Here is a 72,089-nt window from a genome sequence, read left to right on the forward strand (position 1 = left end):
CTCACTTTTCCCTAACTTATGACAAACTACTTCTTTCAATCCCCCACTAGTTTGTTATATTTCTTATAATATCACGCATACCAAAAAATATCTTGCTCAGATTTGAACTTTTCATTAGTGCAAACACCTTAAAGTTCTGACGAAGTTATTGGTATCTTAAAGATTTGAACCACAATTCCTTGTGCCAAAATTGAAAATATCACACACGTAATACTATTTTAGTAACTCAGAAAATCCAGTATATGCTTTAGCACGTTTACGGCCTTGTGCTCATCCTGATTTCATGAATACTTACAATATTAACCCTTTAAATCTTGCTTGAAGCGGCACCACTTCAGTATTCATATAGGTAAAATTAGATACAATGTCCCTGTTACTACAGACTTTACTAATTTTATTAAGATTTAACTCAACCTCTTCGAGTAACAATTTGCACTACAAAGTTTGTTATTTTGCCCCTGTTATTCCAGGCATTTAACAACTTATTGACTCCTCACATAACAGTATGTAGTACATATGAATTAAGGCTCTGAAAGGAGATCAGTGCTTAAACAACACTAAGCAACTTGTTATTACCTCATTGAACTTATTTTGTTAGAGTGTATACTAACTCAAAGTTGGGTTCCCGTTGCTTGTGTTTAATTCAAGGGCTTTATCCCCATTCCTTGACAAGTTTGTTGTACTACATCTCTCGTTAATGCTTTGGTAAGTGGATCAGCCAAATTCTTATTCGATCTCACGTACACAATAGTTACAGTCCCATTTGTGACAAATTCTCTTATATAAGCATGTCTCAAGCTTATATGTCTTGATTTTCCATTATATATCTTATTATGAGCCACACACATGGTAGTCTCACTATCACAAAATACAAAAATGGCTGGCATGGGTTGTGGCCACAACTTTATATCTAATAACATGTTCCTCAACCATTCTGCTTCTTTCCCAGCAGCTGCTAATGCTATGAATTCAGATTCCATAGTAGAATGAGAAATACAAGTTTGTTTCTTGGATGCCCAACTAATGGCACCACCTCCCAAAGTAAATATCCATCCTGAAGTGGATTTATTATCATTAACACTGGTGATCCAACTTGCATCAGAATATCCCTCTAAAACAGTGGGAAAACCATTATAGCAAATGCCCAAATATTTTGTATATTTTAAATATCTAAGTACTCTAGTTATTGCTTTCCAATAATCATTGTTTGGATTACTAGTAAACCTTGAAAATTTACAACTAGCAAATGCTATATCAGGTCTTGTACAATGTATTGCATACATCATACTACCTATTGCACTTGCATACTCTAATTGGGCTATTGCTCTTCCAGTATTTTCAGTTAGCTTTATACTGGAGTCATAAGGAGTATTAAACTCCTTTATGCCTAAATGACTGAACTTAGCCAGGATTTTATCAATATCATGCGATTTTGATAATGTCATTCGTTTGTTCTCTCTTTTCACATTTATGCCTAGAATAGTATCTACTTCATTTAAGTCTTTCATCTTAAAAACTGAAGTTAGATACTTCTTGGTTTCAGTAATACCAAGCATATTTGTACCAAAAATTAGCATGTCATCAACATATAGACAAATGATAACTCCGTATTCTTTTGTGAACTTGGAGTAGATACATTTATCAACATGATTATGTATGAATCCATTTGATAGTATAGCACTATCAAACCTTTCATGCCATTGTTTAGGTGCTTGTTTCATACCATAGAGAGACTTTATCAATTTACATACTTTCTTCTCATTTCCTGGAAGAACAAAACCTTCTGGTTGCTGCATATAAATATCTTCACTAAGGTTTCCATTTAAAAAGGCCCTTTTAACATCCATTTGATGCACATACAAGTTATATATAGAAGACAACGATAAAAGCACTCTAATGGACGTTATTCTTGCTACAGGAGCATAAGTATCAAAATAGTCTATGCCTTATTTTTGAGTGAAACCTTTTGCTACTAATCTTGCTTAGAAGGTTTGGATAGAACCGTTTGTATTATACTTCCTCCGAAAGACCCATTTACAACCTATGGATTTTGATCCATTTGGAAGATCAACTAAAACCCAAGTATTGTTGGACATTATTGAATCCATTTCATCAGTAATAGCCTCTTTCCAGAAGGCAGCATCTCGAGAAGCCATAGCTTCTTGAAATGTCTTAGGGTCTTCTTCAACATTTAATAAGATAGGAATTTGATTAAAAACATTCTTTCTATCTCCTTCTACAAGAAAGACTAAGGACTGTGAAGAGATAAAATCAGAACCAAGACATTTTTCTTTCCTTATTCTTTGACTCTTTCTAGGTTCTATTATATTGTCACTTTTATTTTTACTCGTAGTAATTTCAATGTGACAATCTATATGCATTATTATCATCAACAGTGTCACTTTCATTTGATTCAGTCATTTCCTCATAAACAGTGTCACACCTCCTTTTTCCGCCCCTGCGAGGGGTGAAGGAGTTTTTCCAATTTAAGGACAATCGAAACGGGATTTGTTTATTTATTTCAGAGTCGCCACTTGGGAGATTTAGGGTATCCCAAGTCACCGGTTTAATCCCGAATCGAGGAAAAGAATGACTCTGTTTAACAGTCCGCGAACCAGAAATCCGGATAAGGAATTCTGTTAACCCGGGAGAAGGTGTTAGGCATTCCCGAGTTCCGTGGTTCTAGCACGGTCGCTCAACTATCATATTCAGCTTGTTTATCTGATTTTTATACAATTATGAGCTCAGGTGCAAGTTTTAACTCTTTACCGCTTTTATTATTATATTTTTAAAAGAATGTGAACATCGTTTAAAAAACATTTCTTTGGATTGCGTCACATGAAATGCACCCGCAATCCGGAACACATTTTTATTCAATATTTTGGGATTTGGATTTGGGTCGCATGAAATGCACACCCGAGTTTGATAAGGTAAGATTATTAAAATGCACGCCTAAAGCGATTAGCGTATTATTATTTTGGGTAAGGCCGTGGAATTTTGCTAAACTGCTCATCCCGAAGTCTAAGTAATTTTACCAACACGTATGGAGGGCCCCGCAGCCTGTGCACTTTGTTTGTCGAGGCTCGTCTCATTCATTATTCTTTTAAAGAATTTGCAACGTCGTGGAAATGCATCTCAAACCACGTCACCATCAAGGTACCCGTGATTGGAGACATATTTCAACGTCGTTGAGATTTGGATTTGAGTCACATAAATGTGCACTCGAGTTTAGGGAGGTAACATTATTAAATACGCGCCTAAAGAGACTAACGCGTGGTCATTTTGGGAAAAAGGCCGTGAAGTTCGCTAAGCGGCCGATCCCGAGTTCTAAGTAATTAACACATACATTTTTGTGAGGGCCCCGCAATCTGTGCGTTTTATTTGGCGAGGCTCGTCTCATTTTTATTTAAAAGGATAAACCTACAATGACTACATTTTTTCTATTAAGTTCGTCTCTAAAATAAAAGAAAATCTCCCAATTAATTACATGCTAAAAGAGACGTAACTTATTAGTTATTAGTTTACGGCTAATGCAAATGGAAAATTGCAATCGAGTTTGTACAAAAAAGAGATTGCTTTCGTTCTATATTCTATTATTTAATAACACTAGAACATGAGATTGACACACAATAATATCAAAAAACAAATTAACTATTCTTAGATTAATTTAAACTAATATTATTAGATGACTTGAACTATTGGAATTGACTATGTGTGAGACAAAACCATTTTTTCTTTTCTTCTCTTTTTACGACTTGTCGAAGAAATGCGTTAATGCTTAAAAACCGACATTAGGCTAACTTCAATTAATAACATTCGAGAATATTAGTTACTAGCATTATTCACATGTTTGTAGAAATAGATTCAACAGTCCAGTTTATGCATTCGGCAGGCATTTGCACGATATTAATGAATGAGATATCCTAATATACAAATCAGTAGAAAAACTAGATCAAACTTAAAGCTTCAAATCTTCATGTATATTCATGCTTATGTTTTTGGCTTACAATTGACCAAGGTTATAGCTGTGTACCTTAAAACCTTTAACAATCCAGACCTCGACTGCGTATGAATTGTTTTGATGACCCCGACCAAAGCTCGAACAAACGAGATGGTAAGGTCTCGTTTTTGGACTGAAGGCGACGAACAAAGGTGAAGCAGTAGCGATGGGGTTTGTTTGGACGTGATGGACATGGTTGGACGTAGCAGAAGCAGCAGAAGCGAGCTGGGAAGGTTTGTTGGCGGAGCTGGACATCGACGAAGCAGCCGGTGAAGGATGGCCAACGACTGTGTGTATGTGTGCGACACACAGTTGCGCTTGGAGCTCACGTCGTTCATGGGAAGAGCAGGGATGTCGATGACTGGAGCTGGACAACTGGAGCTCCTTCGAACCAACACACACTCCACAAGCAGTTGACGATGAAGACGATGGGTTCTTGGCCTGTTGGTGGTCGACGATGAAGACGATGGTGGCTGGCTGGGGTGGCGGAGACAAAGCAGTGGCAGCAGGTGGCTGCTTCAAGTGGTCGTTTGGTCGTGAGGTGTGAGTGTGTATGTGTGTTTTGGAGTTTTCCGAGATGGTGAAGGAGAAGAGGCAGCCATGGTTTGGAGCTTGGAAGCTTGGAGAAGATGGAGAGAAAGAGGGAGGGGATGGGTTTTAGTTTTAGGGTTAGGAAAAAATGAAATGAAGATAGGAGGGGTTAGTTCATTTGGGGTTATGGGGCGGACCGAGTCGGGTCGACCCGGTGGGTCTTTGGGTTGGATAAGGGGTTATTTAGTTTGGGTAGAGGCCCAATTCCGATTTTTCTTTATTTTTTGCTCTCTTTTCTTTTACTTTCTAATTAATAAAACAAAAATTCTAAATTAAGTTATAAACTAAATTAACTTATTAAAAATACTAACTAATTTCTAGCAACATTTATCACACATAATTAAACACCCATTAAAACAAAATTGCACAATTTGACATTGAATGCTAAAAATGCAAACGACACATATTTTTGTAATTTTCATTCTTGTAAAACAAACTTAATTACTCCTAATTATAGAATTAAATCCTAAATACAAATGCGACATATTTTTGTATTTTTATTAATTTTAAAAAATAAACATGCATGGACAAAATACAAATAATTACCCTAAAATGCCGCGAAAATTCTCAAAATTGCACACAAAGGAAAATTATTTTATTTTGAACTTTTTGGGAGTAATTCTTTCATAGGGCAAAAATCACGTGCTTACAGCTGCCCTTCTTTGTCCGAAGACACGAAGGGTTTTCGTGCAAAGATAAAGTGAGCGATTTTTGTCCATCCGAGTACTTCGTGTGAAGCATTTTTTTGAAAAATATTTAACCGAACCTTTGCTTCAAAGGTTTCCTACATATCCCTGGCAAGAAGGGAATCAGGTTAATGTAGTTCGGGAAGTTTTGGTAGCTGGGACTACCATGGGACTGCAATGTTATTGTTGTTGCATGCTGTTATTACTGCTTGTCGACCGCCTTATTACACCATGCTGAAAGAAAACAAGAAGCTAGACTAAACTATAGTCTATGAATTACAAAATCTTATCTAGATCTTCAATCATGCTCTTGTGTCTCTTGTTGATTTGATGTCTTGGCGACTCCCCTGGCATTTCTTTACTTCTGATTTGTCTTGTGTTCTCCCTTGACTGCCGATCTCGAACTACTTATGTCCTTCTCGGGAGCTTCGCATTATTCTTCCATCGACTCTTGGACTTCCTTCCTCTGCTGGGGATTCTTGTTGTTTCCTACTAGAGATTTCGGTTGTATTCCTCTGTTTTACTGACCTGAAATGTATTCCTCTGTTATATGGGCGGGCTCCCAACTTCAAAACTTGAAATTTGAATCGCCATTCTGTTCTTCAGGGGGGCTCCTGACCGCTACAAAATAGACAAAACAAAGGAAACTTTCTGCCCCAGTTTGCACTAGGAAGATTTGTGAATTGTTAGCAATATTGTAAACCACTTATACTATATGCAATGGTGAGAGTAAACTAACGACTAGGCCAGGATATGCGTCTCCTATGAGTAAAACCCGAAACTCTAACGAGCAAATGCGTTTGCTAAAAATAAAACCTGAATGAACCAAACTAGGAAGTGCGTCTCCTAGTGGTAAACTCTCATTTTTAGGAAGTGCGTCTCCTAAAGCAAAAATATAACCCGAAATACCCAGACTAGGAAGTGTGTCTCCTAGGGGTGAAACTTCAATGATTTAAACTAGGAAGTGTGTCTCCTACGAATGAACTTAAATGAACCAGACTAGGAAGTGCGTCTCCTAGGAGAAAATCTCATTTTAGGAAGTGCGTCTCCTAAAGCAGAAATATAACCTGAACGACCCAGACTACGAAGTGCATCTCCTAGGGGTGAAACTTCAATGATTCAAACTAGGAAGTGCGTCTCATATGCATGAAATCTTAATTTAGGCAGTGCGTCTCCTATGCCTGAAAATAAACTTAGGAAGTGCGTCTCCTAGGGGTAAAAATAAACTTAGGAAGTGCATCTCCTATGAGTAAAACTTTAATGATTTTAAACTAGGAAGTGCGTCTCTTATTAATGAAATCTTAATTTAGGAAGTGCGTCTTCTATGCATGAAATCTTAATTTAGGAAGTGCGTCTCCTATGCATGAAATCTTAATTTAGGAAGTGCGTATCCTATGCATGAAATCTTACTTAGGAAGTGCGTCTCCTAGGGGTAAAAATGAACTTAGGAAGTGCTTCTCCTAGGGGTAAAACTTTAATGATTTTAAACTAGGAAGTGCGTCCTATTAATGAAATCTTAATTTAGGAAGTGCGTCTCCTATGCACGAAATCTTAATTTAGGAAGTGTGTCTCCTATGCACGAAATTAAACTTAGGAAGTGCATCTCCTATGGGTAAAAAATAAACTTAGGAAGTGCGTCTCCTAGGGGTAAAAATAAACTTAGGAAGTGCGTCTCCTATGGGTAAAAATAAACTTAGGAAGTGTGTCTCCTATGGGTAAAAATAAAATTAGGAAGCGCGTCTCCTAGGGGTAAAATAAACTTAGGAAGTGTGTCTCCTATGGGTGAAACTTTAATGATTTAAACTAGGAAGTACGTCTCCTATGAATGAGATCTTAATTTAGGAAATGCGTCTCCTATGCACGAAATCTTAATTTAGGAAGTGCGTCTCCTATGCATGAATTTAAACTTAGGAAGTGCATCTCCTATGGGTAAAAATAAACTTAGGAAGTGCGTCTCCTAGGGGTAAAATAAACTTAGGAAGTGCGTTTCCTATGGGTGAAACTTTAATGATTTAAACTAGGAAGTGCGTCTCCTATGAATGAAATCTTAATTTAGGAAGTGCGTCTCCTATGCGTGAACCATTTCCTTCTTCCTGAATTACCTTCTTACTGAACTGCTTTCCTTAAACACTTGTGTTGTCTTCCCTCGAAACTGCTGGGGATAACACTGCTGGAAAATTATTTACTTACCTGTTGGGGGATAATACTACTGGGGGAATCTCCTTTCTTCCCCTTTTTTCCAAAACTACTTCCCTCAAAACTTTTATTTTCTCTCAACATTGCTGGGGATATAAATGTTATCAGCTGGGGATAACGCTGTTGAGGATAACACTGCTGGGAGATTTTGATTCCTTCAAAACTAGTGCTTCACTCTTCTGAAGGCTGCTGGGAATGGCACAGGCCTTTTGCTTCTTCGAGCACAAGTTTCATCCTTTTGTTCTGTCCGCTGGGGAACAACTTCCTTTATTAAAACTTGTTATGCTCGGGGTAAAACTGGTTCAAAGACCACTTCCCTTAAGACTGGTGCTATCTTTATTTTCCCCAAATGGGTATCTGACTTTCAGAAAATTTTCTGCCCTAGTTTGATGATCTCCCCTGTGGCATGCCTTTCCGCCATCAATGTCATTTCCTTTTAAGATTCGACTGTGGTGGTTGGTTGTGATACTCCTACTGGGGATGGCTTTTCCCTTTCTCCTTCCCTGCTCTGCGTTCCAAAAAATTTGTTGGGGATGATATTATTTGCTGGGGATGATCCCTTTCTGCTGGGGATATCCCTCTTCTTTTGTGGTATAGCTCGGAAACTGGCATTTCCACGACCTTTTAGTCTCATATGAATTTTCCAAATCATGCCCATTGCTCTCCGCGTTGTTCTTTCTGGATTTGTCCACGGGCTTTGGCCTTGAGGTCTATAACCTTCGATTTCGGCGGGGATATCCCTCTTGACAATCGTCCATCCTTTTATCAATCTCCTTTTGCTGGGGATATCTTTCTTGACACTGGCCTCGCGCTTGTTCCTTCCTGACTTAGACCATTTGGATGTTCTAATCAGATCTGGTCTTGCATAATTGGAAAGCTGATGTCAGTTTTTGAAGTCATTTCTCACTTGTTCTGACCAAACAGACTCTACTAGGGATTTTTTCTATGAAAGGAGGAACCGAAGAAAAGACAAAGGAAAAAGATGACACTTTAACAAGAGAAACTAAAAAAAACTATCAAACGCAACTACTGACTCTAATGGTCATGACATGCACATGTGGCCTATCCTCTGCCGTCAATCATCTTTCAAGATCTTCATTTGGTGATTCCCCATCTGATTCTCAATCTTATTCGACTTGTAGTTCCCGAAGGGTTTTCACTATCAAGCTTCTCTCATTTTATTTTGTTTTTTTGTTTTTTTTTCCAGCTTTCATCTTCTTATGGTGCCCGTGAAGATTTTCACCGATAAGACTCTCTCATTTGTATCACTTTCCAGCTGGGGATTGGGGTGTTACCCATAAGACTCTCTTTTTATTTCTTTTATGTTGGGGATCAGAGTCCTTTCTATTGTGGATCAGAGTATTATGTTCCCCGGTAAGACTCTCATTTGTCTGACTTGGCATCTTTTAAAGACTGATCATAAGGTCTTTCTTTGGACCATAATGTGGGATTTTGGATAGGCTAGAAAGAAAGGGTTTTAAAGGCTCAAAAACAAATCAATTTGGGGTTCAAAATTACAACCTTCAGAACCATATTTGTTCACAACAAGCGCAACCCTTGCCCCAGTTTCTTGCTTGGGGATTTTTTAATTTTTTGTTACACTATGACCGAGCCGTGAGGCGCCTACTTATCGTCTTTGAGGAATCAGGTCGAACGTAGTTCACAATTCCTCTGTTTTCTTCATTTACCTATTATTTTCTTTTCTTTTCTTTCTTTTTCTCATTTCTCCTTTCTCTTTTGTCGTTTTGTTGTTTTCTTTTCTTTCTTTTTTTTCTTTTCTTTTTCTTTACCTTCCATACTTGTGTTTTCTAATTGTTGCTACTGATTCTGAATGAAGGGTACGGAAGAAAAAACAATAAGGCTCAAAAGGGTTAACGACGGATAAAGTGTTTAGATAGCAGAATAAAATGCCTTCGTCATTCCAATCTTCAAAACATGTCAAGTGTAAACAACACAAAAGATTTGTAGCCTCTTCTGCGGGTGCTGGACTTGACAATTATATTCACACATTTGCTTTTTCATTTGTCACCTCTAAAGCACTGTTGGGCAACACTCTCACTCTCGACCCTTATGTCAATTTGGCGAATCTTGCCCCGGTTCTCCATGACTCGAGCTCCGAATAATCTTAAACCGTCCTTATTTCTTTTAAATGTTTTGATCGCCTCTCAATGGTTTTATGATTACCTTTTAAGATTAGGCCCAAACTGTGTGCGCATGTCATGTCACTAGAATCGGCGCTGAACAAAATGATAAAAGAACTAAACAAAAAGATGACTGGAAATAATAAAAGATCGGATTTTGCATTAGACTAATGGTGAAATGGTTTGAATAACAAAACAAACAAAACAACTGGGGTACAACTTTGGACCAAACCTAAAACAAATCCTAGAACACTAAACAAACCACTATGACGAAAATGGAAGGATAAGAGGGTTTGACACAAGACAATGTCCGGATTACAACCCTGCAAATAACTCGGACAACAGAAATGACAACAAAATAAACCACCAAGACTCCTCTCCAGCTAATCAAGAGATGAAGCGTCTTTCCGATTACCAAGCACGACATCTTAACCACTAGGTTCCCTATCGATATTGCCAAAACCATTAACAACTTCAATATCGTTAACTTCAGTCCGCAAATCCCAAGAGGATTCACATGCTCCTTGTCACTGTCATTGATCACAATTACCCCTTCTTGAATCATTCTTTCTACTTCCCTTTTCAAAGAACGACAATCTTCAATGCTATGCCCTTGGACATTAGAGTGGTAAATGCAACGTACAGTAGGATCAAAGCCTTTTGCATATAGGTCTGGAGTATAGCCGAGGAGTGGCTAAATCAGGCCGGAATGCTTTAACTTTTCAAACAAGCTTGTGTAGGACTCCCCAATCGGTGTGAAACTATTTCTTTGCCTTTGTTCCTCTCTCTGTCCTTGTTTTCTAGGGTCGTTGGGTGCTCGAAAACGTTGTGAAGGCAAGAATGCATTATGTGGTACTGGGGCTCGCCATAGGGGGTGACCTGATGGTTGGACATGTGACCGGACATTGTTCGGAGGATAATACTGAGGTGGATTATGTGGAGCTCGGGGGCAGGTTTGGGCATGATGGGCGGAAAAGAGTGGCTCTGATGGTGGGTAGTAGGGTTGTGGAAGGTTGTATGGAGTGTGTGGATAATTTGGGTGATGGGGTCTGGGCTGGTAGTAAGGGGAAGGACCTCTGGATTTGGACCAAGTACCTGCTTCGACCGTTGCGACCTCCTCTCCCTTCTTTCCGAGCGCACCTCCCGCACCGCTCTAAATAGCCTGAGTTGTTGCCTTAAGCACTGAGTAATTTAGGATTTTATCGGATCTCATCCCCTCCTCTATCATAACACCTATCTTTATTACTTCATTGAAGGATTTTCCAACCGTCGTCACCAAGTGACCAAAGTAAGTTGGATCCAGCGTTTGCAGGAAGTAGTCCACCATTTCCCCCTCTCTCATGGGAGGATCAACCCTGGCTGCCTGTTCTCTCCAGCGAAAACCAAATTCCCTGACTCTCTTCAGGCTTTTTCTCAAGTTTTAACAGTGTGAGACGGTCCGGGACGATCTCAAGGTTATATTGGAAGTGACCCGCAAATGCTTGTGCTAGATCGTCCTAGGTATACCACCTGCTAGGATCCTGCCTCGTGTACCATTCGAGTGCGTACCCGCTTAAACTTTGACCGAAATAAGCTATCAGAAGCTCATCCTTTCCACCTACTCCTCTCATCTTACTATAGAAACCTCGCAGATATGCCTTGGGATCGCCATGCCCCTCGTATAGATCAAATTTGGGCATCTTAAAACCTGTCGGCAATTGCACATCAGGGAAAGGGCACAGATCTTTGTAGGCCACACTAACTTGGCTGCCCAATCCATGCATACTCCGGAAATATTGCTCCAGGCTTTTCATTTTACGAAGCACTTCATCCTGCTCCGGATTCTTAGTCGGCCTCTCAGTTTCTGCCGGGAGTTGGAGGTGAGGGGTGTAAGTGTATGGTTCGGGTGCTTTAAAGGTTGGTTCAGGAGGATAATACTGGTTATCATGAGCCTGAAACAATGTCTTGTTAGAGGATTTTTGCAGTGTGGTTGGTGGAGGTGCCCCGAAGACGGGGACGATTGGCGGAGGAGGGTTTTGTTTGAGTGGTGGAGCTTGGGGATTATAGGAAGTTTCCCCTTGGTAGTATTGGGAAATGGTGAAGCTTGTTGATGGACCAGTGGGAGGGTGTTCCGGAGTCCGAGCCGGTAAGAGGGTAGGAGTAGGGGGAATGGTTGGTGATGTTTGTCCCCTAGCCCAGGTTAGGTGCATCCCAGCTATCTCTTGTCTTAACCTGTCTACCTCCTCCTTCATCATTTTCATCCCCGTTTTTTCCTCCTCAACACTATTTTCTGAGCCAGTAATGCTTTCTGGTATAGGCCCTTTTGATCTTGTTTGATAATGGTATAGTGCCAGTACGCTTTAACAAACTAACTGTTTGGAATTGGACTAACAACAAACTTGTTAGCGTTAGAGTTTTAAAAGATATTGCAATTGCACGTTGGGGGATACAATGTTCTTAGGCAGTTAACCATTTTTAACATGTTTTTGCTCCTACCGCATGCATCCTCCCGACTTGTTTTATTTGTGCCTTTAAAGTGTTTTGGGAACCCTCCGCTTTCCTCTCTATTATTTTTTCTTCTTTCCTTTTTTCCTCTTTTTCTTTTCTTTCTTTTTTTCTTTTCCTTTCTTTTTAGTGGTGGTCGAATCTTATGTGGATTGCCTACGTATCACGTCCCCGCGTGAATCAGACCGGGCGTAGTTCTGCCACAAAGTAAAGACACAAAATTCTTCTGGAATCATTCAATTCATCACCAAAATTTGCTATTACAAACTACTTATTTTAAACGAAGAATAGCAAAATACAGATTCCAAAATTCTTAACCTGACTCGAAAAAACAACATATGGGAAGACAATGGACCCATAAAGTCAACAGACAAAACTCGAACTAGGGATACATTAAAGATTTCAACTTAGGTGCTCGCGAGGCATCGTTCGGCCTTTCCGCAGGCTTTGGTGTAAGACCCCTTTGTAAGCTTTTCAACTCATTCATGATCCAGTGGACGTAGCCCATGACGGAGGCGAGTAGGGTATCACGAGGCATTTGCTCACATGCTAAGCATCCCATGTAAATGTAGTGCCCAATCTTGTCAATCCTACCTCGGATGTTGTCCCTTTCCCTGAATAATTGCTCTATTCGCCGGTTTTTTAGTCCCAGTGCTTGAGCATTGTCGGCGAGTCGATCTTAGAACCTCTCTATTTGATTTTCCATTCTGGCCATCGCATCACAACAGCGCCTTCTGTCAGCTTGGGCATCTCGGACTTGTTTAAAGACCCGCTCCTGAAGAGTGGAGTTTGTTTCTCTCAATAGTCCAATGCTCATTTCATAATCCCTTATGACTTGTTGTAGATGCTTTCTCTGTGCCATTGTATCTTTTGCCCATCTGACCCGCATTCTCGCTATGCAAGCCTCGGATCTCTCCAAGGCCTCTCGGCTTTTGCTGACCTAGCTCCTCAGCTCTGCTATCAACCTCTCATTGGACCGACTTTTCTGTTGGTCACCGACATTCTTTCTGCCTTGGCGGAATCGGGCTCTCAGGGCCTTGTTTTCTTGAGTCAACCTGCTTTTCTCTCTTGTATCAGCATCAATTTGCAAGCTGCTTTGGTATTTTAGCCCCTCAATTCGCTGTTTTAGTTTGCCAATCTCGACCCGATATTCTTTTTCTTTTGCTAGCCAACCCCATTGTGCTTGTGATGATTCTACAAAGTCTTGGATGTGAGCTCTCTTAGTTGGTCTCTGGTGCTCAAGCTCTCTTCTGTACCATGTGAGGTATTTTGGCGACACTTCGCCTTTGGCCCGGTCTTGTATACAAGTATCTACTTTCAGGGTTTGACATTCAATCCAGATTCTCCGAACGACTGCTTCAGGGAACTGCCCACCAGGACCGATTTCGACCACCTGGATACTGAGATCCTCTTCCTTTGGGACTATTTGGCATCACCCCAACTGCCTCAATACTCTGTATGGCACATAGGACTGGATACTTTGAAGACCCATCAACAGCAAATGAGATTCGGCGGCTGACATGTGTATGATCTCATCTATGGGTAGCCACCCAAATGCCCATTCTATCTGGTTTGCTGAGACGGAACGCAGCAGAGTGACCCATTCAGCGATCCCTTCTGGCAGGCTGAACCCGTCGATCCTTGTGGAAAACTCTTCTATACAAGTCTTTTGTGATGACCCATATTTCAGAAACTGAGGGCGATGTCATAGGTGTTCTATCATCCACATTTGCAGTAGTATACTGCATCCCTCAAAGAAACCTCCTCCGATTTTGCAAACAGTGAGAGCGCGGAAGATGTCTGCTATTATCATCGGTGCTAGAGTGTTGTTGTCTTGTTTGAGCAAAGTGTTGACGACCCCAGCGACTTGTATGTTAATTTTCCCATCCTTTCTAGGGAATACCAGAAAACCCAGAAAGGCTACCATAAAATCAATACACCTATGTCTCTCCCATTTCAGTCGGCTTTCCCCGCTGCAGATCTTACCATCGGGATTGTTGAACCCTCCAAGATGACCGTACCTGTCGTACAGGAATGCCAAACTACAAAAACCCTCTGATAATTCTGGGTTGTGTATAATTTTGCGGATCTTCACGGTGTCTAAGAACCTGTGTATGGTCACGGTCCTTGGTGCAATAAGATACTGCTATCTCATAGGGATTTTAGGACATCCGATGTACCCTGCCAGTTCCTCTAGTGTCGGTGTGAGCCCAAAATCTGAGAAATGAAATACATTGTGTGTTGGGTCCCAAAATGAAATTAATGTCCTTATAATGTCCCCTCGTGGATCAATGTCCAGTAATCCAACCAAGTTTCCTAAGTATATCTTGACTGTATCTCACCCTGATTCTTCCAAGTCGTTCCACCACATGCGTAAGCCCAAAGGGATCCTGTTTATAATGGCCCCAGATGAATTCCTACTCGTGCTCATTCTGCACATTTATTAAGGTGATTTAGACAAAAGCAAAATCTTTATTTGACTCAAAAACTAATTTTCCCGTTTTCCTTAATTTTGAGAAAAGAAAGACTGATTTTCCAAATACGGCCTTTCAGCTCTTCAGGGATGAAGATTTTAAGGCTGTGGGGATTTAACCGACCAAAAGGTAAGAAGAATGGCTAAAGGCGGTTGTTTATGCAAAGACAGCCTTCTGACGTCCCTTTAGGGAACATTCGGTTATTTTTGCAATATGGCATCGCCTGACTCTTTTATGAAAGTAGCAATATTTTGTCATTTTTCCTGATTTGTTTTTTTTTTTTTGCAAAAATGGGAAGTTGCACCCGATAAGGGTTACCTACGTATCTCACATCCGGTGAGAATCAAACCGACATAGTTCGGGTAAGAAAAATTAATTAAATCACGATTCCAATTTTCTTTCTTCAAAAATCAAAATTTTGGCAGAGTTCTCACATTATTTGGACATTGGTTTTTTCTTAAATGAGCGGCTCTCAATTTTTCCAAATTCCCGTTTTCACCCACCGGTCAACATGCAAGTTCGAAGCAAATTAAATGCGTCAACAAACAAGATGCAGCAGGATGGTCTTTTTTTTGTTTCAGGTTGCTTTTCCTAGACGGGCCCAACCCATGTGTTGAGCTCCCTAAGTCAAATGCAACGTGATGCAAATAAACGTTTCCTACTAGGGATCCGGCATGAAGTCATGTTTTACTAAGTTTCAAACTGGGTTTTGTTCTAGACCTGGCTTACCCGAGCGGACCACTCGAGTCAAGGAGGGGGCAACTTACCGGGGACCTGCGAGATCGTCCGGCTTCGTAGCTTATCCGAGCCTCTTTCTATTTGGGTGTGACACTAACAGAATAGGGAGTCTCAAACCAGTGAGCAGCATCCCCGAAGGTAAGAAGAGAAGGGTTCGGCACAGTTTATATATACAGTCAAATAATATCAAAGCGGTAACACACATCATTTGCATATGAAGCACATATCTCATGAAAATATCAGATAATAAACAAAGCCAAATATAACAATTATTCTAAGCTCGAATTTCTAACCCTGAACCAGTGGTTCTGGGTCAAAAGTCCCCAGCAGAGTCGCCAGAGCTGTCACACCTCCTTTTTCCGCCCCCGCGAGGGATGAAGGAGTTTTTCCAATTAAAGGACAATCGAAACGAGATTTGTTTATTTATTTCAGAGTCGCCACTTGGGAGATTTAGGGTGTCCCAAGTCACAGGTTTAATCCCGAATCGAGGAAAAGAATGACTCTGTTTAACAGTCCGTGAACCAGAAATCCGGATAAGGAATTCTGTTAACCCGGGAGAAGGTGTTAGGCATTCCCGAGTTCCGTGGTTCTAGCACGGTCGCTCAACTGTCATATTCAGCTTGTTTATCTGATTTTTATACAATTATGAGCTCAGGTGCAAGTTTTAACTCTGTACCACTTTTATTATTATATTTTTAAATGAATGTGAACATCGTTTAAAAAATATGTCTTTGGATTGAGTCACATGAAATGCACCCGCAATCCGGAACACATTTTTATTCAATGTTTTGGGATTTGGATTTGGGTCGCATGAAATGCACACCCGAGTTTGAGAAGGTAGATTATTAAAATGCACGCCTAAAGTGATTAGTGTATTATTATTTTGGGTAAGGCCATGGAATTTTGCTAAACGGCTCATCCCGAAGTCTAAGTAATTTTACCAACATGTATGGAGGGCCCCGCAGCCTGTGCACTTTGTTTGTCGAGGCTCGTCTCATTCATTATTCTTTTAAAGAATTTGCAACGTCGTGGAAATGCATCTCGAACCACGTCACCATCAAGGTACCCGTGGTTGGAGACATATTTCAACGTCGTTGAGATTTGGATTTGAGTCACATAAATGTGCACTTGAGTTTAGAGAGGTAACATTATTAAATATGCTCCTAAAGAGACTAACGCGTGGTCATTTTGGGAAAAAGGCCGTGAAGTTCGCTAAGCGGCCGATCCCGAGTTCTAAGTAATTAACACATACATTTTTGTGAGGGCCCCGCAATCTGTGCATTTTATTTGGCGAGGCTCGTCTCATTTTTATTTAAAAGGATAAACCTACAGTGACTACATTTTTTCTATTAAGTTCGTCTCTAAAATAAAATAAAATCTCCCAATTAATTACATGCTAAAAGAGACGTAACTTATTAGTTATTAGTTTACGGCTAATGCAAATGGAAAATTGCAATCGAGTTTGTACAAAAAAGAGATTGCTTTCGTTCTATATTCTATTATTTAATAACACTAGAACATGAGATTGACACACAATAATATCAAAAAATAAATTAACTATTCTTTGATTAATTTAAACTAACATTATTAGATGACTTGAACTATTGGAATTGACTATGTGTGAGACAAAACCATTTTTTTCTTTTCTTCTCTTTTTACAACTTGTCGAAGAAATGCGTTAATGCTTAAAAACCGACATTAGGCTAACTTCAATTAATAACATTCTAGAATATTAGTTACTAGCATTATTCACATGTTTGTAGAAATAGATTCAACAGTCCAGTTTATGCATTCGGCAGGCATTTGCACGATATTAATGAATGAGATATCCTAATATACAAATCAGTAGAAAAACTAGATCAAACTTAAAGCTTCAAATCTCCATGAATATTCATGCTTATGTTTTTGGCTTACAAATGACCAAGGTTACAGCTGTGTACCTTAAAACCTTTAACAATCCGGACCTCGACTGCGTATGAACTGTTTCGACGACCCCGACCAAAGCTCGAACAAACGAGATGGTGAGGTCTCGTTTTTGGACTGAAGGCGACGAACAAAGGTGAAGTAGTAGCGATGGGGTTTGTTTGGACGTGATGGACATGGTTGGACGTAGCAGAAGCAGCAGAAGCGAGCTGGGAAGGTTTGTTGGCGGAGCTGGACGTCGACGAAGCATCCGGTAAAGGCTGGCCAACGACTGTGTGTGTGCGTGCGACACACAGTCGAGCTTGGAGCTCACGTCGTTCATGGGAGGAGCAGGGATGTCGATGACTGGAGCTGGACAACTGGAGCTCCTTCGAACCAACACACACTCCACAAGCAGTCGACGATGAAGACGATGGGTTCTTGGCCTGTTGGTGGTCGACGATGAAGACGATGGTGGCTGGCTGGGGTGGCGGAGACGAAGCAGTGGCAGCAGGTGGCTACTTCAGGTGGTCGTTTGGTCGCAAGGTGTGAGTGTGTATGTGTGTTTTGGAGTTTTCGGAGATGGTGAAGGAGAAGAGGCAGCCATGGTTGGGAGCTTGGAAGCTTGGAGAAGATGGAGAGAAAGAGAGGGGGCGGATGGGTTTTAGTTTTAGGGTTAGGAAAAATGAAATGAAGATAGGAGGGGTTAGTTCATTTGGGGTTATGGGGCGGACCGGGTCGGGTCGACCCGGTGGGTCTTTGGGTTGAATAAGGGGTTATTTAGTTTGGGTAGATGCCCTATTCCGATTTTTCTTTATTTTTTCCTCTCTTTTCTTTTACTTTCTAATTAATAAAACTAAAATTCTAAATTAAGTTATAAACTAAATTAACTTATCAAAAATACTAACTAATTTCTAGCAACATTTATCACACATAATTAAACACTCATTAAAACAAAATTGCACATTTTGACGTTGAATGCTAAAAATGCAAACGATGCATATTTTTGGAATTTTCATTCTTGTAAAACAAACTTAATTACTCCTAATTGTAGAATTAAATCCTAAATGCAAATGCGACATATTTTTGTATTTTTATTAATTTTAACAAATAAACATGCATGGACAAAATACAAATAATTACCCTAAAATGCCACGAAAATTCTCAAAATTGCACACAAAGGAAAATCGTTTTATTTTGAATTTTTTGGGAGTAATTCTTTCATAGGGCAAAAATCACGTGCTTACAAACAGCGTTATCTAAAAATTTATTTTCAATAAATTCAATATGAATAGATTCTAGATCCAACAATCTATATGCCTTTGAATTTTGTGCATATCCAACGAAAATACTTTTAATTCCTCTAGGACCTAATTTTGTTCTTTGGTGATCATGAACTCTATAGAATGATATACACTCCCACACTTTAAAATAATCTAAATTAGGTTTTCTATTATTCCAAAGTTCATATGGTGAAACATGCAAGCTTTTTGAAGGTACACTATTTAATATGTGATAAGCTGTTAAAAGTGCTTCACCCCATAAATTATGTGGTAAATGTGAACATAGCATTAATCATATCAACTAAAGTTATATTTTTCCTTTCAGCCAAACCATTTTGTTGTGGTGTATAAGGAGCACTTGTTTGATGTATCAAACCATTCTCTTCGCAAAACTTATTAAATTCAGAGGAAAATATTCCCCACCTCTATCACTACGAAGAATCTTAATCTTAGTATTCTTTTGATTTTCCACAACAGATTTATATTCTTTAAACTTCTGAAATGCTTCATCTTTTGTTCTAAGCAAGTAAACATATGTGAATCTAGAATAATCATCTATGAAAGTAATAAAATATCTTTTGCCTCCTCTGGTTAACTTTCTATTTAGTTCACATATATCTGAATGTACTAAGTGTAACAATTCACTAAATCTTTTAGTTTTACGAAAAGGTTTCTTAGTCATTTTTGCTTGTATACATATTTCACATTTTTCACATTATCATGCTTGAAAGAAATATATCCATTTTTGGACATATAATTTAACGAACCAAAATTTAAATGTCCTAATCTAGCATGCCATAAAGAAGAATTGGACTCAACAATATAAGTAGAAACATAGTTTATTGCTTTAATACTAAGTTTGAACATGTCATCACAAGTGTAGCCCTTTACAACAAATAAACTATTCTTAGATACTATTACATGATCAGATTCTATGACTATCTTGAAGCCTCTCTTAGACAGCAAACTAGCAGACATCAAGTTCTTCTTCATGTCAGGAACATGGTACACATTTAGCAATATTAGCTTCTGCCCAGAAGAGAAATTGATCTCAACACTTCCTTTTCCTGCAACATCTGCAATCATATGATTTCCCATGAGAACCTTCTCGGGTTCCTTCACTTTTGCATAAGTCTTGAACATATTCTTCTCATAACAGACATGAACGGTGGCACCCAAATCCAACCACCAGTCTTGACTCTTAACAGCAGTAGCAGCCATGTTTAATTCTGTAACCATATTACATGGTACTACAGAAATCATTGCAACCAAGCCTTGTGAAGAACTTTCAACCGTATTTGCTTTTGCTTTCTCAGACCTTTCGGAGTTTCCAGAATTTCCAGAATTTTCAGAATTTCCATGGTTAAAGTTAATTCCTGCTTTCTTAAACCTGCAATCACGAATCTTGTGGCCTTTCTTTCCACAATTATGACATTTCAAAGAATTCCTCTTTTTAAATTGAGGCTTGTTGGAAACTTTCAGATTTTTGTTTCCATCTCCGTTATTATTCTGACTAACATTATTAACTGTGGAACTTGAAGGTTGCATAAAAGTATCACGAATTCGAGTCTCACTTTCAATTTGAATGTGAGTTCAAAACTGTTCCACAGTCAAATTTTCAGAAGAATGCAGGATTTTCTTTCTATAGTCATTCCAAGAAGAAGGCAGTTTAGAAAGTATAGCACCGATTTGAAGTGCATCAGGAATTTTAACTTCAAGATCACTTAGTTTTGAAACTAAGATTTGCAGTTCATGAATCTGATCCATAGTGGGCTTTGTATCAACCATTTTAAATTCGAAGTACTTTAAAGATAGAAATTTATCGATACCTCGTTTCTCGTTTTCATAAGCACTTTGCAATGCCGTCCAGATTTCCCTTGGAGACTTCAAATTTTGATACATATCATAGAGACGATCTGTTAATGTATTCAGAATATGTCCCTGGCAACGCAATTCATCATCTTCCCGTTTCTTCTTCGTTGCTTTCATTTCATCAGAATCCTCTGCAGTGGGATCTGGCACATCAGGCAATTGTGGATCAAGAACATAAAAAATCTTCATAGCAGTTAGTAGGAAAATCATCTTGTCCTTCCAGCGAGTAAAGTTTGATCCATCAAAACGATCGAGTTTGATGAACTCTTTTGGATTTTCAATAGCGGACAGAATGTTCTCCATAGCAGAATAACTTCTTTAAGATTGTTAAAAAATAATAATCGAAAAAATAAAAACGAAATTGAAGAAGGCTTGGGGCGTGATAACGACTTTCCTTAAAGAAGTTATTGCCCGTATACAAATTTGGGAAAATACAGATAATCTTCTTCAGGATACAACAAGCCACATATTGATACTTGCAGATTTTTCTGAGTCTTCATTGTAGGGAAACTTGTGTTTATTTATAGAGGAAAAGACATGCCTTTTTTCGAAAAGACACTTTATTTTATTAACAGATCTGTCTGTTTATTTGAATTTTAAATTTCAAATAAAACAGATTTTTTGTTATAGAAAATAAAAAATAAAATTATTAATTTAATAACCGACTCGGCCCTAAGTCCAAGTATTTAATATTAATATATATATAAATATTTGCACATATACTTAATTGTGTGTATTCTTAAACAAATATATAAAATGGACTAGAACTTAAAAAGCCCATAAACCCCTAAGCCATAATGTCTCAAAACGAGGAGGCCATAGAGAAACTTTTTTTATTCCTTTGTTTCGAACTTCGTGAAGAACTCCATTCTATCTCTTCCTCGTTACGAACAAAAAAGTGGGGCGTTTTTGTTAAAAAAAGATCTCGGATCAAGGGCTATCGACCCGACAATGCTCCGTTGGTCCATTTAGTGGATCCTCCCCCCAAAAACAAGATATAAAGAGGCTTTAGACCACCGATGTGGGAAAGTCCCACTTTTCCCTTACTTATAACAAACTACTTCTTTCATTTGGGTCTGTCTCGTTTCAATACTCATCTCATGTATTACAGTATTAGGTAATACAAACTAGGGGTTCTCAAAAACTAGAGATTCACCCCACTTTTAGTGACATAATAATCTCTTGAATGGTTGTGGGCAAATCTCAGCGAGGACGTTGAGTCCCTAAGGGAGTATATGTGACGCCTTAAGCGACTCTCACATCGACAAAATACGATAGAGATGTTGGGTATATAAGTAAACATGCTTTATACTCTAGTGACATGTTTTAAAGTCATGCTGGCGTAGGCCCAAAACAGACAATATCACTAGTGGGGTGGGTCCTTACGGGAAAAGGAAAAAGATACTGTATGGTTAGCATAGTGCTAAAATAATTACTGTCTTGTCAAAATGTGACAAAATCTCTCCTTACATTCCTCCCCTCCCCCCCCCCCCAGGTATAATTCACGTTACCATATTTACACTGTCCAAAACCTCCATCAGACTACCAAGTTAAAATATGAGTAAATGACGAAGTCTCAAAATTTATCAAAGCACCAAATGCTAATCTAGCGTAAGCACCTGAAAATGCTATAAATTGCAGCAAAAAGAAAAAGTTTATGCCCATAACCAAATTAATGCAATATATATCCATCAAGAAAGGATCCATCCCTCACTTAATCTAAAACAGAAAAGCATGAAAGAGTATTTATACTTTTCTTATATAGTGTTGGACAATCCTTATTACTTGAGTTATTTTTTGGGAATGAATTCGGCCAAAAGTCCATTTTCTTAACATAATATCGGAGTAAATAAGGTTTAGGGTTCAAGTCTCACTAGCACCCATCAACAAAAATTCACATGCTCGATTTTAAAAATGGAATCACGCCTTCACATGAGGAGAGTGTTAAAGACATACTCAAATATACCTCTCTGACAGCTTAATAGAATATGTTAACAAAATGGTTTGGGTCTAACTCCAACCAAAAAGCTATTTCATGATTGTCCAAAACCATATAATAATACTACAACGTATACACGTAACCGATGTGGCACAATAACACCCGCAACACACCCAAAATTGGACATTTGGAGTGTGGGTATGTCACCACAGTTTATATACAGTTCAGATAATATAAAAGCGGTAACATTTAGCACATTTAACATAAAACATGTAGGAAAATCAGATACAATTCAATACAACAATTTATCTAAGCTCGAATTCTGAACCCTGAACTAGAGATTCTGGGTTGTATTCCCCAGCAGAGTCGTCAGAGCTGTCACACCTCCTTTTTCCGCCCCCGCGAGGGTACAAGGGAGTTTTTTCCAATTAAAGGACAATCGAAACGGGATTTGTTTGTTTATTTTAGAGTCGCCACTTGGGAGATTTAGGGTGTCGCAAGTCACCAATTTTAATCCCGAATCGAGGAAAAGAATGACTCTGTATTATAGTCCGCGAACCAGAAATCCGGATAAGGAATTCTGTTAACCCGGGAGAAGGTATTAGGCATTCCCGAATTCCGTGGTTTTAGCACGGTCGCTCAATTGTCATATTTGGCTCATTTATCTGATTTTTAAACAATTAAGAACTTATATGCAAATTTAACTTTTAAAACCGCTTTTATCATTATTTATTTTATACAAAATTGCAACGTCGTGAAAACGCATCTCGAACCACGCCACAACCAGTGCACACGTGATTTGTTGACGCATTTTTGACTTCGTCAAGATCGTGATTTGGGTTACATAAATGTACACCCGTATTTAAGAAAATAACTTTATTAAATATGCGCCAAAATACTACGTGTTATGATATTATTAGGTGGGACTGTGAATTCTACTAAATTGCCCATCTCGGAATCTAGGTATTTTCTTATATTTTAAAAAAATAAATAAATAAGATTGGAGGACTGCAATTTTTGTATTATTTATATTTATTTATTTTTTAGCGAGATCCTCCCTTATTTTATGAATACCCTTTAATGACTATATCTTTATTATTACTAAGTTTGTCTATAATTATGAAGTCAATCTCTACATACTTAAAAATAACATATTAATTACTAATTTAAAACAAATATTAATGGAAAGTAATATTACTAAAATTATAATTACAAACAACATGGAATTGTCAAAAAATAAAAAATAAAAACTAATTATCCCATAGTTGGATTAAAATTCATATTATTAGTATGACTTAAGCTTATTGAAATTAATTATTTACAAATACTGAAAATTAAAAAAAAAACTTGATTACCAAACCGTATTTCTAAAATTAAAACAATTTAACCTTAACTAACCTTGTTTTAATTCACATCATGTCCTAATACTTGATTCGCAAACTAATTCATATTTTAACTGAAATTAACTACATGATTCCGATTAACTTAACGTTGACAAAAAAAAAAAAAACCTTATGAATAAAGAACTTAGTCAAGTTTTGCCAAACTGATTCCATAACGCCATTTTTACGTTATTTCTTCTATTTTGATTATTAAACAGTTTTAATTAGTAATCAGGCTTAAATATATTTCTTAATAATCCGGTTAAGGCGTTATTTAATATATCGCTATAACATGCCTAATTATGCCAAATGACAGTGATTTACAGAATAATAATACATGCATAATCTAAATACAATACAATAAACTAAATTAAAAATTTAACACTCCATTCTTCATTTCGGCTTACAAAACGCCAAAATTACAGTTGTGTACCTGATATTGCCAATATAAGAAGAAGAAAGTCAGCAACGTAATACGTAACACAGCAACAACAACAATAACCAGCAATAACCAGTCAACGAAAATCCCAGTGACAGATTTGAAAAATTCAAAATAAAATCCAGGAATGCCGAAAATAACGGACAGAAACCAAGGGAAATTTTCAGATTTTTGAAAGGCTAGTTAATCTTCAACCCTTAATTTCTACACCTGTATACCAGAATATTTATCAGGTGTGTACTACTCTCTCTCTCCTAATTTTCAACTTTTTTTTTATTTTTCTTTGTATGTTTTTTCTTTTCTTGAGAGTTTCAATATATTTTTTTCGGAATAAATGTTTAGCTCTTTTTTTCTCTAATCTGTTCTCTCTCTATTCTCTATCTCTCCTCTTATTCTGTTCTGTCCCCCCCTCTAAATCAGATTCAAGACCTCTATATATATCTCATCCCATAAATCTTTTAATCAATTAAAATCAATACTTTTTCCTACCAAACCCATTATTCTTCTCACTCATCCCCATTACATTAAATAAATATATCATCACCACCCCATTACATTTTGTCCCCCATGCTTCACATAAAAAATTACAAAAATGTACAATTCCTAAACTAACCCTCCGACCTTAATGAAATTACCAAACTAACCATGAACGTACTGCAAATTACCAAACTACCCCATCAGCTATAACAAATCAATTAATCAAACTCAACCAAAATATAGTCAATATGACCAATTTCTACATAAATTCAAACAACAAATCTCATGAACATGATTTCTTCAACATTTCAACAACAAATCACATGAACATGATGTCAACAACATTTCAACAACAAATCACATGAACACAAATTGAACAACAAAGAACAACTAAAATTTGATTGAACAATATTTTTAGCAACAAACAATTCTATTTTCAAATTCAACAACAACAATCAAACAAGTATATTTAGATTTCTAAATTCAATAATATTGAGCTTAAAATCAACTCTAACAACATTACAACAAACAATTCCTATATTAAACTTTAAACAAGATTATGAGACAAATTCAAGAAATAATCATAAGTGATAAACAAGAAATCAAACTATACAAATTTCGGATTCAAGATCAACCAAACAAAGTATGAACATGAATGAATCTATTTTTAAAACAACAAACATGACGGATTAAATGACTCAAACAACATTAATAATTTCTGGAAAATATATAACAATCATAAAACAAATTGAAGAAATAATCAATTAAATTTCAATTTCAATCTAACAAACATCAAACTAACAAATTCTTACCTAAACAATAAAACAAACATGAAATAATCATGAAAAAACACTATTTAACTTTCCATTTGAAATCTGAAAATTAATTTAATCAAAACACATGAACACACTAGAAAATTATTTCAACGATGAACAACGAACTAAACAAGAATCGAATACTTAACGATTTTAACTTCGAGAAATATAAAAACGAAATATGGACAAAAATAAAACAACTAACCGGAGATGAAACAACGACGAACTCGATTGTAAACAAATCTGTCCGGGCCTCGACTCAACGAAAGACCTTCGAACTTTGACGAAACGAAGAGGAAAGGAGCAACAGCAGAAGCTACTGCCGCGACGAGCAGCAGCAGCAGTTTGTCGAGGAGGACGTCGGGAGAAGAAGCATCGGCAGAAGCGGCGTGAAGCAGTGGCGGCCTGTTTGTTTGGAGAACGGAGCAGCAGCGCGACGGGTTGACGACGAAAACACGAAGAAGAAGTAGCAGCTGAACGCAGCAAGACGGAGAAGCAGCTGAACGCAGTAGGGGAAGCCATGGATGAGCTCAAACTCGACGATGACGAAGCTTGATGGAGGAGGGCAGCTATGGAGTTGTTGGTGCGTGTGTGTGAGAGTGTGACAGGGTGAGGGGGAAGGGCTGGAGGGGGTGGTCGTTGGGCGAGGGGATAGGGCAGCCATGGTTGCTATGTAGGGGAGCTTGAGGAAGAAGATAGGGAGGGGGGTGGCGGATGTTTAGGGTGTGTTTTTTAGGGTTTTTTTTTTCTTTTGTTTTGTTTTGTGTTGTTTTATGAAATGTAAGATAATAGGGGTGTTGGGTTATGGACTGGGTCGACCCAGTTCGAAATGGACTGGGTCGTTTGGGAAGATTGGGTCATTTTTTGGGCCTGTGACTTGAAATCGAAGAAGAGGCCCAATTCAGACTTTCTTTATATTTTTGCTCTCTTTTCTTCTTTTATTTTTTCTAAAACTAAATTATAAAAATACTTAACTTATTATTAAGAACTAAATTAAGTTATAAAAGCGCAAATTAACTCTCAATAACAATTAACGCACAATTAAGTAATAATTAAGCATAAAATTGTATATTTGGACATTAAATGCTAAAAATGCAAACGATGCCTATTTTGTAAATTTTTATTTTTTTGTAAACAAACTTAATTACTAACAAATTGTAGAATTAAATCCTACATGCAAAATGCGACATTTTTTGTATTTTTATTAATTTAACAAATAAACATGCACATACAAATAATTTCACAAAAATACCACAAAATTGCGCACCAAGAAAAATCATTTTATTTTTGAATTTTTGGGAGTAATTCTCATATAGGGCAAAAATCACGTGCTTACAGAGTAATATAACTTGTCACGACCCAAAAGCACGCATGTCGTGATGACGCATATCTCAATATTAGGCAAGTCGACATCCAAATTAAATCACAAAATTCTTTAACTTTGAAACATAATAAATAAATTTAAGAGTAAAATCCCACAATTTCTGATACAAAATAATATGTCTTTATACAATACACTCCGAAAATCTGGTGTTACAGAGTACAATAGCATATAAATGATAATAGTCTAACTGATACAAACACTGTCTGGAAATGTAGAACAATACAAATAACTTAAAGGAAATGTAGAACAATACAAATAACTCAAGGTCCGCAGACGCCAAAGCAGCTACCTCGATAGTCTCCAACAGATAAATCTCTGAAATCTAGCAGCCGACGTATCTCGAGATACCTGGGTCTGCACACGAAGTGCAGAGTGTAGTATGAGTACAACCAACTCAATGTAATCAATATATAACAAGACTAACCTTTGGGCTGAAAGTAGTGACGAGCTCAACAGGTACATTCCAGTATAGAAATAACAGTATAGAAATATAGACATGCTTTCAAGTTCAACAGTTAAACTCAACACAAATAAAATCGACAAATAAACTCAACACAAATAAAATCGATCAAAATCTGAAAGAGAGAAGACTTTTGAACTTGTGGTGTAGAATAAAACACATATATTTTGTGTGGCTATAAATCATATATTTTGGAAAGAGAAAACTTTTGAACTTGTGGTGTAAAATATAACACATATATTTTGTGTGGCTATAAATCATTACATAAAGGTAAATTATTTCCAAATAGGGAAAGAGGTCATTCCTTTTTGGCACGGACTAAAAAGGAAATAGGTTCACATAAATTGAAATGGAGGGAGTACTATATATGGCCAATCCAGCCTAGGAAAGATACATCCTTCAATATAAATATCAATTGACAGTCAGTCACTCAGTACTATATAAGGCCAATACAACCCAGGGAACTCTTCCCAAATAAAAAAAAAATAAGGCAACTTCATGACAAAAGAACTCCATCCCAAATATAAATAATAAAGCAACTCCATGCCCAGGGAACTCCATCCCAAATATAAAGAAATTGCGCTCACTGTGGACGGGGGTTGCAGACTCCGGAGAGGCTCCTTCATCTCAAGCACTATAATAAGCCAGATCCAGGCATAAAATAATAAAAATATGTTGCGACGTGCAGCCCGATCCCATAAATATAACTCACAATCAGGCCCTCGACATCACTCGATCATTAATCTCTCCGGTCTCTCAGGCTCACAATGTCTTGAAAATCAACCCGACAAATTGATATGATGTATCAATGAATGTCAACAGAGACTGAGATATGATATGTAAATGATAGATGTGACCGAGTACAGAATTGTACATTAAACAAGTAACTCGACATGATTATTTAATTATGCAACTCCACGGAATCAATTAAGTCACAATTCCTATGGTGCATGCCCACACGCCCGTCACCTAGCATGTGCGTCACTTCCACACCAATCATATAACACGTAATCCAGGGATTAATACCCTCAGAACAAAGTTTAAAAGTGTTACTTGACTCAAACCATGAAATTCTATATTCCAATAAGTCCTTGCCTCGCGAATTGGCCTCCGACCGCCTCGATTCTAGTCACAAATAATTCGATACAATCAACACAAATAATAGAAATCAATTCCATATGAAAATATTAAATTTCCCAATTAAATCTGAAAAGTCAACCCAAAAGTCAACGATGGGGCCCACGTCTCGGAACCCCGACAAAGGTTACAAAAATCCGATCACAACTCGACTTTCAAATCCTCAAATTAAAGCCTATGAAGTTTTCACAATTTTCCCCAAATTTCCAACTCAACTCACAAATTAAATGATGAAAATGACAATGGATTCATGTAATATATCCAAAACCGAGTTAGAATCACTTATCCCGATGAATTCTTTAAAAACACATGAAAAATCGCCACAAATCGAGCTCTCTAGGTCCAAAAATGAAAAATGAGATGAAACCCTCGTTTATATGGTACCACATCTTATCTCTCAATGTTCTGACCGCACATTTTTTGTGTGGTCCGCACATTCCAAGTTTCGCGGCCGCAATCCAAATTGTGCAGCCGCACTTCAGCAGCCACTGCACTACTAGGATTCAGTAAATTGACCATAAGTTTTGGTAGAAATGTTGAATGATTTAACTGTCCGAAAACTAGATTCAAAGGGCTACAACTTTTGTTTTCGGATCATCTCCAAATTCCTTATAGATTAAAAATATAAGCTTGCGAAGCCAGACCATCAAACCTGCAGATTCCCCTTTCTGCGGCCACGAGAGCACTCCAAAAATATGCCCTCTTCACTTCAACTACTTCGGGACATCATCATAGTGCCGAAAGGCCCAAATTTGTTCAAAACTCACCCGAGGTCACTGGGACCCCATCTAAACATACCAGCAAGTTCTAAAACATGATACGAACTTACCTAAAGCCTCAAATCACACATAACAATATCAAAACGCGAATTGCATCCCAATTCAAGCCTAATCAACACTAACGAATTCCAACTTCTACGATCGATACCGAAACCTATCAAATCAATTTCGATTGACCTCAAATTTTGCACCAAGTCATAAATGACTTAGCGGACCTACTAAAATTTCCAAAACTGAAATCCGAGCCCGTTTACCAGAAAGTCAACTCTCGATCAAGCTTCTCAATTTTAACACTTCTAATTTTTCAACTTTTGCCATTTCAAGCCAAACTCAACTACAAACTTCCAAATAGTTATCCGGACAAACTCCTAAGTCCGAAATCACCATACGGAGCTATTGGAACCATCAAAATACCATTTCGGGGTCGTCTATACATAATTCATCATCCGGTCAATTATTTCAATATAAGCTTTAAATTTTGGAACTAATTGTTCCAATTCATTCTGAAACCTCCTCGACAAGTCACATTATTACAATTAAGCATAAAATATTCAGTAAATGGGGGAACGGGGATGTAATACTTAAAACGACCGGCCAGGTCGTTACAAACATGGATGACCTAACATTAGGCAGCTCAAAAATGGGGACAGGCTTGACCCTGATACCATGTTAAGAAAAATGAACCTATGGCATAACTCAACTCTAAAGTCAACTCAAGTGGTGAGAATTCTCCAACATCATATAAAGAGACTACAAACCATACACTTAACCGATGTGGAATCTAACACTCCAAATTCCCTCACAATTCTTTCAGGCAACATGCATGAGTATTTTGATCATGAGAGAAACACTATAAACACCCTCATAATTCTTTCAGCCAACATGCATGAGTATTTCCATCATGCTACTCTTTCACCAAGTTTGGCATACTTAATTTACTACAACACCATAAGGACAATACGGACTCTATATACTTCTTAAAATTCGAAATTGATCATTGGAATCTCAAGTTTTTCATTTTTGGGATATCCAAATACATAATCGAGTACACTATTAAGGTTTACTTTTGCGACTAATAAATAATAGGAAGGGTACTATTGAAAATAAGCTAATGAAGGGTACTATTGAAACTGCAACTGATGGTCCTTATCAAAAACCAAAAAAGGGAACGAAAACTAATGGTAATCTATTTGTATCTAAATGATAATTTGATGCCCAGTTAAAAGTTGAAAGCCAGGGGTTAAAACAAGTAGAAGATGAACCGTGTAGAAGATCAGGAGGTCCCAAAAGTGAAGAAAAGGGGCAAAACAAGAGTTTGCTCACCTGGCGAGAGTAATGTTCCGCATCCCTTTTCATGGCAGACGTTTCAACTCTTAGCTTTTGCATTCCAGCCTGCAGTCAATAGAAAAATGCCCCTTAATGGTCATAAAGGCATCAATTTAGAGCAAAAGATCATTTTATTTACGACCAAAAAGGAACTATTACAATATTAGCACACACTAGTTAGAGATTGACCCTAACTATAGAGCAATAAACTTGCCTCCAAAGAAGCTAGCTTGCTTTCGGCCTCCCTCTGACCTTGGCGTGCACGCTCCACTTCTTGCCATGCCTGCATCCGCATGACCAGAAAATGAGATTAAAATAGACATCAGGAGGTTTGAATTACTCTCCGTTCAGATAGTTATCTAGCTGACATGCATCATTTCAGTCTCAAACAGTCTCAGGCAGCAAACCAGGAAAGATCATTTTTGGTGTTGCAACTGAACAAACGAATACGAGGCAGGATGGAAACATCTATGGCTATCAAGGATCCAGTTGCAAGTGCAAAATTTCTAAAGTGCAGCATGCATGGCTGATAATGTCAAAAACAAGGTCCCTTGTCCAGTAGAGAATTGTAAGTTTAATATTTTCAAGATGGCAACGCAATTCTACAGGCATAATATGTACCGTATGCATGAAAACATCTAATTTGCATGACTTAAACTTTAATATCAGGAGCATAGCAATTTGCTTAGTAAGATAAGAATTTCTCTCTTCATAATCTCTTTCTAACTCAAGTGTTTTGCAACCATCAAAAATTTCAAGTTTACTAGTAATTTGAAATTCTTGGTTCTTTCATGTTACTTCGAAATTCGAAATGCATTCAGGTGAGCAGTTATAGAACCTGAAGCACTTGATTTTCCTCTTCTGAGGACTTCTTTTGTCCACGGCGTGCACGAGCTTCCATGTCCTGCAGTTCTTGATTGAGAGTTGCACATTCAACCTGCCAGATTGAGTCATACCCTTGGATAAATTGAAAAATGCTGAAGAAATACTTTCATTATTGTTTTAAGGTATCCTTCATTTCCAATAAACCCAAAGAGTCACATATAGGATGGCATGAGAAAAATTATTGTTACCTTAAGCAGTGCTACCTTCTGCTCAAGCTCTGATGCCTTTGCAGTCCTCTCATCAACTGTTCTCTAATGCCAATAGTCATACAAAGATTTAAAAGATATATGTTTACTTCATTAAATAATGACAATCACAAATGCATTATAATGAGAGACTATGGTGCTGCAAAAAGAATGAAACTTATGATGTACACGTACAAACAATAAGCCAATTGCTAGAGGTACACATAATTAAAAAGAAGTTAATTGCTTCAGTTGTTTTAGATTCCTGCTTAAGACCAAAAGGACAACTACTAGAATCTGGTCCAATTAAGCACGATGGCTGAAGTGGTATGGAAAAAAGTGATCTGTTTGGGGGAAAATTGAAAATAAAAGCAATCCCTCTTCTTTTCAAAATTGACGACAATGTCTCAACAATGGGTGGTAAATTAGAAATAGCTACAAGCAATTATTGCTATCAAATTACAACATAGGCAATAGGTTCATGCCACAATTCTAGCTCTTAGAGTCAGCTCAAAGTCTACCTCTTATTATCAATTTGCCACTACCATAAACAGGGGCGGCTCAAGAAGATTGAGGGCCTAAAGCCAATCTATAATGAGAGGCCTTAAATTTTTTTATTTATTTTTTTCTATCATTCTAGCTTTTTCCGTTGATTTATTCTTGAAATCACCTCTTGAAAAAAAGGGCCCTCGGGTCCAGACCCACAAATGAATAGGAAGCGAGGCGAGGGTCCTTCATTAAAGGGGGAAAAGAGGGGTGGGGCTTTGTTCCGGGGGGCCACCTTGTGCAGCTTTAGAAAGGAGAGAATTTCAGAAAGTCATTCTCTCCCACCTTTTCTAACTTGGCCCAAAACGGTAGCATAGTCTTCTATTAATCGAGTAATTCTTCATCTACGGTCATCAGCTCGGCAGATAAGAAGAGCGAGCAAAAAACGGAAAGAAGAGTATGAGGGGCAGCGGCTCACCATGTTGTCATGTAAACCCTTTGTCTATTCGGCTCTTTCCTTTAATAAGAACAATCGAAATGTGACACTTTCACCACGAAATACCGAGAATTTTTGTTGATGCAAAGTCATTAATGATTCATTTTTTATAATACAACTAATATATTTAGTCTCTCTTGAATCATTTTTTATCTTAGGTAAGATTTTATCAATTTTAATTTTCTTCTTTCCGCTGAGGAAATTAAACTGTTACATGAATTGTTAAAATTATTCTATGCAATATAGGCCTTTAGAAAAGAATCAACATTAAAGGAAATATTTTTTCACATAATCTAAGGATCTCAATATGCACATTCAAAGTTGCAAATTATTTTTTCTCTATGCTTTTATAGATTAAAAAATATAGACCTCTTAACGGTCTATGGCAACATCAATATATATATTTTGATGGTAAACCTTTTTAACTGAACTAGCGCAATCAGTATATTATACCAAATAGACATGCCTAATAAAAACTCAAAAATTTCAAGCTCATATGTTGAACAAATGGCTTCATTTTTAATTTTTGGATCCTAATAAGCTTCTACTTACTTAAATATCTCATATTTGTGGAGCTTGAAATCTTAGCTTTGATACTTTTGATACGACTTTCCGACATGTTTGGGACAATGATTTAAGAGTTAGGTTAGATATACTATCTTTTTGATTGCCTATTAGAAGAAGAAAAAATAGTGGATTTATATGTTGTACTATTCCAAATATTCATATAACTAGAGTACAAGAATTAATCATATCACATAATACCAATTTAAATTATCACAATTTTTATAAAAAATTATATATTAATATGAAAAATTGGGGCCCCCAAACTTTTGGGGCCCAAAGCACTTGCTTTAGTTGCTTTAGGCTTCAGCCGCCTCTGACCATAAACTCAGTCCCTAGGATATACACATTCTCCAGGAGCAGGATACTGCACCATAACCCAAGTAAGGCATTACAGGAAGACCAGAACTTTTTAGCGAATTGTCTTATTCTCCTCAAGCTAATACTGTTCTGGGGAAGACTAGAACTTTTTAGCAAAATGTCTTTATTCTCCTCAAGCTAATACTGTTCTGGCTTGTGATTATATGTCGAAGCAAACAGCTAAATCCCTATGTCATAAAAGGGATAGCATGCAAGAATCAAAGGGCCATAATCTTAATTTACAAATCATGATGTAACAGCATAAGAGATTATACTTGCAGACCGAGAATACCTGCACCCTGGCCAAGGCTGTGGATGCCTCTAGAGCTCGGTGCTCCAGCTCTACCTCCCTTTCCATAGAAGCCTATTCTACATATGAAATGAATTATTAAATTGCAACAACACATCAAATAGCAAAATTCCACAGGCACAGGCTTCCTTTAGGCGGAGCCGCTATGACAGATGCATTTCAGATTCAGAGAGTGGGTTGCAGGGTAGAGGTGCTGGAAACACATCTATGCAGTTTAAAACAGAGACCTATATTAGGGAGAAATGAGAAGTTTTCTGCCATTTTGACTTAAATGATTCATGCAGATTTCAGGATATAAAACTGTTTATCACTTAAGACTTTAAATCATTTCTCAAAATCCTTAAGACAAATACTTAGCTAGTATTTTTTAGAATACTCAGCAAGTAAGTTTGTAACGACCCGACTTGTCGTTTTAAGAATTAGCATTCAGTTCAGCGGCTTAAGACCTCGAGCAGCTTCGTAATGTGTATTATGACTTACGCGCGCGGTCGAATTTGATTTTCGGATGATTCTAGACTTAATTGAAAGAACAATACATTCTTGTTTTGGAAGCTTAAATGGAAAAAGTTGACCGGAGTTTGACTTTTGTGCAAACGACCCCGGAATGGAACTTTGATGGTTCCAATAGCTTCTTATGGTTATTTCGGAATTAGACGTATGTCCGGAATTGGAGTTGGAAGTCCGTAGAACAATTCGGCGCATTTTGGCAAAATTAGAAAGTTGACGTGTTCTAATTATATTATTTTATGTGAGGACGAGGATTAATAATATGATGGATATCAATTGGATATGATAATAAGTGTATGAGGCATATTATAAGTGAATTAGGGCCTTAGGAGAAGCTTAAGTTTCAGCCAAGTTGAAAAATTACATGATAGACTAAAATTTCAAATGAGTACACACAAGACCAAACTTTGGACGAGCATATCTACACATATATAAGGTGTTATGTGATGCACAACCTATCAAATGAAAGATCTTCGAGTCTAGTTTCTAAAGCTTCAAACCGTTCGTCATTTGGACACTCCTGCAAAAAGTTATGACCAAATTACCAAAAGCTGGCAAAATGCAATTTTGCGACCAATTGTGCGACTGCAAATCAATTGTGTTGTTCGCAAAACAAGTATGCGAACCGCAAAATGGTCGCTGATCTGCCCAACGCAAACCACTTCTGGGCATCAGTTATGCAATCCATTGTGCGACCCGCATACCTATTGTGCGGTGCATTGTGCGATCGCATAACTGATTTCTGAGGCTTCATTTTCCTATTTTCATAACCCGACCCCATTTTGATAAATAGGCTTTCGGGTTTATTTTGGGGTGATTTTCTGAGCATTTTAGAGAGAGAAGGAGGAGACCTAACATTTTAATCATCCAATCTTGCACCAATCTTCAAGAATCAAGGAAGTCAATCACAAGATCTTCGTCTAAGAGGTAAAGTTCTAACCATAGTCTTCAATTTCGTATTTGGGGTAAAAATGGGTGATTAGGAGTATGATTCTTAGGTGTAAGAGTATTATGTATATATGCATGTACCAATAAGGTTTGTGGGAAGATTTTTGAGCTTAAATAAGTAAAGATTGGGTTGTGGGATGAAAGAATCCACCATAGAAGGACCTTGAAATCAAGATGCACACCTAGTGTTTGATGGAATGCTTAAATGAGGTGAACCCACGAATATCTTCCTAACTATGGTTCACTTTTGTTATGTTTCTAAATAAATTGAAGTTGCTAGGATTTCCGAAACATTGTAGCAATGTAAGGAAAGCTCAAGAAAGATTGGAGCCGTCCGGAGGTTAATTCACGTGAGAATGTTATTTTGGAATATCGGCCTAACTCCGTTAAGGTAAGTATCTTGCCTAACCTTGAGGTGGGGAATTACCCCTTAAGCATTGACTATTATGTGGAAATTGTATAATTGAAAATCATGTACGTGAGGTGACGAGTACGTGCTTGGTTTATATGTGCAAATTACATTGGTTGAAATTCGTAGATGCCCTTATGCATTAAATTGGAAAATTGTGGGAACATGGTAAATCCTTTATTTGTCATGCCTCATCCCTTGTTTGCCGAGGTTGTTTTAATATGATAATTTGGTGTGATTGCCACATTGATTTTCATGTAATTTATGTGTGTTTGTTGAATTGATATTTTTGGAAATAATTATATTATGGGTTTTTCATCTACAAACAATTAATTAAATATAGTTTAAATTAAGGTATTCATATATTTAACGAAAATTTGAGATAAAGAAAGTATTGTCCTCTGCTGAGTTATTTTACCATCCTTATTGTTGTTTTTGAGATTTTATATGCGGTTAGGGTTTAGGGTTTAGGGTTTAAGTTGTTTTTACATGATAATTTGGTGTGATTGCCACATTGATTTTCATGTGATTTGTGTGTTTGTTGAATTGATATTTCTGGAAATAATTATATTATGGGTTTTTCATCTACAAACAATTAATTAAATATAGTTTAAATTAAGGTATTCATATATTTATCGAAAATTTGAGATAAAGAAAGTATTGTCCTCTGCTGAGTTATTTTACCATCCTTATTGTTGTTTTTAAGATTTTATATGCGGTGTGTAGAGTCTTGGTCTATTTACAAGAAATTTATTGATTTTTGCTACATCTTTGGAATTTGGTTGTGGTCAGTTGGCAAATTGTGATATGAATTGTTGTATCGTGTTGTTGTTTAAGCACTCTCCTTGATGTTATTTATGCTTCCTACCTTGTTGTTAATGATATACATGTGCTTGGTAAGGAAGAGTGTAATGAATAAAGGGTGATGACGTGCCATTTGAGAGTGTAAAGCACGAAGGGTGATGTCGTGCCATTTAAGAGTGTAAAGCACAAAGGGTGATGTCGTGCCATTTCCAATTATATTATCACGTGAGGATGAGAGTAAAAGCACGAAGGGTGATGCCGTGTCATTATTTTTATATTATCATATGTTCATGGTACGAAGGGTGTTTCCGTGTAGGCGAGGATAAGAGACATACATTTTATTGTGATATCTTTTTGTTGTGTATGCATTCATGCCTTTATCTTGAGATGTTATTGTGCACCTATGTTTTTTATGTGAATTGTAGGCATTGTAGCTTCCTGTGTGCCTCCCACTTTATTTCTTTTATTGTTATTGGCATTCTCCCACCTAGTTGGTATTGTTATATGTATGCATTGTGAGAAAGAGATAAATGCACGAAGGGTGTTGATGTGCCAATTGATTTGATCTACATAGATATATTAGGTGAGAATGAGACAAGTGCACGAAGGTATTACCGTGCCATTCGATGTGATATGTTAAATATATTTCTCACACCGGGAAAGTTAAATGAGGTGTCACATGGTGACTTTTACTTGAAAGATATTTACTCGAAAGAATTACATTCGATAGATATATATTTACAAGAAAGAATTATATTTGAAAGATGTTTATTTAAAGGAAGCATATTCGGGATATATTTAATTGTACTGATTACATTCTAAAGATTTTTATTTGAAAACCTTATAGATAAAAGATGTATATTTTGAAGGACTTGATTTATTGGCTGTACATGTGTTTATTAATTGTTTGAGCGATATTTGTGGTGTTACTGTTGCTTTGTTGTTTATGGCATAAGTTGATTATTGTTGCTATTACTGCTATTTATTTTCTGTTATTTTGTATGATATATTGCACAGGTTATTTGACTAGTGAGTGTCTTGACTGTATCTCGTCACTACTCCACTGAGGTTAGTATTAATACTTACTGGGTACCGTTGTGGTGTACTCATGCTACACTTCTGTACATTTTTTTACAGAGCCAGGTATTGGAGATATCAAACTCGGACAAAGTTAGAGTGTGATCGCAATGATCCAAGGTAGAGCTGCTTGGTCGTTGCAGTCTCTTGGAGTCTGTTCAATTTTATCGTACTGTCAATTATTATTCGAGCAGTATTGTATATTTGATTTCCCTGAGATCATTTCATCTATTCAGTAAGAGTTCGTGACTCAGTACTACCAGTCTTAAGAGGTTGTACAATTATTTTCGTTGTTAGTTTTGACACTTATTTCTAGTTCTATTTCTTGTAATAAATTCTATTTCAAAAAAAAAAAATGGTTTCAACTGTAATTAAGATCGTCTTACCTAGTCTTACAGACTAAGTGCCATCACGACGCCTGTGATGGGATTTGGGGTCGTGACAAAGTTTCAGTTACAAACCTTTTTAGTAGCATTATGAGCAGCACACTCTTCTTCTGCTCTTCCCCCGGCAGCATCCAGCTCCTCCCGTAAAGCCTGAACACATAAAAGTTTCTCACACTGTCAGAAAACCTTAAAGGAATAAAGGTGTTCAGGAGAAGCAAAACAAAGTAAATAATATCCAAAATATGTTGTGAATAGATATCGACATACTTGCATCATCCTTGTCTCTGTTAGTTCCCTGTTTCTCATTAAAGACTCCATATTAGCCTGAAGAAAAGCAGAACAAAACTTAGCCTTCCTTTCAATTTGACATAATTGACTTCTGGACACACAATGGTAAAAATACTGATAGTTCAACAAGATCAGAATGGTAAAAACCAGAGTCCTCAGGGTAAGCCCTTTCTTTTAACTATAGAAGCTTCACTTGTATTGGACTAGGAAACCACCCATAGACACACAATTCCAAGCACCAGAATTTTAAATAGAAGTCATAATAATTAATCAGACTGACAGAGATGATACCCAGAACAAACGCGGATACAATGAAATGTCACTTTGCAAGTGTGGTAGTACAAGGTAACAGGTATTTTTTTCTTAAAGGTAAACGTTAAAGGCTAACAAGTAGTTTGAAATGAACCTGCAATGATGCCAGGTTTCCTTCGGATAGTGCAGCTTGCTTCTTAAGTGCATCCGTAGAACTAACAAGAACCTCAATTTCAGCATTCTTTGCAGCAAGAGCCTCAGCCATACTGGACTCTGCCTTGGACACCTCTTTTTTGGCTGCAGATAAATCTTTCTGAAGCTCTTTTATCCGAGCCTCATATGATTTACTCAACTCCCTCTGTTACATCAGAATCAACGGCATATAATCAATAGGGACTTGAATGCAGAGATTTTAAAAACTCGGGTACTCTCCAATCAGACGGCCATATTCACCTCTGCAACAAGAAGCTCCTCTAGCTGAGCATTTTCAGATTTATACTCCTGAAGGTGTGATGAAAGTCCAGCACAAACCTGCACGTTTGAGTAAAAGCACGATAAGCTGTGAATCTTATCTTTCCGCAGAACAAGAATCTATTTTACACGGCAGCTGATAAAATCATCAAAAACGAAAAAAATGTTAATTATATTATGATCGTGATAATGAATCTTCAACTATTTATGTCATTCACATACTTTGTCAAGCAAAGCAGCCTCTCAATTTTCCATATCAGGAGTTTTGCCTTGTTTTCATACTCATGATAGGTAAATTAGGATGTAATGAGATTATTTATGTTTGTAATATTTAACCTATTAACACTTAGAGAGTCAATTTACAGCATAATTCAAATCAGTAAAGACTACTGCTCTGTCTCTTTTATTCTTTTTGAGTAAAATGGAGGCTTCATGCTCATTAATCTTTACAACACGAATATTACACGAATTTCTAACTTATGAGAAACCAACATTACTGAAATGAAGTCTTCGAACAAACCGTATTCATCATTTTGTTTTTGGTTCACAAAGGTTAAGTTAATTCAAACATGAGAGCAAGACAGCACTGCACTTACAGGTACTAACAGCCAGCACCATTTTCCATGTACTTGGTGAAGGAAAACGAAACAGAAGGCAAATTCAGCAACTAATCACCAGTTTAAATGTTGTTCCTCAGAGTTAAATAGAAGCTATTTCTTTGAGAAACACTCTAAACTGGTTCAAAAAATATTTTTTTGGAAAAAAACTTTTGCCATAACTCCTTGAAAAACTTAAACACATACATTTTTTGAATTTTTCTTTTTGCAGAATTTTTAAAATATTATGCACAAATCAAAGTCACCTTACCATTAATTCTAAATTAGAGGATAATGAAGTAATTAATGAACTCTTACAGGGGCTAACCGTGCTTCTTTTGACTGACCGGTAGAAGTTGCATTTTTAAGCAGTCCCTGAGGCTGAAAAAATAAATGTAGTCAACTCAGAAGAACTAATCACATGAACTAGAGATACACCAAGAGTTAGTTTATAAGACAATTCTACCTCATCAAGTTGCTCTGAAGGTTCATTGGAAGAAAATCGTTTTTGAGGCTGCAGATAACCTCATTATTAAAATTCTGAAAACTGTCAGTAGATAAAATAGCATTGTACCGAGAACGAACAAGCTAATAGAACAAAAAAAAAATTACATGCAACAATCATAAAAAATTATCACTTAATTATAGTAATAATTATGTTTAGTAATAATACAGCATTTGAAGAAGAAAAAAACGAACTTACCATTATTATGAACAATTTGAATTTGAGGAGACTGAAAAAAACTTTCAGCAGATGAAACTTCAGTTTGCTGATAAAACTGTTGAGTTTCGAACTGATAATATTTTTTTGCCATAAATACAATAAATCCACTGAATGTTTTTCTAATTTGACAAACTGAGATTTTACTCAAAATATCAAGTGAACCTTCTTCTCCGATTGATAAAAGAAGTCTTCGTACTTCTTCATCTGGTGAATTTTGTCTTTGATTTTTGCAGATTTGGTTTAGCATTTGTTCTACTGAAGGTGGAAGTTTAATCGCTTCTTCTTGTTCTTCAACTTCATTGTTGTAAGAGTAAAAATCTCCCATTTTTTGTTATCTTTTTGAAGAAAATTGCGATTTGGACGAAAGAATTGAGGGTTTTTTATGAGTTTTTTTGAGGATTTATGGAAGTTGGTTTGAATTTAGCAAAGCGGAACGTTGTCTGCTTGGTTAATCAAAAAAAGTTAATACCATAAAAACCCCTTGAACTATCTCATTATTTTCAATTTTCTATTTAAATTATTGTTGTCCCCAAAATATCCCTGAATTGAAATACCCGCATTGAAACAATACACATTTACTACTTCCGATCCACGATAAGTGATCAATTTATTTTTTTTATTTTAGTCCAAAATAAGTGTCCATTTGTATAATCAAGAAAAAATTTAAATTTTTTTTACAAAATTAACCTTATGTACATATCCGTAAAAAGTTTTCTTACTCCTAATATTAAATATTTAATCAAAGGTAGTTTAGTCATATTAGGTATTTTTGTATATAATTTAGTATTTTCTTAATGGATGTGCCAAAAGCAAATTGGTCACTTATTGTGGACCAAAGTGAGTAAAATCTCTTGTTAAATCCAACACCTTATAAATAATAAAGTTGAATCTATCTAACCTTATTTTGTGTAATCTAGAATTAGAGAATGTAGTTACCGGCCGAATGGTTCTTATTTGCGAAATTTTGTTTTGTAATCTTGTTTATATAGTATAAAATAAATTTTAATAAATGCACAAATGCCTTCATTTTTTTTATTGTGCTGCAAAGTAAATATAAATAAGGACTTATTCGACTAACATTAAGCACAATCACAATTAAACCTAAAATTAACACATTACATTAAATACTATTTTAGCTAAAATTCCAATAATTAATCAGCCATCCGAGAGTAATACAAGTACAAAAAAACTTAGTACAAACTATAAGTTAATATAGTTAGAAGCATCTCTAAGAATTCAATATCGGATTTTAATATATAAGACGTTATAGTTTAGGGGGGTCTAGGGATACAAGATAGTTTAACTAGGTAACTGACAAAAATATTTATAGTTTAAGAGGGTTTTAGGCTGACCGTAGTGTCACATGACACGTTTTTTAGATGATTAGGAGCGTACACTAGATGCACCTCTAAAAATGCAACGAGGGGGTCTAATACAAGGGCAATATAGTTCAGGTGAATTTTCAAGACACTAAATAGTTTAAGTAGGAAACTGACAAAACGTACTAATTTAGGGAGTTTTAGGATATTAACTCAATCAAAAAAGAATATATTAGTATTACTCCTCCCCTTCCAACTTATGTAACATTATATTTTTATATTTAATCTGTTCTAAAAAGAAAGATATATATTTATATCTAAAAATATTTTAACTACTTCCTTTTTATATCAATCCTTTTTAATAGTTGCGATTATAAAAAATAATTGGTGTAAATAGTTATCAATTTAGAAAATTAAGAAAGTATTAATTTTTAATTTTTTCAATTTTATCTTTACTCTAATAAATGTCGAGAGAGATTAAGTAGTCGTTAACTTGAAAATAATAATTTTTGAAGTAGTTTAAAAAAATAGATTTGGGAAGTTAAAGTTATACTTGGACATGCATTTTACTTGGGGGAAAAAAAGTGAACTTTTGTGAGTAAAAAAAAAAAATCACCCACAAGTTGTCCCAAACTAGTTTTTGGAACTTGATCATTTCTTCATAATTTTTTCAAAAAATTGGCCAAATTCTGTAAACAAATAATATTTTTTAAATATATATATATATATATATATATATATATATATATATATATATATATATATATATATATATATAATTTAGTTAAATTATCTTTTTAATTAGTATTTTCCCAAGGGAAGTGCAAAAGTCAAACGTGACAAGTAAAAGGGACCGAACGGAATATAAACTTCTCATTTTATATTAATGAGAAGTTTTTATAGTCACACAAATATTATGGTATATTTAATTCTACAAAATTCAAAGTTGTATAGTTATACAAATATTATGTTATATGTAAAGCTATAAATTTCAAAAGTCTTTTGTTATTTCGTATCGTATCGAGTCAAATTTGATCACATAAATTGATACAAAAGGAATACTATTTAAGTAAAAACTTTATGTAGTTTAATCACACATCAAGTGTAAACCGATCAATAAAAAGATATCTACTTATAAATTCAAGTCAAAGTAAAAAATGTAATCTAACGATTATAACAGATTACCCTTTAGTTATCAATTTCCATAAATTCTTGTTCTAAGCAATTAATAATAATTAACCTTCAAGTAATCGGGTAAATATAATATAAAAAGAACTCAAAGTTCTTGCACTGTCATATATAATACTCCATTAACCCCCACCCCCCAACCACCGCACCACCCCCACCCCCAAAACCCAATACATCTTTTAGCATAACACAGACCTAGATGGAGAGCATCTTTATTTTATTTTTCACTCGATATCTTGTATACACATTAGGATTTGACTAAATTTGGATTTGCAGTACAAATAATTCTTCGATCCTTTAACATACACTTCAAAAAAAGACAGTTCGGTGCATTAAGCTCTCGCTATGCACGGGGTCCGGAAAAAGGTCGAACCATAATTGTTTATTGTGCAGTCTTACCCTGCATTTCTACAAAAGGCTGTTTACACGACTTGAACTCGTGACCTCCTGATCACATGACATCAACTTTACCGGTTTCTCCAAATGACACTGAATATGAGATTTTTCTTTTCCCCAGCCACTACGCTAAATTTGTAACCACTAGAACTATGTTGTAATTATTGCCATTCAATACTTCCGTCGGTTCAATTAAATTAATTTTTTAACTTTTTTTTACTTCACAATATTTGATTTTTTTAAGATATCAAAAAATAATTAACTTCGTTTTTCCAAAGTTGTCATTGGAATAAAGAACCTAGAAGTATTTGTTATATTCCTAAAGAACAAATTAAGGTTAATATGATCAATTTTATTGTTAATTAATATTAAAATATGAATTCCTTAAAATGTTTAAAAACAACCAAAAAATTAATTAAAGTGAACCGCACGTGAGTAAATAGTTGAGTTAAATATTGTCTTTTTCAGAAACCACGCATTTATTTGTCTTATGGTTTCTACAACATTGGAAATATGCGTCACAAGAGTTGATTAATACTTCCTCCCCCTTCGTCTTTATTACTCCATCCGTCTCATGTTAATAATCATGATTATTAAAAATATTTGTCTTCACATTAATTATTTGTCACTTTAGAAGTTCAAGACAAAATTGATTTTTTTTTTCTTTTTTACTCTTAGTAATAATTGTTCTTGAAGATGGAGATAACACATAAATAGAATAAATATTCAATGAAGAGAGATTATATTTTAAGACATAAATAAGGGTAGAATAGTTTAATCCATTTCCTAATTAATATTTCTTAAACGGCGCGTAAAAAAGAAATACGACACATAATAAGACGGAGGAAGTATTAGTTTGACACTCCTTTAAGAAATTTTATTAACCGTTGTTTTACAAAATCATCCCTATTAATAGGTAGTTAAAATCCTATCAATAAAACAATAATAAGCAAACGTGGGTACTTAATAATAAGGATGACATTGAAAGAAAATAATAAATCTTTTTTTAATTTGCTAAAATGTACAAGTTGAAGAGAGAATTATTTTTAATATAATGAACTAGTAATAAATTGGACAATCAAGAAATGGTTTGCGACTATAGGTGCAGCAATGACTTGTTAGATATTTTAGGTAAGAATTTAAGTTATATATATCGTGAATATAAATAATTTTTGTCCCTATCAGATCAGTCGAATAATATTTACAAATAAGCATTTTTAAAATATAAAATTTATAATCTTGACAATAAAACATGTTAGGTGTTATAACAAGCAAAGGTAATATAATGGTATAGACTTATGTCTGTCGATAGAAGTATTACTTTTTATAGAGAGGGGCAATACTTTGACCAAAAAAATAGTTTCTCTGATTATAATATTTTAGAAATTTTCTTATGTTTACAAAAATATAAGGTTTGCAATTTGTGAACTTTTTAAAGTAATTTGAAAGATTTCTAATTATTCTTCTGATTAAAGGTAGCAAAATAAATTTTCAACAAAAAAAAAAATTTTGGTTCTTTTCAGCACCAAAAACAAAAAGGTACTTATCAAAATGTGAATATAAAACAAAAGAAAATTATATTTTCTTTAAAACAAAAGTTGAAAAAGTACAGTTTAAAACAAAAGTTGGACGAAAATGCAAAAAGAAAAGCAAGATGTGACAATTCAAGATTATAGTCAAAGATATTATATTCTGATTTCTTTGTACTTTTGACAAGTTTCGTCAAATTTGTCAAAATCTAATCCAATGGGAGATCAAAAAGGAATCTAGCGTTTGTTTTAAAAATTTGAAAAACAATTTTCAAAATTATTTTCCGAGGGAAAAAAAGGAAACGCAAAAACTTTAAAAAAACCTGTGGATTAAAGTGTAGTATTTTCATAACTTTCTTGGTTGTAACTCTACAATATCTACTCTTGTAAATATGAAGAGAGATTAATATAGTGAAAGCAATAGTAACAATAATAAATTATGATTGAAGATAAATAAGAATAATTTAGTCGAATTATCCTTTTAATTAGTATAGTATATATTTTCTTAAGGGTGTACAAGAGTCAAACATGACACAAGGGACCCAAAGGAATATAAACTTCTCATTTTGCATTAATGAGAAACTGGTATGTTGTTGTTGTTGTTATTGTTGTTATACTTTTGTATTAATGAGAAGTTTTTATAGTCAAATAAATATTATGATATATTTAATACCACAAAATTCAAAAAATTTATAGTCATATAAATATTATATTACGCGTAAGGTTATAAGTTTCCAAAGTTTTTGTGCTTTCGTAAGTATCGTATCGAGTTAAATTTGATCATATAAATTGGACTATTTAAGTAAAAACTTTGGGCGCTACTTTCCTTAGTAAAATCAAACATAGAGCACAAAAGCGGGAAAGAGCGGATAAACAATTCAATTCAAAATATAGCTACTTATAAATTCAAGTCAAAGTAAAGAATGTAATCTAACAATTATTACAGATTACCCTTTAGTTATCAATCTCCATAAATTATATTTTCAAGTAATTAAATAATAATTAGCCTTCAATTAACCAGATAATATAAAAAGAACTCAACATCTTTTTTCTTCGCGAACGCGATGCTTCCTTCGCGTTCACGCTGCTCAAATGCCTAGGCAGACAGAATATATTCCAAAATCGAGGGTTACACCATTTTCATCAATTCTTGACTTGTGGAGCTCGGTTTTGAGTGATTGTTTGAGGTTTTTTCACACATATCGATTAGGTAAGTATTCTTCACCTAATATCCAACATATTCCATGATTTTATCTTTGTTTTAATCATTTAAATTGTGTTTTGGGTTGAGGAAATTGTGAGTTTTTGAAAAAAAAATCCAGAATGAAAAACCGTGATTTGAGGGACCAAAAGGTATCAGAATTGGATAATTTTTGTATGGTTGAACTCATATTGGAATGGGTATTCGGATTTTCATAAAATTTGTCGGGTTCCGAGGTCCGGGCCCGGGGGTCGACTTTTGGACCGATTTTTGAAATTTATTAAAGATTGAGACTTTATGATCCGGAATAGTTTCTTATGTGTTTTATTTGTTCTTTGAAGTTATTTTGGTTGGATTTGAGCCGTCCGGAGGTCTTTTCACCAGAGAAGTGCATTTTAGAGTATCGGTTTGTCGTCTTTGAGGTAAGTATCTTGCCTAACCTTGTGGGGGGGACTTCCCCTTAGGGTTTGAGTCTTCTATGCTACTTGTAGTCCGTTCACGCGAGGTGACAAGTGTGTGCTCAGACTTATTTATGGAAAATTTGCCTTTAGGTTTCTTAGGCCCTTATGTACATTGTGTGGGAAGTATTCGTTTATGATTAAGTTTTCCTAATTTCTTAATTTACCTCTACATGCTCTAATTGGAATTAATTGCTTATGATTCATTCTTATTGCCCATTTGACTCTTATTTTGCTTAACCGAAGGTTTTTACCTCTTCTATTGACATGCTATCTTTCATAACTGCTCGTCTTTATTGGAAATCATTATTATCTCCCCTATAATTGTTTAGTCTTAATTGAGGTTATGATTATCTTCCCGCTGCTCATCCTTAATTGAAATTGTTGTATATTCTTTGTAAATTTTCCAACCTTTAAAGAACTTTAGATATCCTATATTATTTGACATTTTCCTTATTTGGAATTATTTGATTCGTGTTAGCTTCCTTATTATTGAATTATATATTGTGGGATCGTTGCTTCATATTATTTTTCTCCGTTGTTGAGTTGTTCATATTACGCTTAGTATTCTCTATTGTGGTTGTTCCTTGTGAGCTAGTTTTATCGTCTACTTGTGATCGAAAGTTCTTGAGTTGATTAATTACTTGTCGTGTTCTTGTATATATTGTCATTGTTGTTGTTGTACTTGTTGTGGTGGTGCACGAGGTTTCTGTTGTGCGGTTGTTGATATTGTTATGCACGAGGTTTCTGTCGTGCGATTGTTGTTGTGGGGTTGCACGAGGTTTCTGTCGTGCTATTGCTACTATTGATATATTGCACATGCGGCGTGACAAGGCGGGGTATGTATATATATGCTTATATGTGGGTTGTGCATGTGGCGAGACAAGGGGGAAATATTATGATGCATGTGTGGCGAAACACGGCGGGCACTTATTATGTTATTACTTGCACACGTGGCGAGACAAGTGGGCTATGTCAGGGATTGTTTGTGATGATTTGTGATGGCCTGGGGGCATTCTTATTGTTTAATATTGTATTGTGGTACGCTTACCTGTATGAGCTTTATGTCGTGGAAGTTGTGAGGAAACATCTTATGTGTTGTCCGTTCTTTTCCTTACGCTTATTAGCTGGTAGGAACTATGTTAAAGCACTTGCACAAGCATACATGTAGTTGAACACTCCTATTGGATGTGAAGTGCTCTTGATTTTGTTGAGCATAGATGTACACCCTCGTTTACTTGTTATATATGAGAGAGTGACTCTAGTTAGCAAGTGAGTTGTCAGCATGACCATAAGGTTGATGGGGGCACAGGATGTCAAGTGTTAGATTTCAGGTACTGGGATTCATGGTTGTAGGTAGTCCCAGCTACCAAAATTTCCCGAACTACATTGACCTGATTCCTGTTTAGCCCAGGATATGTAGGAAACCTTTGAAGCAAAGGTTCGGTTAAATCTTTTTCAAAAAATGCTTCACACGGAGTACTCGGATGGGCAAAAATCGCTCGCTTTATCTTTGCACGAAAACCCTTCGTGTCTCCGGGCAAAGAGGGGCAGCTGTAAGCACGTGATTTTTGCCCTATATGAGAAATACTCCCAAAAAATGCAAAATAAAATGATTTTCCTTGGTGTGCAATTTTGAGTATTTTTGTGACATTTTTGGATTATTATTTGTATTTGTCTGTGTTTGTTTATTTGCTAAATTAATAAAAAATACAAAAATATGTCGCATTTGCATGTAAGATTTAATTCTATAATTGTTAGTAATTAAATTAGTTTTATCAAAATTAAAAAATTTACAAAAATATGCATCTTTTGCATTTTTAGCATTTAATGTCCAAATGAACAATTTTATGCTTAATTATTACTTAATTGTGCGTTAATTGTTATTGGTAGTTAATTTGCGCTTTTATAACTTAATTTAGTTCTTAATAATAATTTAAGTATTCTTATAATTTAGTTTTAGAAAATAAAAGAAGAAAAGATAACAAAAATACAAATAAAAATCGGATTGGGCCACTTCTTCAATTTTCAACCCCAGGCCCAAACAATTGTCCACGACCCAGTCCACTACAGACTGGGTCGACCCGGTCCGCCCCATTAACCCATTGACCCAAGACCCACTCTTCATTTTGTCAAAAGACAAACCAAAAAACCCTAAAAAACCTAAAAACTATCCGCCCCACCCTTTTTGACTTTCTTCTTCCCAAACTCAAAACTCCTCCAAAGCTCCAACCAAGCATCCATGGCTGCCCTCACCAAGCCTCATCACCCTCCATCTCCAAGCTCCTCATCGACGCACACACACACAGTTGTGTCAACACATTCACACGAGCACACCTTCCCATCGTCGTCCCCCCCCCCCCCCCCCGTCGACAACAACCCACTTCCAGCTCCCTCCATCTCATCACCTTCTTCCTTCCTCTTGAAAAACTGAAAAAAAAACCTTTAACCCCGTTCATGGCTGCCTCCCATGGCTTTGTCTGCGTCTTCGTCGTCACCCCCCCTCGTCCGAACTCGAGCAGCTGTTGCTGCGTCCTTCTCCTTCGACGTCCTTAAGCCGAACAAACCCATCGAGCTGCTGCTACTGCCCTCATCTTCTTCGCCGGCAAGTCGACGCCATTGTGTCACGCTGCTGCCCGCGTCCAGCTGCGACGTGCGTCCATGGCTACTCCAAGCAGTGCTGCTGCTTCTGTTTCCTTCCAGGATACAGCTTCTGCTCTTCATGTCCATGGCATCCATGGTTGTTCATGGTTGTCCATGGCTGTCCATGGCTGTCCGTCGTTGCTTCTGCTCTCTCACATCCATGGCGTCCAAACAGTTGCTGCCTCACTTCGTCTTCTTCACTTCTGCCTCGCGCACATGGATGGGTTTTGGACGAGGTCGCCGATCATTGTTCGAGTTCGTCGTTAGTTGTTCTTGTTCGTCATTTCAATCCGGTTGGTAGATTTTTGAGTTTTATTTTGTCCGTATTTTATTTTGATATTTTCGAATCTAAAATCGGCAAATATTTGTTTTGTTTATCGTTTGAATTAATTTTTAGTTCATGTTCATGTGTTGTTTGTTAAATTAATTTTTCAGATTCCAAATGAAAGATTAATTAATTGTTTTTCATGTTTATTTCATGTTCGTATTGTTGCTTAAGTGAATATTTGTTGTTGTTTAAGTGAATATTTGTTAGTTTAATGCTTGTTAGATTCAAATTGAAATTTAATTAATTATTTCTTCAATTTGTTTCATGTTGTTATGAATTTTCCAGAAAATTTTAATGTTGTTTGAATCGTTAGAATCCGTCGTGTTTGTTGCTTAAAAACAGATTTAATTCATGTTCATCTTTGTTTGAAGTTCATGTTTAAATCCTGTGATTTAATGTGAGTTTATGTTTGTTTTGTGATTTGTTGATTTAATTTGAATCATGCATATTGTTGTTTGTACTGTTGTGTTCTTGCTCATACATTCATGGTCTAAATTAACCAGGATTGGTTCCCGATATGGTTAATTCATTCCATTAATTTGAAGTTTGTGTTGTTCATCAAGTTCATGTAAATTGTTGTTGAAGATTGTTGAGAAATTGGTCATCTTGACTATATTTTGGTTGAGTTATGATTAATTGATTGTTTAGAGCAGAGGGGTAATTTGGTAAATTGCATTGCATTCGGGGGTAGATTTGTAATTGCAATAAGGTCGGAGGGGTAATTTGGTAATTGAACATTATTTTGATTCTTTATGTTAAGCATGGGGGACAAATATAATGGGGTGGGGTTTTTGAGGTATTTGTTTAATATAATGGGGGACAAGACAACATAATGGGGAGGAATCTTGTACTTTTTTTAATATAGGCATGGAGAACAAATTATAATGGGGAGGAATCTTGTACTTTTTTAATATAGGCATGGGGGACAAATTGTAATGGGTTGGGAATGTGTTAGTTATTTAATGTAGGCATGGGAGACAAAATTTAAAATAAAGAAGACATTTAATAGTGGGCCAAAGCATGCCATTGGGGGAATAATTTTGGGATTGGGAATGGAAGACTTGTCTTGCTATATATAGAGTCATTCTTGACATTAAAAAGGGGACTAGAAGGAGAACATTTAGAGGATTTTTTTGAGAGAAAAAAGAAGAGAGTTTTTAGAACTTGAATATTATTAAGAGAGACTTGGAGAGTTGACATACTTTGATATTTGAGAGAGTTTGTGATAGTAGAAGAGAAAGACAATTTGAACTTTCACTCGAACAATTCTGTTTGTTTTTCTTCGAGTGTTATTCAAAAATCCGAAGCTACTGCATCTCGTATCATTTCTCTTCTCTGCTTTGATTGTGATTGCACTTTGGCACTGCTGATTTTTCAATCCGTTGCTGGGTTATTCTACTGGTTGTTAATGGTTTTGCGGTGTTGCTGAACCTGCTGTTGCCGCGTTATTACTATTGCTGACTCCTACTTCTTTTGTTCTTGTACTGCTGTTTCCAGGTACACATTTGTACACTCTTGGCTTGAAGCGAAAAATGAAATATTAATCAGGCTCCTGTTCCTGTTGAATTCTTTTGTTTGGATCTGTGTTTGAATATTAATTTTTCTCTCTTTGTATAAAAATGTAGTCGATTAATTAATGAGTAATGAGGCTGCATATGTATGATTTCTTCATCTAATAATGTTAGTTTAAATTATTTGAAGAATAGTTAATCTGCTTTGATATTATTATGTATCTATCTCATGTTATAACATTAGTAAATAATAGAATGTAGAATTAAAGCAGTTTTCCTTGTACAAACTCGATCGCAATTTCTCGTTCACATTAGTCAAACTAATAACTAATAAGTTACGTTTTTTTTCCAGCATGTAAATAATTAAGAGATTTTCTTTTATTTTTAGAGACGAATTTAATAGAAAAATGTAGTCACTATAGGTTTATCCTTTAAAATAAAAATGAGACGAGCCTCGCCAAATAAATCACAAACCGCCGGGGCCCTCAATAAAATACATAACCATTGACTAGACTTTGGATTTGGCCGTTTAATGAACCTTCACGGCCTCTTCCTAAAATAACAATATGTTAGACTCTTTAGGACGCGCCTTAATAAATCTTACCTTCTTAAACTCGGGTGCACATTTATGTGACCCAAATCCAATTCTCAACGGAGTCGAAATATGTTTCTAATCACGGGTACATTGATTGTGACGTGGTTCGAGATGCGTGTCCATGACGTTGCAAATTCATTTTAAAAAAATAAGAATGAGATGAGCCTCGCCAAATAAAATACAAATTGCGGGGCCCTCAGTAAATATTTGCTTTAAAAATTGTTTAGACTTCGGGATGGACCGTTTAGTAAAATTCCACGGTCCTACCCAAAATAAATACGCTAGTCGCTTTAGGCGCGCCTTTAATAATTTAATTTCCTTAAACTCGGGTGCACATTGATGTGACCCAAATTCAAATCTCAACGGAGTCAAAGTGTGTCGACGACCACGGGTACATTGATTGTAACGTGGTTCGAGATACATTTTATAACGTTGCAATTCTTGATAAAAATAACAGTAAATGATAAAAGCGGTTAAAAGATAATATTTGCACATAAGTTCATATTGTATTTAAAATCAGATAAATAAGCCAAATATAACAGTTGAGCGACCGTGCTAGAACCACAGAACTCGGGAATGCCTAACACCTTCTCCCGGGTTAACAGAATTCCTTATCCGGATTTCTGGTACGCAGACTGTAATATGGAGTCATTCTTTTCCTCGATTCGGGATTAAAATTGGTGACTTGGGACACCCTAAATCTTCCAAGTGACGACTCTGAAATTAATAAATAAATCTCGTTTCGATTGTCCTTTAATTGGAAAAAACTCCCTTGTACCCTCTCGGGTACGTAAAAAGGAGGTGTGACATCGTGTAGTCTTTATATATATACATCATGTTCCGTTGTTCCTATATTTGTACAGTTTATTGGGCCGGTAGGTGTCTTGACTGTTCCTCGTCACTACTCCACCGAGGTTAGTCTTGATACTTATTGGGCACCGCTGTGGTGTGTTCATGCTATTCTTCTGCACATTTTTGTTGTGCAGATCCAGGTATTTCCACTCAGTCTTATCATCCTTGAGGCGAGGCACTTATGTAGAGATTTCAAGGTATATCTGCCGCGTCCGCAGACCGAGGAGTCCCTTTCTATCTTTTTGTAATAAGTATAGCCCTTCAGTAGTTTTCCTTTTTGTTAGACATTTCTGGAGTTAGAGCTTCTTATGTATCTCTTAGCTTGTGATTCATGGGGTTACGAATTTTGGTAGTGTTAGGTTGAGATTTTGTACTGTTATGTGTCAGGCGGCATCTTAAACACTGTTTTTTTTACTATTTCGGTTTTTAAATTATTTCTTCTGTAATTGTTGTTTATATTCTACATTGTTAGGCTTACCTAGTCGTAGAGACTAGGCGCCGTCATGATGGTTCACAGAGGGCGAACCGGGGTCGTGATAATTAATGAGAAGTTTTTATAGTCAAATAAATATTATGATATATTTAATACCACAAAATTCAAAAAAATTATAGTCATATAAATATTATATTACACGTAAGGTTATAAGTTTTCAAAGCTTTTGTGATTTCGTAAGTATCGTGTCGAGTTAAATTTGATCATATAAATTGGAATAGAATGAGTACTATTTAAGTAAAAACTTTGGGCGCTACTTTCCTTAGTAAAATCAAACATAGAGCACAAAAGCGGGAAAGAGCGGATAAACAATTCAATTCAAAATATAGCTACTTATAAATTCAAGTCAAAGTAAAGAATGTAATCTAACGATTATTACAGATTACCCTTTAGTTATCAATCTCCATAAATTATATTTCCAAGTAATTAAATAATAATTAACCTTCTATTAACCAGATAATATAAAAAGAACTCAATATCTTTCTTCTTCATAGTATATAATACTCCATTAAACCCCTTCCCCAAATACATCTTTTAGCATAATACAAACATAGGTGGAGAGTGCTAAATAATTATTTTATTTTATTTTTCACTCGATATCTGATACACGCATTCGGATCTGACTAAATTTGAATTCTCACTCGAAATAATTCTTCAATCCTTTAACAGACATTTCAGAGATATGAATATACATGCTTCGATTTAAAATCATTTCCTATTTTTAGAATGCTGGAAAAATTGGATGATTATTATGGAGAATAAGGTTTAGCTTGAGGCGTGTCAAAAATACTGTACTTAAGGATATTTCGCTCACACCATGATGAATAAAATTAGGCGTATCCCTCAGGATTCAACAAGCTCTTCTAGTATAAACTAGGAACAGAAACCACAAAGATTGTATAAAAGAAAATCCAACACAAAAGAAAGAAGAAAATGTTCACTCTTGTTTCTCTGTTATTTTCCTTTAACATTGAAATAGAGTATATATAGGATAAGTTGATAGAAGTTATAATTCTCAACTTTTGTAGCTTATAAAAGCTATTTTGAATCCATTAAAATGTCTGACCCAATTCTCAAAAGCCAACGTTAGAAATTATGAATAATTAGCCATTAAGGCTATTCAAGAGTAATATCAAATTTCAGTTACAAAATCATTATTATGTTTGAAAATATATTCAAATTAATTAGCATAATGAAGACCAATTAACATAATATTAAAAGAATGAATCTAGACACTAATTTGTATATTTCTTTTTGAGTTATCAAAATTATTTTTCTAACATAGAAAACTTATCAACTACTATATATAGCACTGTTGATTATAGAAAATTATTTATATTCGTTAGTCGATAAAGTATATAAAATTTGTATAATTTTTGTTTATAAAATGTATACAAATTTAAAAAATATACAAAAAGAAAAAATTGGCTATTATTTTAAGAGGCGCTATACAATATCATATTTCCTTAATAAGTAGTATGTACTTCTTCCACCTTGCTTTTTATTACTAGTTCAGTACTCCTTCCGACCCATTTTAAAAGATTTTTTGGCTTTTTTTTTGTGCTCCATAGTATTTGATTATTTTCGATATCAAGAAGTAATTAACTTCTTCTTTTCAAAGTTATCTTTGGAGTAAAGAACCTAGGAGTAGTTTATTATATTTCCAATAAGCAAATTAAGGTTAATAAGGTCTTTCAGAGAGAATTCATCCAGTTCTTTCAGCAACTATTGGGGATAGCAGCGGATGAACTACCAGGGATTGATATCAATATAGCAAGAAATGGTCCTTGTCTAACACTGAATCAGCAATAGCAACTGTTACAAGTAGCAACAATAGAGGAGATCTGTCAAATTGTGAAGAATCTGCCTAATGACAAGGCACCAGGTATGGATGGATACCCTGCTGAGTTCTTTAAGGAATACTGGCCAATTATCGGAAAGGAGGTCATAGAAGCAGTACAACAATTCTTTCAAACTGGCAAACTATTGAAAGAAATTAACTGCACAACTGTTACATTGATTCCGAAGGTGAAAAATCCTAGCTACGTGAAGGAGTTTAGGCCTATTGCATGTTGCTCAACAATGTACAAGATTATTGCTAAGATACTAACAAATAAGAACTAGTTGTGGATCTATTGGTTGGACCTTCTCAGTCTGCCTTCATAGAAGGGAGAAATATTCTTGACAATGTCATAATGGCTCATGAATTGATTAAAGGGTACTCTCAAAAAGCAGTCTCTCCTATATGTATGATCAAAGTAGACATCAGAAAAGCATATGATTCGGTTGAATGGAGTTTTTTTGAAAGCAGTACTACTTGAGTTTGGGATACCATACAAGATGGTAGCACTAATCATGGAATGTGTATCTACAGTCAGCTATAATCTACTACTGAATGGTAGACTAACTGATAAATTTGTAGCAAGAAAAGGGCTAAGGCAGGGGACCCTATGTCTCCATACTTGTTTGTATTAGCAAAGGAGTACCTAAACAGATCTCTGAAGACACTGACTCAGAACCTAAACTTTAACTTTCATTCTAAATGTGCTAAACTGCAAGTCATACACATCTGCTTTGCGGATGACTTACTGATGTGTTGTAGAGCAGATGAGGTATCAATAAAGTTAATGATGAGAGTTTTTGATCACTTCTCCAAGGTCTCAGGTTTACAAGCAAACTTGGAAAAGAGCTCATTATATATAGCAGGTGTGCCTATGGAATTCAAAGACAGAATATTAGCAGAACTTCAGCTATCAGCAGGCAGCATCCCATTCAAATACTTGGGAGTCCCTTTGTCCTCAAGGAAAATTACTATCCACCGGTGCATGCCATTAGTTGAGAAGATTGTGGAGAGGATAAGAAGTTGGACATCAAAGTTCTTGTCCTATGCTGGAAGACTACAACTCATTAAGAGTGTCCTGTTTGAAATGCAGACCTACTGGGCTCAAATATTCCTTATTCCAAAGAAAATTATTAAACTTGTTAATGGTATATGCAAGAACTATTTGTGGACTGGTAGTCATGAAAATACTCACAGAGCTCCTATAACATGGGAAACATTGTGTAAGTCAAAAGCTGCTGGGGGTCTAAACATTATCAACTATGAGAGATGGAACAAAGTTGCTTTGACTAAACTCCTCTGGGCTATAATGGCAAAGAAAGACAAACTTTGGATTAGATGGATACACTGCCACTACATGAAGCAGAATGACATCAATACAATGGAGGTCCCAAAACAGGCTAGTTGGCTAGTAAGGAAACTGTTTACAGCAAGAGAATGGTGGGCTAATGACATACCAGCAATTGAATCCTTTGTTCAGAATGGGAGATTCAGCATTCAGAATGCTTATCTTCATGCTACTCCAAGGTACCCCAAAGTCCACTGGAAAGCACTAGTCATGTTGACTGGAATACTACCAAAGCAACAATTCATTTTATGGATGGCAATACAAAGAAGGTTGGCCACAGTTGACAGACTAGCAAATTGGGGAATTCAGGTGACTCACTCTTGTGTACTGTGTGGATGTGACATAGAAGAGACACATGATCACTTATATTTCGAGTGTCCATATTCACAGAGCTTATGGTCAGGAATGCTAGAATGGTTAAGCTACCGGAGAAAGGTTGAAAACTGGGAAGATGAGGTGCAGTGGTTAACTACCAATGTAAACAACAGAAATCCAAGGAAAACTTTGCTAGGAGTGGTGTTTGCAGCAGTAGTATATCACATCTGGATGAAGCGAAATGAAAGAAGATTTCAAAATCAGAGAAGAGAGGTCAAAGATAGAGCAAAAGACATTGTCATGCAGGTGCACATAACAGGACAAAAGAAATGTAAATGGACACCAATATTGAGTACATTAAATAGTTATCCTAATTGTAATTCATAGCAACTAGGATAGGAAAAAGATCCATGAGCGTTATGGGATATTAGTAAGCAGCCTTGGTTGTATAGGTTTTTTGTTTATTGATTTCAGTCATGAGACCTGATACTAGAGTCCATAGCACAGGTGATGTAAATTGAAAAACTGGTTAAAATAAATTTTCTTTCGACCAAAAAAAAAAGGTTAATAAGGTCAATTTTATTATTAATTAATGGTAAAGGATGAATTCCTTAGTATATGTCAAAATAACAAAAAAATCACGTAAAGTTGGCAGGAGGGAGTATTGATTTGACACTCCTTTTAAGAATTTTATTAATCGTTGTTTTACTAAATTATCTCTATAAATAGTACTTAAAATCCTATCAATAAAACAATAATGAGGAAATGTGGGTACTTAAAAATAAGGTTAACATCGAAAGAAAATATTATATATCTTTTTTAATTTGCTAAAATGTACCAGTAGAAGGGAAATTATTTTTAATATACTGAAATAATAAAAGGGGATGAAGGATATACTCATAAATTGGACAATCAAGATACGATTTGCGGCTATAAATTCAACAAAAAAGATCTGTTTGGTTCTTAAAAATTTTTTTGGCACTTATTAGCATTTGTTTACCGGTTGTTGTTGTTGTTGTAACATTTGTTTACCGAGTAGAACAAATCTAAAGAGAATCTTAGAGCCCTTTGGACATAAGAATTTTTTAATTTTTTTGTAAAATTATTTTTTGACCATAAATTATTAATTTTCAATTGAAGATAAATTTTGAAATTTTTCGAAAATTTGGAAAACTCCAAAAAGCTATTTTTCAAAATTTTCACTCGGATCACTCAAAAAAATTTAAAAAATAACTCAAAATTATATTAATGTCCAAACACAACTCTCGATTTTCAAATACCATTTTCACTTTTTTTGGAATTTAACAATGCATATGTCCAAACGCCCACTTAGAACGGAAACTTTGGATAGAAAAAATCAAAATGTGAATATAATGCGGAGAAGTTGAAACAGTACCGTTTAAAACAAAAGTTGGACGAAAATGCAAAAAGAAAAGCAAGATGTGACAATTCAAGATTATAGTCAAAGAAAAGGCCGTCCGACGAATTTTGTGGCCTAAAGCCAAACTTTTTAAGAGGTCTTAACTTTTTAATTTCTTTATTATTTATTTGAAGTCTATTTTTTTTTTAGTTTTTCTTAGATACAAAGTTATTAATGATTTTCTTATAATCAGTAACTCCTAATAAGTATTTCTCAACTGAAAATATAACTAATCCATTTAACCTTTCTTGTGACATTATTGTTCTTAGGTAAGATTTTATCAATTTTAATTTTGAAAACTTCTTTCTGCTGAAGCAACAGTAACATGAGTTATTAACATTATTCCATAGAAATTTAGGTATTTGGAAAAGAATTAAAAAAAATTTATTTAATTAAATGTATCAATTAAACTGTAATCTTCTAATTCTACTATTTTCCTTAATAATTTTAATTTAGAAAATAAATTTAAACCATCAATATCGAATTGATTATTATGCTTTAAGGAACATTCAAGATTAAGGCAATATTTTTTTAAATTTCCAAATCTAGTGATCTTAGTTTTTACTGCCAACTAGAAAGCCAATAATATTTTCATATGCTTTGAATTGTTCAAATCTATTTTGAAGTGAAAATATAGCATTATATATTATGTATAAAAGTAATCAACTCTAAAGGACCCTTCGAAAGATTTTGAGATTTCTTTATCAACATTAACATCAAATTGTTACTTCCTATATATCAATGTTTCTTACGAAATTTGGGTTCGATATTCATTTCAAGTGCAATTTCCTAGGTAGAAATCATAGCAGTTACACATCCTTCTTCTCTATAAAAAAAGAAATTAAACTTTTTCACTTCATAGTACCTTTTTTTAAAACTTATACATAGTCTATTAGATGTAACATAAAATGAGGCCTCTACAAATATAGAGCCTAAATTCGTTGCTTTATGAAAGGGCCGTCCCTCGTCAAAGATATTATATTCTGATTCCTTTGTGCTTTTGACAAATTTTGTCAAATTTGTCAAAACCTAATCCAATGGGAGATCAAATAGGAATCTAGTGTTTGTTTTTAAATTTTGAAAAACAATTTTCAAAATTATTTTTCAACTTTTGGAGGGAAAAAAAGGAAAGGCAAAAACTTTAAAAAACCTGTGGATTAAAGTGTAGTATTTTCATAACTTTCTTGATTGTAACTCTACACTATCTCTCTAGCCTCCTCATACCTTATGTAGTTTTAACTCTCTAGAAATGTTGTTGTACGCTAATCAGATCCTCAATAAACTACATTACTTTTGGAGGATTCGTCACACACTGATAATATTTTTCAAGAGTCCAAGTGTGCTAACCCAAAGGGGTCATCACCTATTGCTAATTGAATCTCGTGTCTTCGAGGCCTTAAAAACCTCATTTAGGGTTGCCTCAATTTGCGTGCACAATCCAGGCGCGTAGCCGGAAAGTTTAAATATGAAATTCTGTGAAAAATGCTAAGTTTTGATATTAAAATGAATAAATTTGACATCGGTCAATATTTTGCGTAAATTAAAATGCTAAGTTTTGATATTGGACTTGGGCGTATGCCCATAATCGGATTCCGAGGTCCCAAGCCCAAGAAATGATTTTTTGAGTGAAATTGTTTTCTTGAAATAATTAAGGAAATTGGAAATGAAATTTGATTAGAAGACTATGGTATCGGGCCCGTATTTTGGTTCCGGCGCCCGGTACAAGTCTTATATATGTTTTGAATCACTCCTGTAAAATTTGGTTAAAAACGGACGTCGTTTGACGTGATCCGGACCCTAATTGGGAAATTGATGTTTAAAAGGAAATCTGATAAAAAATTCATTGATCTTGAGGCTTAATTCGATGTTCATGATGTTATATTAATGATTTGATCACACGAATATGTTCGTAGAGTATTTTTGAGGTAGTGTGCACACTTGAGTTAGAGCTTCGAGGGCTCGGGTGAGTTCCGAGTAGATTCCGGGATACCGTAGGCTTAAAAGACCAGATGTTGCAGGTTCAGGAAAATATTGCAGGCCTCTGAACCCTTTAGCACGGCCCCGAGGAATCGCGTGTGGCCGCGGAGGGGCCAGCGCGGCCGCGGTAGCCTTTGCGCGATCTGCGGTGGGTGCTGTGCGACCACGGTCAGCTTTGCGCGGTCCGCGCGGGGCAAAGATCCGCAGGTCTTCAGTAGGGGCCAGTGCGGCCGCGGTCGGCTTAGCGCGGTGGGGGCTTTAGAGGGGTATAAATTCACGTGAATTTCAGTTATTTTTTTACACTTTTCAAAACCCCAAAATATAAGAGGCGATTTTCTAAACAACTTTTCTTCTCCAAAACGATTGGTAAGTGATTTCTAACTCATTTTCTTCAATCCTTAACATCTTTTAACATGATTTCAACTTAAAATCAAAGATTTTCATGGGGGAAAATTGGTGTTTTGGGTAGAACCTAGGTTTTTTTCTAAAATTGGGGATTTGGACCTCAGTTTGGGGTCCGATTTAAAAATAAATTATACATTTGGATTCGTGGGGGAATGGGTAAACGGGTTTTGGTCCAAACCTCGGGTTTCGACCACGTGGGTCCGGGGGTGATTTTGACTTTTTGAGTAAAACTTTGGGAAAACTCATTTTCATGCATTGTGGTTGATTCATTTAGCACTTATTGATGTAATTAAGTAATTTGTGACTAGATTCAAGCGGATTGGTGGTGGAATCAAGGGGTAAAGCTATAATTGAGGCTTGAGTGGTGTTCAAAGCTTCGATGTAAGTGTTTGGTCTAACCTTAGCTTGAGGGATTAGGAGTTGAGTCTTATTTGTTACGTGCTAATTGTCGAGTACGACGTATAGGCGTGGTGACGAGTATCTATACGTTGGTGTCTAGCATGACCGTGAGTCTTTATATTGCGGATATTCTGATTTTGTTGTATCTTCCATGCCTTAATGATGATTTTCTATATATTGTAACCAACATGTGAAAGAAATTATGATCCCTGAACTTCGAGGAGCATTGGCTCGAGTTATAATGCGAATTGTGAAATTATACGAGATGATTGAACCCCTATGGAGCGTTGGATCAGGTGGTAAAGTGAGATAAGAAGTGAAAGTGAAAGAAAGAGAAAGAATTTTTAAATTGCTCCCTTGCCGGGATGTTGGTTGCTTTGTTGATTATCTCCCCTGCCGGGATGTTTGTTGCTTTGTTGATTATCTCCCTTGTCGGGATGCTGAGAATATTGATATTGTTCCCTTGCCGGGATTTAACTGTTTAATTGTGTTCCCTTGCTAATATTTAAGCTATTTAATTGTATTTCCTTGCCGAGATTTCTACCATTATTTGTCTACTCCCTTGCCCCTTTGTTTGTGATTGTTGTTTGGGTGAGGAAGAGTGTTAAAGCAGGAAGGGTGATGTCGTGCATTGTTTGATATTGTGAGGAAAGAGTGTAAAGCACGAAGGGTGATGCCGTGTCGCACGATGTACCATTCCGTGCCGATTTTATTGATTATATGGTGAGGAAAGAGAGTAAAAGCACGAAAGGTGATGCCATGCATATTTTATTATATGATTGCTTTGGTAAGGAAAGAGAGTAAAAGCATGAAGGATGCTGCCGTGCATATTTTTATTATATAATTATTTTGGTGCGGACGAGAGTAAAAGCACGAAGGGTGATGCCGTGCATTTGTTGATTTTTGATTCTTTGTTGATAACCGAGTTATGTTGTTTCTTTCATTACTTGTTGTTATTTGATTTACTTCGAGGTTATAGATTCCCTTACCCTATTTGCCTTGTGATTGTTGTTTGGGTGAGGAAGAACGTAAAGCACGAAGGGTGATGTCATGTATTGTTTTGGTGAGGATGAGAGTAAAAGCACGGAGGGTGATACCGTGCAAATTGTTGACTTTTGATTCTTGTTGATATTCTGGCTTTGCTGCTTCTTTCTATTATTGAGGATTTCTATTTGAAACTGTTATCTCCCCACAGCATGATTCCCCCTCCCACATTGACTGGTTATTTCTGTATCTCTTTTCTGTTGTATATATATGTATATGAACTGCACAGGTTTGTTTGTAGTCTGGTCCTAGCTTCGTCACTACTTCGCCGAGGTTAGGCTGGACATTTACCAGCACATGGGGTCGGTTGTGCTGATACTACACTCTGTGCTCTTTGCACAGATCCAGGTCTTGGACAGCAGCAGTAGCGCGGAAGCCAACCTTCAGTCAAGTGAGACACCGAGGTAGCCTTGCAGGCGTCCGCAGGCCCGGCATCTCCTCTATCTTTTATTTCAGTCTGTTATCTCATGTTTCCGAGACAAACAATTTATATTTTCTTTCAAACGATTGTATTTAGTACTCTTAGAAGTTCGTGAGTAATGTGACACCAGTTCTTGGGTAGAGGCATATATTGATTTCTGCATTATTGTTCAGTTTCTTAAATTTACGTCTTCCGCATATTTATTTAATTCCGTTGTTCTTCATGCTATAACTGATAATGGTTAAAAGAAGTAAATTGGTTAATGAAAAAGGTCGTTAAGGGTTGGCTTGCCTAGCTCCTATCAGTAGGCACCATCACGACTCCCGAGGGTGAGAAATCCGGGTCGTGACAAGTTGGTATCAGAGCTCTAGGTTACATAGGTCTCACAACTCACGAACAAGCTTAGTAGAATCTGAGGGATCGGTATGGAGACGTCTGTATTTATCCCAGAGGCTACAGAGTTAGGAAAATCTCACATATGTTCTTTCTTGTTGTGCGGATTTGTTCCTCAAATGCTAATTGAACTTTTACTTTGTTCTTCGCAGATGGCGAGAACACGCGTTTCCTCATCTACCGCTCAGCAGCCTGAGCCCCCTGCAACAGTTTCCACTAGGGGCAGAGGGCGAGGCCGTGCTAGAGGCCGAGGTAGGGCAGAGCTCAGCCCCGAGCAGCAGCACCAGTGGTGGAGCCTCAGGTTGATTTTGAGGAGGAGGTTCTGACCCCATTAGTTCCAGTAGGCCCAGCTCAGGTCCCAGAGGGGTTCATTACCACCCCAGTTTTTCAGGATGCTATGGTCCGATTGGTGGGCCTCATGGAGAGTGTCGCCCGAGTGGGTTTGCTTCCAATAGCACCAGCCACTTCTCAGGCTAGAGGAGGGGCTCAGACTCCTGCTACGCGCACTCCAAAGCAGGTAGCTCCCTAGGTTCAGGTTCCAGCGGTTCAACCAGCTGTGGCAGTTCAGCCGGGTGTAGTGGCTCAGACCGGCAATGGAGCGGCTATGTCCGCCGATGCTTTGTGGAGGCTGGATAGGTTCACCAAACTCTTCACTTCTACATTCAGCGGTGCATCTACTAAGGATCCCCAGGATTTTCTGGATAGTTGTCACGATATTCTTCGGAACATAGGGATCGTTGAGACCAATGAAGTTGATTTTGCTACCTTTCGACTGTCTGGATCCGCCAAGACTTGGTGGAGGGATTATTGCTTAGCTAGACCAGCCGGTTCGCCATCTTTGACTTGGGAGCAGTTCACAACGTTGTTTTTGGAGAAGTTTCCCCCCGTGACTTAGAGAGAGGCCTTTCGAAGGCAGTTTGAGCGCCTCCAGCAGGGTTCCATGATGGTCACCCAGTATGAGACCAGGTTCATTGATCTAGCTCGCCATGCTCTTGTCATACTTCCTACCGAGAGAGAGAGGGTGAGGAGGTTTATTGATGGTCTTATTCAGCCGATTCGTCTTCAGATGGCCAAGGAGGCCAAGAGTGAGATTACATTTCAGGAGGCGGCCAATGTGGCCCACTGAGTTGAGATGGTTCTGTCATAGGGAGGTGGTTATGGGTCGGATAAGAGGCCCCGTTATTCGGGCAGATTCAGTGGTACCTCATCTGGAGGTAGAGATTCGTATGGTATAGGCCATCTTCCTAGGCCCTTTCAGTCAGCTCTCCAGGTCTCACATGGTACTTCGGGTGGTCGTGGTTCTCAGACGCATTATTTTGATCAACGGCCTTACAGTGCGCCACCAGCTCCCACCAGTGCACCACCGCTTAAGAGTTTTCGAGGTGGTCATTCAGGTCGACAGGGCCAACAATTTCAACAGCCGAGGGCTTGTTACACTTGTGGTGATCTGGGTCACATTGCCAGGTTTTGCCCTCGAGCACCGGGTAGCTCTCAGCATCAAGGTTCTCGTGCGATTGTACAGGCACCAGGTGTTCCACAGCTCGCCCAGCCAGTTAGAGGTGGTGGTAGAAGTGCTAGAGATGGAGGTAGAGGTCCTAGATGTGGAGCTTAGGCCGCCAGAGGTGGAGGCCAGCTAGCAGCAGGTCGTTCCAGAGAGGTAGTTTAGAGTGGTGGGGCCTAGCCCCGATGCTACGCCCTTCCAGCTAGGCCCAAGGCTGAGGCTTCAAATGCAGTTATTACAGGTACGGTTCTGGTTTGTGATAGGGATTTTTCAGTGTTATTTGATCTGGGGTCTATGTATTCGTATGTGTCATCTTATTTTGCACTGTACCTGGTCATGCCTAGCGATTCATTGAGTATTCCTGTTTATGTGTCTACACCGGTGGGTGATTCTATCGTGGTCGATCGAGTTCATCATTCTTGTATTGTGGTGATTGGAGGTCTTGAGACTCGTGTTGATTTGTTGCTTTTAGATATGGTCGATTTCGATGTTATATTGGGGATGGACTGGTTATCCCCGTACCACACTATCTTGGATTGCCATGCCAAGACTGTGACCCTAGCATTACCGGATTTGCCCCGTTTAGAGTGGATAGGGACTCCTGGTCATTCTACCCGTAGTGTCATTTCGTACGTGAAGGCTCGGCGTATGGTCGAGAAGGGGTGTTTGGCTTATGTTCGTGATTCCAGTGCTGAGGTCCCCTCTATTGATTCTATGCCCGTGGTTCACGAGTTCCCTGAAGTCTTCCCTTCAAACCTGTCGGGTATGCCACCCGACTGAGATATTGATTTTTGCATTGATTTGGCTCCAGGCACCCAGCCCATTTCTATTCCGCCATACCGTATGGCCCTGCCTGAGTTAAAAGAATTTAAGGAGCAGTTACAAGACTTGCTTGAGAAGGGTTTCATTAGACCTAGCGTTTCGCCTTGGGGTGCGCCGGTGTTGTTTATTAAGAAAAAGGATGGTTCGATGAGGATGTGCATTGATTACCGGCAGTTGAACAAAGTCACAATCAAGAATAAGTATCCACTGCCGAGGATTGATGATTTGTTCGATCGGCTTTAGGGTGCCAAGGTATTTTCAAAGATTGACTTGAGATCTGGCTACCATCAGTTGAAGATTAGGGCATCCGATGTCCCTAAGACGACATTCCGTACTCGGTACGGGCGTTATGAGTTCTTGGTTATGTCATTCGGGTTGACAAATGCCCCAACAGCTTTTATGGATTTGATGAACCGAGTATTTAGGCCTTATTTGGATTCGTTCGTGATCATCTTCATTGATAATATTTTGATATATTCCCGCAGCCGGGAGGAGCACGAGCAGCAGCGCAGAGTGGTTCTTCAGACTCTGAAGGATAGTCAATTATATGCTAAGTTTTTGAAGTGTGAGTCTGGTTGAGTTCGATTGCATTTCTGGGTCATATTATTTCCGCAGAGGGTATTCAGGTTGATCCGAAGAAGATTGAGGCAGTCAAGAACTAGCCTAGACCAGCCTCAGCTACAGAGATTCAGAGTTTCTTGGGATTGGCAGGCTACTATCGTCGGTTCGTGGAGGGGTTTTCATCTATTGCAGCCCCGATGACCAGGTTGACTCAAAATGGTGCCCAGTTCAGATAGTCAGACGAGTGTGAGGCAAGCTTTCAGAGGCTTAAGACAGCTCTGACTACGGCACTGGTGTTAGTTCTGCCCACAGGTTCAGGGCCTTACACCGTTTATTGTGATGCATCTCACATTGGGCTTGGTGCAGTGTTGATGCAGGAGGGCAAAGTCATTGCCTATGCTTCGAGGCAGTTGAAGATTCATGAGAAGAACTATCCAGTGCATGATTTAGAGTTGGTAGCCATTGTTCACGTATTGAAGATTTGGAGGCACTATCTGTATGGCGTGGCATGTGAGGTGTTCACTGATCACAAGAGTCTTCGGTATTTGTTCAAGAAAAAGGAGTTGAATTTGAGGCAGATGAGGTGGTTGGAGTTGTTGAAGGATTATGATATCACTATCTTATATCACCCGGGAAAGGCCAACGTGGTGACTGATGCTTTGAGTAGAAAGTCAGCCAGTATGGGCAGTCTTGCTTATATTCCAGTCGGTGAGAGGCCGCTTGCTTTGGATGTTCAGGCTTTGGCCAATCGATTTATGAGTTGGATATTTCTGAGCCTAGTCGAGTATTAGCTTGCACGGTCGCTCATTCTTCGTTATTGGAGTGTATCCGTGATCGGCAGTTTGATAATCCCCATTTGTGTGTCGTTAGAGACACGGTGCAACATGGAGATGCCAAGCAGGTTACCTTAGGTGATGATGGAGTTCTGAGATTGCAAGGTCGAGTTTGTGTGTCTAATGTGGATGGGCTTCGAGAGTTGATTTTAGAGGAGGCCCATAGTTCCCAATACTCTATCCATCCGGGCGCCGCGAAGATGTATCAGGATTTGCGACAACATTATTGGTGGCGTAGAATGAAGAAAGATATTGTGGCATATGTGGCACGATGTTTGAATTGTCAGTAGGTTAAGTACGAGCATCAGAGGTCTGGTGGTTTATTTCAGAGGATTGAGCTTCCCGAGTGGAAATCGGATCGAATCACTATGGATTTCGTTGTTGGGCTTCCGCTGACTCGGAGGAAGTTCGATGCAGTTTGGGTCATTGTTGATAGTCTAACCAAGTTAGCGCATTTCATTCCTGTGGCAGTCTCCTATTCATCCGAGAGGTTAGCTGAGATCTATATCCGGGAGATTGTTCACCTTCATGATGTGCCGGTATCTATCATTTCGGACCGAGGTACGCAGTTCACCTCATGTTTTTGGAGAGTAGTTCAGCGAGAGTTAGGCACCCAGGTTGAGTTGAGTACAACATTTCATCCTCAGACGGATGGACAGTCCGAGCGGACTATTCAGATATTGGAGGATATGCTCCGGGCTTGTGTTATTGACTTCGGAGGTTCGTGGGATCAGTTTTTGCCTTTGGCAGAGTTTGCCTACAACAACAGCTACCAGTCGAGTATCCAGATGGATCCTTACGAGGCCTTGTATGGTAGGCAGTGTCGATCTCCGGTTGGATGGTTTGAGCCGAGAGAGGCTCGGTTGTTGGGTACCGATCTGGTTCAGGAGGCCTCGGACAAGGTCAAGATCATTCAGGATAGGCTTCGTACAGCTCAGTCCAGACAAAAGAGCTATGCAGATCGCAAGTTTCAAGACGTGACTTTTATGGTTGGTGAGCGGGTATTGCTCCGAGTGTCACATATGAAAGGTGTGATGAGATTTGGGAAGAAGGGTAAGCTTAGCCCTAGGTTTAGTGGTCCATTTGAGATTCTTGACCGAGTGGGAGAGATGGCTTATAGACTCGCATTGCCGCCTAGCTTATCAGTCGTGCATCCAGTTTTTCATGTGTCCATGCTCCGGAAATATCACGGCGATCCATCCCACGTGTTAGATTCCAGTACTATCCAGTTGGACAAGGACTTGTCCTATAAGGAGGAGCCGATAGCTATTCTAGACTGGCAGGTTAGTCAGTTGAGATCCAAAAATTTCCCCTCTGTTCGTGTTCAGTGGAAAGGTCAGCCCCCTGAGGCTTTGACCTGGGAGTCCGAGTCCGACATGCGGAGCCGTTATCCTCATCTATTTCCCGACTCAGGCACTTCCTTCTTTTGTCCGTTCGAAGACGAACGATTGTTTTAGAGGTGGAGAATGTGACGACCCAAAGGGGTCATCACCTGTTGCTAATTGAATCCCGTGTCTCTGAGGACTTGAAAACCTCATTTAGGGTTGCCCCGATTTGCGTGCATAGTCCGGGCGCGTAGCCGAAAAGCTTAAATATGAAATTCTGTGAAAAATGCTAAGTTTTGATATTAAAATGAATAAATTTAACTTCTGTCAATATTTTGGGTAAACGGACCCAGACCCGTGATTTGACGGTCTTGGAGAGTCCGTAGGAAAATATGGGACTTGGGCGTATACCCGGAATCGGATTCCGAGATCCCAAGCCCGAGAAATGAATTTTTGAGTGAAATTGTTTTCTTGAAATAATTAAGGAAATTGGAAATGAAATTTGATTATATATGTTGAATCACTCCTGTAAAGTTTGGTTAAAAACGTACGTCGTTTGACGTGATCCGGACCCTAATTGGGAAATTGATGTTTAAAAGGAAATCTGATAAAAAATTCATTGATCTTGAGGCTTAATTCGATGTTCATGATGTTATATTGATGATTTGATCACACAAATATGTTCGTAGAGTTTTTTTTAGTTAGTGTGCATACTTGGGTTAGAGCTTCGAGGGCTAGGGTGAGTTCCGAGTAGGTTTCGGGATGCCGTAGGCTTAAAAGACCGGATGTTGCAGGTTCAGGAAAATATTGCAGGCCTCTGAACCCTTTAGCGCGGCCCCCGAGGAATCGCGTGCGGCTGCGGAGGGGCCAGCGCGGCCGCGGTCGCCTTTGCGCGGTCCGCGGTGGGTGCTGTGCGACCGCGATCAGCTTTGCGCGGTCCGTGCGGGGCAAAGATCCGCAGGTCTTCAGGAGGGGTTTTGGTCCGAACCTCGGGTTTCGACCACGTGGGCCCGGGGTGATTTTGACTTTTTGAGTAAAACTTTGGGAAAACTCATTTTCATGCATTGGGGTTGATTCATTTAGCACTTATTGATGTAATTAAGTAACTTGTGACTAGATTCGAGCGGATTGGTGGTGGAATCAAGGGGTAAAGCTATAATTGAGGCTTGAGTGGTGTTCAAAGCTTCGAGGTAAGTGTTTGGTCTAACCTTAGCTTGAGGGATTAGGAGTTGAGTCTTATTTTCTACGTGCTAATTATCGAGTACGACGTATAGGCATGGTGATGAGTATCTATACGTTGGTGTCTAGCATGACCGTGAGTCTTTATATTGCGGATATTCTGATTTTGTTGTATCTTCCATGCCTTAATGATGATTTTCTATATATTGTAACAAACATGTGAAAGAAATCCTGAACTTCGAGGAGCATTGGCTCGAGTTATAATGCGAATTGTGAAAGTATACGAGATGATTGAACCCCTATGGAGCGTTGGCTCAGGTGGTAAAGTGAGATAAGAAGTGAAAGTGAAAGAAAGAGAAAGAATTTTTAAATTGCTCCCTTGCCGGGATGTTGGTTGCTTTGTTGATTATCTCCCTTGCCGGGATATTTGTTACTTTGTTGATTATCTCCCTTGCCGGGATGCTGAGAATATTGATATTGTTCCCTTGCTAGGATTTAACTGTTTAATTGTGTTCCCTTACCGATATTTAAGTTGTTTAATTGTATTCCCTTGCCGGGATTTCTACCATTATTTGTCTTCTCCCTTGCCCCTTTGTTTGTGATTGTTGTTTGGGTGAGGAAGAGTGTTAAAGCACGAAGGTTGATGTCGTGCATTATTTGCTATTGTGAGGAAAGAGTGTAAATCACGAAGGGTGATGCCGTGCCGCACAATGTAACATTCCGTGCTGATTTTATTGATTATATGGTGAGGAAAGAGAGTAAAAGCACGAAAGGTGATGTCGTGCATATTTTTATTATATGATTGCTTTGGTAAGGAAAGAAAGTAAAAGCACGAAGGGTGATGCCGTGTATATTTTTATTATATGATTGTTTTGGTGAGGACGAAAGTAAAAGCACGAAGGGTGATGCCGTGCATTTGTTGATTTCTGATTCTTTGTTGATATCCGAGTTATGTTGTTTCTTTCATTACTTATTGTTATTTGATTTACTTCGAGGTTATAGATACCCTTACCCTATTTGCCTTGTGATTGTTGTTTGGGTGAGGAAGAGCGTAAAGCACGAAGGGTGATATCGTGTATTGTTTTGGTGAGGATGTGAGTAAAAGCACGAAGGGTGATGCCGTGCAAATTGTTGACTTTTGATTCTTGTTGATATTCTGGCTTTGCTGCTTCTTTCTGTTATTGAGGATTTCTATTTGAAACTGTTATCTCCCCACAGCATGATTCCCCCTCCCACATTGACTGGTTATTTCTGTATCTCTTTTCTGTTGTATATATATGTATATGAACTGCACAGGTTTGTTTGTAGTCTGGTCCTAGCCTCGTCACTACTTCGCCGAGGTTAGGCTGGATACTTACCAGCACATGGGGTCGGTTGTGCTGATACTACACTCTGTGCTCTTTGCACAGATCCAGGTCTTGGACAGCAGCAGTAGCGTGGGAGCCAGCCTTCAGTCCAGTGAGACACCGAGGTAGCCTTGCAGGCGTCCGCAGGCCCGGCGTCTCCTCTATCTTTTATTTCAGTCTACTATCTCATATTTCCGAGACAAACAATTTATATTTTTCTTTCAAACGGTTGTATTTAGTACTCTTAGAAGTTCGTGAGTAATGTGACATCAGTTCTTGGGTAGAGGCATATGTCGATTTTCGCATTATTGTTCAGTTTCTTAAATTTATGTCTTCCGCATATTTATTTAATTCCGTTGTTCTTCATGCTATAACTGATAATGGTTAAAAGAAGTAAATTGGTTAATGAAAAAGGTCGTTAAGGTTTAGCTTGCCTAGCTCCCATCAGTAGGCCTCATCACGATTCCTGAGGGGGGGAAATCCGGATCGTGATACCAAACAACATAAGTCATAACCGACATACGTCCACGTCCAGAAAAACTTTATTGGTTTCTTTAGGGAAGTATACAACAAATATGATACACATAACTGAAGTAAATGAATCCTGAGGCTGATAAACTAGTACTTGAACAACACATTGCTTTTATATATGACCATGGAAAATATAAAATCAACACTAAAATTTATACCCAAAATTTGTTCCATGGAAATATTATAAACCAAACAAAAGAGGTTGTTTGAAACTACATTTATATACAAAATAACTTGTATACCATGACTCAGAAAATTATAGATATATCCATATGAAAAGCATGTTGGAGGGATTGAGATTAAGGGTGTATTGTGGGCCGGGCCCAGCCCGAGACCGCGTGTCAAACGGGCCGGTCTCTAGTGGTGCAAAAGCCCATAGCGGGCCAGTCCTTACCAAAAAGCCCGCGAACCAGGGACCGTTTAGTCCGGGACCGGCAGGAGGGCCTGGGTCAGTTCAACCGGGCCAAACGGGCCCAATGCTAATTTTTTTAAAAAAAAAAAAAATTAAAAAGGGACAACGGTCAGATATTTAAATGTAGCCGTTGGACTGCATTTTTAGCCGTTTGGCACTTTCAAAAATAGCCATTTGGCCCCCAAACTTTTTATAATTACACTTTTCCTTATTCTCAACTATAAATACCCCCTCATTCTTTCATTTTTACTCACAAATTCAAATTGAAGTTTTTAAGTCTTCAAGTCTTCACTCATCTCTCATTTCTCAAACTCCAATTCTTACTTCAAGTTAAATCATGTCCGGTGATTCTAGATTGCACCCATTTTGTTTTGGAACACTTTAATGTGGTAGAAGAAAATGAAAAAGTTTACATAATAAAGTGCAAGAACTGTGGTCGAGTCTACAATCATCGTCGAAAGGAGGGCACAGGCTCTTTAAGGAGACATATAAAGAGTTGTCTTGCGCGTTCTCCAGACATTCGTATTTAAGATTTTAAGTTGATTTGAGATAATTTGTGTTATTTTAAAATTATTAGACATATTATGCTTAATATTCTAGTTTGTTAGATTAATTTGAAGTATTATGTTGAAGGCAGAAGGTATTGAACTTTAATTTGAAGTATTAAATGTAAACTTTAATTTGCAGGTTTGATACCGAGTATTAAATGTAAACTTTAATTTGCAGCTTCGATACCGAGTATTAAATGTAAACTTTAATTTGAACTATATCTATAGCTTATATATATTATATATACTATATCTACATATTGCACTATATATATATATATATCTAATACATATAAGCTATATATAAGGCACTATATATATATATCTAATACATATAAACTACATATATATATATATATATATATATATATATATATATATATATATATATATATATATATATATATATAAGGTATATATTATATAAGGCAATATATAATTATATATACATACTATATATACTATATATATTTATATAGCTATATATAAGCAATTTATATTAGTATATACATATATAGTTTACAAGAAATTGCCTTAGATAAAAAAAAATAAAAAAAAGCTCGTTAGGCCCATTTAGGCCCGCGGGCACGACCCATTTAGCCCGGGACCATGTGGGCTTAGGACCGCAGTGGGCCGGTTCCACTCATTTGGCCCGTTAGGCCCGGACCGTTTGGAGCGGGACCGCCTCAGCCCGGCCCGCCTC

General features: G+C 37.0%; 4 protein-coding genes across 4 annotated transcripts; 2 read left to right on the plus strand and 2 right to left on the minus strand.

Moving 5' to 3' along the window:
• Positions 1–20,088: 20,088 nt before the first annotated feature.
• On the minus strand, positions 20,089–20,670 carry LOC107785471 (uncharacterized). Its single transcript, XM_016606788.1, has one exon. It carries the CDS (start codon positions 20,668–20,670, stop codon positions 20,089–20,091), a length of 582 nt encoding a protein of 193 aa, XP_016462274.1.
• A 6,229-nt stretch (positions 20,671–26,899) lies between these two features.
• On the minus strand, positions 26,900–40,725 carry LOC107828805 (golgin candidate 1-like). Its single transcript, XM_016656180.2, has 13 exons — positions 40,233–40,725; positions 39,996–40,054; positions 39,848–39,910; positions 38,916–38,993; positions 38,617–38,820; positions 38,190–38,246; positions 37,998–38,072; positions 33,774–33,845; positions 31,579–31,641; positions 31,344–31,442; positions 30,720–30,788; positions 30,503–30,571; positions 26,900–27,157 (listed from the first exon to the last, which is right to left on the minus strand). The coding sequence occupies exons 1-13, from the start codon at positions 40,576–40,578 to the stop codon at positions 27,089–27,091; spliced, it is 1,323 nt and encodes a 440-aa protein (XP_016511666.2). The 5' UTR covers positions 40,579–40,725; the 3' UTR covers positions 26,900–27,088.
• Positions 40,726–54,653: 13,928 nt separating this feature from the next.
• On the plus strand, positions 54,654–55,087 carry LOC142163499 (uncharacterized). Its single transcript, XM_075220792.1, has 2 exons — positions 54,654–54,794; positions 54,920–55,087. The coding sequence occupies exons 1-2, from the start codon at positions 54,654–54,656 to the stop codon at positions 55,085–55,087; spliced, it is 309 nt and encodes a 102-aa protein (XP_075076893.1).
• Positions 55,088–55,216: 129 nt separating this feature from the next.
• On the plus strand, positions 55,217–56,656 carry LOC142163500 (uncharacterized). Its single transcript, XM_075220793.1, has one exon. The coding sequence runs from the start codon at positions 55,217–55,219 to the stop codon at positions 56,654–56,656; it is 1,440 nt and encodes a 479-aa protein (XP_075076894.1).
• Positions 56,657–72,089: the final 15,433 nt, after the last annotated feature.

Source organism: Nicotiana tabacum, chromosome 8 (assembly GCF_000715075.1).
Source record: "Nicotiana tabacum cultivar K326 chromosome 8, ASM71507v2, whole genome shotgun sequence".
Taxonomy (NCBI): domain Eukaryota; kingdom Viridiplantae; phylum Streptophyta; class Magnoliopsida; order Solanales; family Solanaceae; genus Nicotiana; species Nicotiana tabacum.

What these genes read in the sequence shown, in the direction of transcription:
- LOC107828805 (XM_016656180.2), bottom strand. Translation starts at nt 40,578, where the DNA reads ATGGGAGATTTTTACTCTTACAACAATGAAGTTGAAGAACAAGAAGAA. An exon ending in AGAAGGTAGCACTGCTTAAG is followed by an intron (nt 31,443 to 31,578) that starts GTAACAATAATT and finishes TCAATCTGGCAG; the next exon opens with GTTGAATGTGCAACTCTCAA. An exon ending in AGGAAAATCAAGTGCTTCAG is followed by an intron (nt 30,789 to 31,343) that starts GTTCTATAACTG and finishes ATGCGGATGCAG; the next exon opens with GCATGGCAAGAAGTGGAGCG.
- LOC142163499 (XM_075220792.1), top strand. Translation starts at nt 54,654, where the DNA reads ATGGATGGATACCCTGCTGAGTTCTTTAAGGAATACTGGCCAATTATC. An exon ending in CTGTTACATTGATTCCGAAG is followed by an intron (nt 54,795 to 54,919) that starts GTGAAAAATCCT and finishes GGACCTTCTCAG; the next exon opens with TCTGCCTTCATAGAAGGGAG.
- LOC142163500 (XM_075220793.1), top strand. Translation starts at nt 55,217, where the DNA reads ATGTCTCCATACTTGTTTGTATTAGCAAAGGAGTACCTAAACAGATCT.
- LOC107785471 (XM_016606788.1), bottom strand. Translation starts at nt 20,670, where the DNA reads ATGGAGAACATTCTGTCCGCTATTGAAAATCCAAAAGAGTTCATCAAA.